This window comes from Chenopodium album, chromosome 1 (genome assembly GCF_948465745.1).
Source record: "Chenopodium album chromosome 1, dcCheAlbu1.1, whole genome shotgun sequence".
Classification (NCBI taxonomy): Eukaryota; Viridiplantae; Streptophyta; class Magnoliopsida; order Caryophyllales; family Amaranthaceae; genus Chenopodium; species Chenopodium album.
Window position 1 is genome coordinate 2,823,972 of NC_137834.1, and position 70,991 is coordinate 2,894,962.

At 34.7% G+C, this 70,991-nt stretch overlaps 7 protein-coding genes and 1 long non-coding RNA gene across 17 annotated transcripts in view; 3 read left to right on the forward strand and 5 right to left on the reverse strand.

Annotated features, from left to right (window-relative positions):
* Positions 1-5,060: 5,060 nt before the first annotated feature.
* On the forward strand, positions 5,061-14,645 carry LOC145640002 (uncharacterized). 7 transcript variants are annotated; one of them, XR_014114943.1, is made up of 11 exons: positions 5,061-5,293; positions 5,926-5,994; positions 6,094-6,167; positions 6,700-7,527; positions 7,715-7,808; positions 7,896-8,006; positions 8,111-8,824; positions 8,928-11,171; positions 11,253-11,319; positions 11,943-12,049; positions 12,933-13,061. XR_014114943.1 is itself a non-coding variant. In XM_081691312.1 (11 exons), the coding sequence occupies exons 1-11, from the start codon at positions 5,239-5,241 to the stop codon at positions 14,341-14,343; spliced, it is 4,719 nt and encodes a 1,572-aa protein (XP_081547438.1). In that variant the 5' UTR covers positions 5,061-5,238; the 3' UTR covers positions 14,344-14,645. The 7 variants fall into 7 exon arrangements, 6 of the variants coding, with proteins under 6 accessions (XP_081547438.1, XP_081547458.1, XP_081547447.1 ...); XM_081691312.1 differs by lacking the exon at positions 11,943-12,049 and adding an exon at positions 14,030-14,645 and having other exon boundaries at positions 12,933-13,081; XM_081691332.1 differs by lacking the exon at positions 11,943-12,049 and adding an exon at positions 14,030-14,645 and having other exon boundaries at positions 12,954-13,081.
* Positions 14,646-16,727: 2,082 nt separating this feature from the next.
* On the reverse strand, positions 16,728-18,559 carry LOC145630350 (uncharacterized). Its single transcript, XM_081682645.1, has one exon. The coding sequence runs from the start codon at positions 18,484-18,486 to the stop codon at positions 17,059-17,061; it is 1,428 nt and encodes a 475-aa protein (XP_081538771.1). The 5' UTR covers positions 18,487-18,559; the 3' UTR covers positions 16,728-17,058.
* Positions 18,560-19,069: 510 nt separating this feature from the next.
* On the reverse strand, positions 19,070-22,411 carry LOC145640028 (uncharacterized). The gene is made up of 10 exons (XM_081691341.1): positions 22,147-22,411; positions 21,932-22,003; positions 21,413-21,492; positions 21,011-21,110; positions 20,860-20,913; positions 20,626-20,703; positions 20,351-20,448; positions 20,208-20,265; positions 19,577-19,698; positions 19,070-19,485 (listed from the first exon to the last, which is right to left on the reverse strand). Exons 1-10 carry the CDS (start codon positions 22,336-22,338, stop codon positions 19,329-19,331), a joined length of 1,011 nt encoding a protein of 336 aa, XP_081547467.1. The 5' UTR covers positions 22,339-22,411; the 3' UTR covers positions 19,070-19,328.
* Positions 22,412-23,102: 691 nt separating this feature from the next.
* Positions 23,103-32,035, forward strand: LOC145640033 (photosynthetic NDH subunit of lumenal location 5, chloroplastic-like). Its single transcript, XM_081691347.1, has 7 exons — positions 23,103-23,303; positions 23,388-23,579; positions 24,053-24,203; positions 24,305-24,393; positions 28,049-28,103; positions 28,268-28,353; positions 31,561-32,035. Exons 1-7 carry the CDS (start codon positions 23,280-23,282, stop codon positions 31,711-31,713), a joined length of 750 nt encoding a protein of 249 aa, XP_081547473.1. The 5' UTR covers positions 23,103-23,279; the 3' UTR covers positions 31,714-32,035.
* A 7,317-nt stretch (positions 32,036-39,352) lies between these two features.
* LOC145630443 (uncharacterized) lies at positions 39,353-43,101 on the forward strand. 4 transcript variants are annotated; one of them, XR_014112063.1, is made up of 8 exons: positions 39,353-39,561; positions 39,887-39,994; positions 40,146-40,226; positions 40,592-40,626; positions 40,724-40,811; positions 40,892-40,962; positions 41,189-41,292; positions 42,838-43,101. It is a non-coding gene; the product is annotated as an uncharacterized LOC145630443 (long non-coding RNA). The 4 variants fall into 4 exon arrangements; XR_014112082.1 differs by having other exon boundaries at positions 39,354-39,561; positions 41,189-41,286; XR_014112058.1 differs by lacking the exon at positions 42,838-43,101 and having other exon boundaries at positions 39,870-39,994; positions 41,189-42,818.
* A 5,919-nt stretch (positions 43,102-49,020) lies between these two features.
* Positions 49,021-54,317, reverse strand: LOC145640041 (ACT domain-containing protein ACR4-like). Its single transcript, XM_081691355.1, has 7 exons — positions 53,975-54,317; positions 53,598-53,643; positions 53,387-53,501; positions 53,204-53,271; positions 50,012-50,614; positions 49,807-49,911; positions 49,021-49,698 (listed from the first exon to the last, which is right to left on the reverse strand). The coding sequence occupies exons 1-7, from the start codon at positions 54,046-54,048 to the stop codon at positions 49,354-49,356; spliced, it is 1,356 nt and encodes a 451-aa protein (XP_081547481.1). The 5' UTR covers positions 54,049-54,317; the 3' UTR covers positions 49,021-49,353.
* An 8,584-nt stretch (positions 54,318-62,901) lies between these two features.
* On the reverse strand, positions 62,902-64,343 carry LOC145630596 (transcription factor TCP20-like). Its single transcript, XM_081682849.1, has one exon. The coding sequence runs from the start codon at positions 64,067-64,069 to the stop codon at positions 63,206-63,208; it is 864 nt and encodes a 287-aa protein (XP_081538975.1). The 5' UTR covers positions 64,070-64,343; the 3' UTR covers positions 62,902-63,205.
* Positions 64,344-67,227: 2,884 nt separating this feature from the next.
* LOC145640050 (glucose-6-phosphate 1-dehydrogenase, chloroplastic-like) overlaps positions 67,228-70,991 on the reverse strand; it is a 4,666-nt gene continuing 902 nt past the window's right edge. The window contains exons 2-10 of the mRNA XM_081691364.1: positions 70,928-70,991; positions 70,722-70,816; positions 70,494-70,608; positions 69,547-69,752; positions 69,311-69,460; positions 69,101-69,221; positions 68,782-69,011; positions 68,440-68,640; positions 67,228-67,803 (exon numbers count right to left, since the gene is read on the reverse strand). The exon at positions 70,928-70,991 is cut by the window's right edge and continues 172 nt beyond it. Of these exons, the coding sequence (XP_081547490.1) occupies positions 67,554-67,803; positions 68,440-68,640; positions 68,782-69,011; positions 69,101-69,221; positions 69,311-69,460; positions 69,547-69,752; positions 70,494-70,608; positions 70,722-70,816; positions 70,928-70,991 (1,432 nt within the window). The 3' untranslated portion in view covers positions 67,228-67,553. The remainder of the gene's footprint in view (positions 67,804-68,439; positions 68,641-68,781; positions 69,012-69,100; positions 69,222-69,310; positions 69,461-69,546; positions 69,753-70,493; positions 70,609-70,721; positions 70,817-70,927) is intronic.

Below are 70,991 nucleotides of genomic sequence, written 5' to 3' on the forward strand. Positions count from 1 at the left end.
TGTCTCGGCCATGTGGTTGTTGTTAGGAATCGCTTCATTAACCAAAGAAGCAAATCCATCAACACATCTGTGCGGCAAATTATACTCACACTTTAGGCTAGTGATTCTAGAAGTCATCTCTAACACAGACAATGAACTCCCTTCGTATAACGGTTGTTTAGAAGCCCTTAACAAATCAAAAAATGGCTTGGCTTGTGCATTAGGCTCCTCCTCTAATGAAACAGGTGGCTCTTTGGAATGGCCTTGATCTTGAGACTGACCAAAGGCATCCAAAACCATTTCACGATATTCATTTGACTGCCTTCTACGAGTTCCTGGAAACCCTTCCCCATGACACATCCACTCATAGTAATTAGGTAAAAAACCGCTGCGATACAAATGAAGTTTGACCGTATCTGGATCCCAAAGACGTTTGTTTTTGCATTTAAAACATGGACACCTAACTTCATTCGGGTTGTTACTCTCGGGATGATCTTCCACATATTTAAGGAATTCATCTACCCTCTTCAAGAACTCAGGATTAATAGAATTCCCAACCTTCCTTTCGTACATCCAGCTACGTTCTTTTCGTTTCATGATTACAAGTTCTACACAACTAACACATATGCCATTAATCACATTAGTCATAAAGCACAATATATATTCATTATAAATCAAACTGTTATGGAAATGCAAATGAGAAGAGAAATGATTTCCAAGGGTCCTTATCACTCCAACCTAACCCATCCTTGTACGTTCAATCTCACTAGTGAATGTATGCCAGAATTTCAATTCTATGGAAAATCCGGCAGCATCTCCCTACAGTTCCCCAAGTACACAATATAGGCGATTAGAAACACCTATATATGTACCTAGAGAACATTGTAGAGAAATGACAAGCAAGGATCTTCCTTAGAATTAAAACAAAGGAATACATTCACCACCTAAGTGAGAATAAACGTACAAGGACAGTCCCAACCGGGGACTATTCAAGACATACTCCTAATGTGTATGCCTTGAACGGGTAACTAGGCATATGATTATGCAAATGATTTTTTTAAAAATATATATACTTAACTAACATACATAATATTAAACAAATATATCAAGATTAAACTAAACAAGAGAAACAAATCAAACCAAACCAAAGTAAACTAATATATCATATTAAACTAAACCAAACCAAACTACCGTTTTATATATTAAATTAAACTAACATATTTCTAAAAAAACTAAACTAAATTAAGATACTTTATATTAAAATAAATTAAACTAAAACACATTATATTAACATAAAATTAACTAAACTACATTATGTTAAACTAAACAAAACCAAACTAACATTGTTTTTTTTAAAGATCAAGGGAGCAATTAATTAATTATAAGATTTATTTAAAAATATATATACTTAACTAACATACATAATATTAAACAAATATATCAAGATTAAACTAAACAAGAGAAACATATCATAACACCATACTATCAATATAAACCAAATCAAACCAAACCAAAGTAAACTAATATATCATATTAAACTAAACCAAACCAAACTACCGTTTTATATATTAAATTAAACTAACATATTTCTAAAAAAACTAAACTACAATAAGATACTTTATATTAAAATAAATTAAACTAAAACACATTATATTAACATAAACTTAACTAAACTACATTATGTTAAACTAAACTAAACCAAACTAACATTATATTGTTTTTTTAAAGAGAAGGGAGCAATTAATTACTTATAAGAGATGACCAATGTCACTAAATTAACCAAACTAAAAGTTATTGAATACATTCTAATTATAATCCAACACACTATCTAACAACCAAAGTAAGATACACACATACATTATATTAGGGTTTGTAATGTAACTAACCTTTAGATCTGCATTTCTTTTTAACAATTAAACCAACAAAATTGTACAAATCCTACAACAAACTTAAAAAAAATAATAATAATTAAGGGTTTATAAGTAAACAAAATTAAATTGAAAAAAAAAGAGGGGGAAAGCAAAGGCAACTTACTGTCAGGGGACGGAGGTGTGGCGTCGCCGGAAACAACCACGGCTAGGGGACGGAGGTGCGGCGCATAGGCTGCGTTGTGGTGGTTATATGTTAGCCGTTGGTGGTTTTTTTGCAAAATTAAAAAAAAAAAAAAAAATTGACCAATTGCACACACTTACCTAGACGCGGCGGCGTCGCCGGAAACCACCAGGGCGGTTGTTTCTGCCTCAACAGCTCTCCCTTCCTCCTTATCTTTCTCTTTCTCGTTCTCTTTCTCCTCTCTCTTTCTTTCACCCTTCTTTCTCTCTTTCGTTCTCGGCGGCTGGTGTGCGTCGACTGCAGGTGTCGCCGGCGTAACGGTTAAGCGCCGCCGCGACTTTCTTCTCTCTCCTTCTCTCTCTCTCTCTCCTCCCGCTGCTTCTCTTTCTCTCTCTGCGTTTCTTTCCCCCTTTTTTTAGGTCAAGGATAGAATTTTAATTTTCAAAAATGACAGTGAATTTTACGACGGAAATAAATTCCGTTGTAATTATAACTTCCGACGGAATATTCCGTCGCATTCCGTCGCAAATCAGTTTACGACGGAATATTCCGTCGGAAGTTTATAATTACGACGGAATTTATTTCCGTCGTAAAATTTACGAGGGAAAATGCCTCGTAATTGAAATTTTCCGTCGCTAAATTGCGACGAAATGTTTTCCGTCGAAAATATCCACCTTAACGACGGAAAAACATGTCCGTCGTAAGTATTCCGTCGCAATTTAGCCTATTTCTAGTAGTGTAACTAGAATGCACTCGTACCAGATGCATGGACGTATTAATTTGCAAAAGGGAACAATATTTTAATTTCTTTATTATTTTAATTGAAATCTTTTACATATATCTTGTTGCTTAATTGGTGTAATAAAAGATAAAATTCTTCTTTTTCATGCTTGATTGTTATGTATGTTATCAAATGTGTAAATATAATTTTGCATTCTAAATAATTATATAGATTTATTGCAGTAAATCTATGTCATAATTGTCATTAGTATGCTCATCAAAAACTTTCCGTGATGATGCTAAGGCTAGTCACACCGGCCGTAGTTTTCCGTATGCTCACAAACTCTAGTGATGTTGCTTAGACCAATCATACACTCAATGAGGAAGAAGAGGAGAAATAATGGATGACGATGAACGAAAGAAATACAACACTTAAATTAATTTTTGGAGCTGAGAATGCACATCTTAAAACAAATTAAAGATTTTCTATTTATAGAGTGTCCTATTTAAATGGCAACAAGAATTTGACAGAGAAGAAAAGCATAAACTAATGTATTTAAGAAATTTTGTAAATAATTTAACTTGTGCGGAAATTAGTGCTAGTAAAATTTGTATTCATTGCCAAGTTCAAACTATTACATATTTACATACACATCATCGATTAAACTACCACTAGCAAAGTGCTAAGTGCCTTGAAAAAAACTACTACTAGCAAAGTAGCTTAGGGCCTGTTGTGTTCAACTTAATTTAATTTCAATTCAATTCAGTTCAGTTCGGTTCAGTTCAGCTCCAATCGGTTCAGTTCGGTTATTTTGCTAATTTATTTATTTTATATGACTTAGCTAATGATATTGTTAATGACAATTTAGTTTAGGCATGTCTTTGGGCCGATCTTTTTAAGTTCATCTTTATGTCTAATGATAATTAAAGCCAAATTCTGTTTAACGACAACGACGACGACGACGACGACGACAACAACAACAATAATAATAATATTCATTGTTCAAAGGGTTATAATTTCACAAGCATTAATTAATATGATAATAAAAAGTTTAAACCAAAAAAAAAAGAATTACTAGTGGATTCATTTTATTTTTCATAAGTATTAGTGGATTAATATCATTAATAATCCATAGTTAAAAATCATTAATCCAAAGTCAAAAATTTCAGTTCAATTCTGTTCAATTGAGCTCCAATCAGTTCAGTTTAGTTCAATCCCAATTAATTCAACTCAATTCCAATCAATTCAATTCAGTTCAGTTTAGTTGTTTTCAGTAAATCGGAACAGACCCCCTAGTCATTGTACACAGTGGCATATTTAGGGTCGATTATGCTATGTGCACAATTCTTATGTCTGGCTTGAATGGGAAAAAAAAAGCCTAAAACATTACTCCTTACAGTCTTTAAACATTGTGAATATTTGTGATTATGTTACATAGGGCCTATTCTGATTGACTGAACTAAACTGAACTTATTGGAGCTGAACTGAACTGAATATTTTATGAGCGAAGGAAATTAAGAACTGAACTGAACTAAAACTGAACTTATTAGAGCTGAATTGAACAGAAAATAATTTATGTGTAGAATGTTATTACTTCGTCACGCAATCACAATCCTAGTCTATCTCCTTTTAGAAATTTTATCATGCACGGATAGTCGGATACTCCCTTCGTTTCGTAATAATTGCAAAACTTTGACTTTTGCATGTTTACTTTGATTATATTTTTATCAATTTATAAAAAAACATGTATATTACCATGTAATATATTTTTGGATTAGTCTTTATGTACATTTTCATTAGAACTAATTATTGTAGCCGAAGTTGCGCATCCGCCATATGTGTCGGTAAAAGTGTTGCGATTATTATGAAATAAAAAGAGTACTATACTTAGTCACTTATACTTTTAAAAAAGTATAATCGGGAAACATAATACGCATCATTATCTGATTTCAAAAAAAAGAGAAAAATTATCTAACAACACTTTCCACGCTTAGAAGGTAGAGATGAATAGATGATGTTGGGCTTTAGTGACTTAGCAACGATGATAGATAGAGATAATCGGGCTAGCTAAATTTATGCGGTGGATTGGTCCAAAATTCTATGACTAATAGACTACAAACAACAATAACAATGATATCATGAAAATCTTATAAAAAAAAAAAACCTCCAACAAAATCAAAATTATCGATTAGTAGCAAAGCAAGTAATTTTCGATTTTTGATTTGGCCGTTCTGACCACCCATACCCCTCTCTCGTCTCCTCACCCATTTCTCGTCCTCTCTCTCTCTCCTCTCTTCCTTTGCGCTCTTCGTTCTTTCTCTCTCCTCTGCAAACAAACGCTCTCAACACTCTTCGAAACCCTAATTTCTCTCTTTCTTCCCTTTCTTCTCTCAAATCTTCTTCGCATATTTCTCTCCTTGAATCTCTCTGGTATTACCTCGAATTTATCGAATCTCAGCTTTCGATTTCGATCCCAATCCCTAACTATGGCCGACCGTAAGATTGATCTGCCTGACGATCTCCTTTTACCGACTCCCAAAGGTAAACCCTAACATTCCCCTCTTTTCGTCGTCAATTTTGATTTTCGATGATTTCCAGATTTGATTTCTGTTTTCGTTTCGAGTTTGTATTATATAATGTTTAATTAGGGCTTATCGATCTGAACAATAATGAAATTTTCCCTTTTTTCTTTGATTTTTGTTTCATTGCTATAGTTTTGGATCAGATTTTTCTTTTATTATCGCGCTAATGTTGCATAAATATACTAGTATGTTAATCCTTTTTTTTTGTAATCTATCTGATTCGATGCTTTTTATTTTTTGTTTTATTATTGCTTTGCCAAAAGGTGCTTGTTTAGCTGAATGCTGTTGCTTGTGTAAGCGTGTGTATTCCGTGGATTTCTATTAGTAGCTTTGAAATTTCTGGATTTGTTTCACTTAACAGTGTTTCGTATTCGATTTGTTTCCAAAACTTGTATATATGTAACTCAATTTACTTTATTGTAGAATGCAGTATGAAGTTGGCTAATATTGTAATGATTGCTTATATGTTTGTTGTGTGAAGTTAATGATTTATATTTGATACACCAAGCAAATTTGCCAGCTGGGTTTTCGGGTGATTGTATGATTTTATGAGTTTTAACGTGTCTAATATGCTTACCATGTGTCTTGAAGCCTCTCTAGAATATGATGATGAAAAGGTCTCTATGGGATTCCTTGATGAGGTTAAAGGTATAGTTCATGGTAGTGATGGGTTTGGATTTAATTTACTCGCGATTAAGCTTATTTTTCTTTTTTTTTTCAGTACCTTGTGTTTTAAGTAGTGTTTTTGAAATCATGCAGATCAAGCAGCATCCGATAACAGCATTCCTTTGTCCCCACAATGGCTTTATTCTAAACCCAACGATGCCAAGCCGGTATGGTTTTTGTTTATCATAAAGATCCAAGTTTTCCTCATTTCTTGTTTGAAAAGGGCATTGTGGGCCTTTGTGGCATCTCTATGTTTTGTCATAGAGGCATTTTGTTTCATTGCAGGATTAAGTGATTTATGCAAAATTGCAAATCATGGATTCGTTTCTGTCCTATGGCTCAAATTATTCTCAATTTAATTGAATCCATTTTTTTGAAAGTTGACTTGTATTGTTGTTTTGTTGGTGTAATGTTTTTTTCTTGTCTTTGATTGGGTGCTTAAGTTTATTTTACTTATCTGAGAACAAGATACACCTTTGTCATGTAGGGTTACGAAGTTTGCCTTATCAATGAGCTTATCTTACAACCTTTCGTGGCTTGGCATTGCCTAGTCCTAGTTATTGGGTATTCTTACTGGTTTAGGATCAAAAAGTTGCTAGGCTGTTGGTTGTTGGTGTAGTACTTTGCTATGGGAAAGACTAGTTTTGGTCAATTTTGATTGGGTTAACAGGAATATGTTGTTTCATCTACTTTTAACAGGATATCCGCGGCCCAAACACTCTTTCTCTTGGAAACTCCATGGATCCATCTCAGAAGGATAGTGACAAGAAGGACTGGAGGAAACTTGCTGCTGAGAATGAAAGCACTAGGCGTTGGCGTGAGGAAGAAAGGGAAACTGGGTTACTCGGTAGAAGGGATCGCAGGAAAACTGATCGCCGCGTTGAAAATGTCTCCGTGAGGGAAAATTCAGAGGCAAGAAACTCACCCTCTTCTGAGCGTTGGCATGATGCGGCCGGTCGCAATTCTGCCCATGAAACAAGGCGTGATAGCAAATGGTCTTCTAGGTGGGGCCCTGATGACAAGGAAAAGGATTCACGACCAGAGAGGAAAACAGATATTGAAAAGGAAGACACTCATAATGATGGTCAATCCACTGGGAGTGGCAATCGGGATGCTGAATCGCGTGATAAGTGGAGGCCTCGCCATAGAATGGAGCCTTCTTCTAATGCACCTACTCCATTCCGTGCTGCTCCTGGATTTGGCCCTGATAAAGGAAAGGTGGATGGTGCTAACATGGGATTTACTGTTGGAAGAGGGAGGTCAAATGGTGTACCTATGGTGAAGCCTGCACTGGGAAGTACAAGTGGCACCGTCAAAGTTGATAAGAATGAGCACATTCTTGGGAAACCAAATCTTGTGCCAGAGCAGTTTCATTACCCCAGGGCTAAACTTCTTGACATTTACCGGTCACAAAAGCTCAGTGGAACTTCGTTTTCCAAGCCTGATTCCATGGAAGAAGTGCCCTCCTTAGCTCAGGAGGAGGCTGTTGAGCCATTGGCTTTTGTTGCACCAGATGCTGAGGAAGAGGTGAGAACTATAATTTATTTCTTTTAAATCGTTTAATGAATTATGGCATTTAATCCGTTTATGGGTTATTATTCTATGCTGTTTATTATAACAGTCCCTTCTCATGAGAATTGTATGCATAGATTTTTTAGGAGTCTTGAATACATACTGCTGGATGCTATTATTGATATTATTTGCTTAAACACAGGCACTACTTAAAGATATATGGAAGGGAAAAGTTACTGGCAGTGGGGCTTCATACAATCCATACAGACAGGGCAAATTTTCTGAGGTTGCAACAGGTAATTTATTCACAATGACTTTTATTGTTATGAAAAAGAAACTGCATGAACTATCTTTTCCTGATGGTAGTAATATGTTTTTCCCAGGTATTGGCAACGTGGATCCTCTTGATGAAGACCAGGATGCCCCTCCTCCAATTGCTGGGGAGGCTATCAGTTTCCACGATTCAGCAAGTGGTAAACCTCGACAGGCTGATGGTGAGGATCCTCACTTTCATCTTCGTGTTTATTACTTTATGTATCTTTTCAAAAGAATATTGTTTGAATGTCAATTCTAAGTTAAATATTGCTACATGTTTCAGGGAAAAATGCTCAATATGCTGTAGAATTCAAAGGCTGGAGCATGGAATCTGAGGGACCAATTTCAACAGTCTCAAAATTTGCTGATGCTGCACAGACTGATGATGAAAATTACCAAATCACTCCCCTCAAAGTTGCTGAGATTGACCGTGCTACTTTTGATATTAGTTCTAACCTCCCCGATGATTCCAACTCATTGTTTTTGTCAGAATCTCTTGAAGATAGCCGGGGTAACAGTTTGCTGTATGCCCAGATTGAGAGAAATGGTAATCGTGTCAGTGATGGTGTACCACCTGAGGAGTTAAGTTTATATTACCGTGATCCTCAGGGAGAGATACAGGGTCCATTTCTTGGTGTTGACATCATCTCATGGTTTGAACAAGGATTTTTCGGCCTTGACTTACCAGTTCGCTTGGCAGATGCTTCAGAACATGCCCCCTTTCATGAGTTGGGTGATGTAATGCCACATTTGAATGCTCAGGAAGGGCCTGGTATCAATTCAGATTTAAGTTCCAAGATTGATAACCCTGGAGGGTCCACATCCACCTCAGAGATGAATGATGTGTCCGCTTTAAATAACCAAACTTGGCGGTTGTCAGAGTTGGACAATCATTCAAATCAACCAGCTCATACTCGAATGTTTGAGCATGATGTTTTAGCACAACATGCTTTTTCTGAAGGGAAAGGTTTCCATGATTCTTCTGCTCTAGATGAAGGTATTGTTTTAAGAATCGCCTTTCTGTGTTTAGTTGTTTATCACGTGTTTGTTGGTGAATGTGACTTTATAATGTTAACACCATCTCTTTGCTTGTGCTGCAGAGATTGTATTTCCTGGAAGACCTGGGACGGCTGGGAGTGGCGGTAACCCTGTTGGGAGACGTTTGAGAAGTGCCGATGGGCCTGTGACAAATAATATTGGTTATCATACACATCCAAATGAAGCAAAAGAAACTGGCATGCCAATTCAGAAAGATGATAAGCTGCACCCTTTTGGATTGTTGTGGTCTGAACTTGAAAGTAATTCAAACAGGCAAGCCCAACCTTCAAGTATGCCCTCTACCATGGGTATGCCTGGTCATCTTATGGGTCATTCTCCTGGGAGGAATGCTTCTTTTGGTGGCCTTTCTGATCAAAATATTGAGGAATCGTGGCCTAATTTCTATGATAAAGGTCCTATTTCTAATTCAAACATGTTTGGGGACGCATTGGAGACCCAACATTTTTCTCACCTTGATCAAGAATCCAATCACCGTGAATTAGCTGAGCAGTTAATGTCGAGACAGCTTCAGCAGCAGCATATCCAACAGAGAAATATCTTGTCTCAACGGAATCACTTAAATGAGTCACCTCTAGAACAAGTCCATGGCCGAGGATCACTTCATCACCAGTTGTCAAATCAATCTTTGTCTGAGGTTGAGCACATCTTGGCTCTCCAGCAACAGCGGCAGCTGGAGCTCCAACAACGGCAGTTGGAGATTCAACAACATCAAAGTCATCAATTGCAGCCACAGCAGCAGCAACAACAACAGCTTCAGCAAATTCTTTTGCAGGAGCAGCAGTCCCAGGCTAGGCAACTAATCCTTGAGCAGTTTATTCATGGTCGTGAGCCTGGCTTTGCTCAATCTCATATGGATCCTAGTTCAGGCTTGGATCAGATGTTGCTGAAGCAGCATCTTCTACGTGATTCCCAAACCCATTTGCATCAGCCTTCAAGGCACAATGATCCTTACTTGGAACAACTAATACAGGCGAAGTTAGGCCAAGTAACACATCATGATCGCCAGGCTGATCTCTTAGAACTGATGCAGCACACACGGCATGAACAATTTCGGTCTCAACAATTGCTGCAGCAGGAGCAATTACAGGCTCGGCAGATGTCAATGGGCCTCAGGCAGCAACTGGAACTGGGGGAGGGAAGATCAATTGGCTCAGTTTGGCCAGTGGAAGAAGCAGAGCAATTTCTTCGCAACCCTGTGGCCTCTCAACGAGCTCATTCTGCTGCTTTCAGCCCACCTCCGTTTAGCCCTCTAGACATGCTGCAGCAGCAGCAGCAGCAGCAGCGAAGGGCACAGCAGGAGGAGCTGCAGCTAAGAGAAATGGAACGGAACATTCAAATGCAGGAGCGATTGAAAAGAGGGTTATATGATCCTGGGACATTACAATACGAACGTGCAATGTCTTTGCAAGGTGGAGGTCCTGGTGTTAACATGGAAATGGCCAATGCTATGGCTCGACTGCAGGGTTTGGATATTCAAGATCCTAACAATCATGTACGCTCTGCAGGTCAACTGGGCTCATTAGGTTCTGGCACCCATTCTCATCATCCTCATCACTCTTTTGTTCCTAATGAATTTAATGCTTCTCATTTTGATGGCGAGGGCCGCTGGCCTGACAGTGATAACCGTGTGTCAAATGATTGGATGGAATCCCATATCCAACAGCTGCATCTTAATGCTGAACAACAGAAGAGGGAGCAACAACTTGATGAAGATAACTCAAAGAGATTGCTCATGGAACTGCTGCATCAGAAATCTAACAATCAACCAACACAACCCCTAAGTTTGAATGAAGGTCCACCATTGGAGAGAAGAACTCCTGCATTTTTTTCTGGGCCTAGCTCTAATGATCACTTGTTTAACCTTGCCCATGAGCGTGATGTTGGTTTAGCCAATCCTGCTGCTGTCCCATCCTTTGTCAATATGGCAGCTGAACAATCTCAGCTCCGACTAGCTGATGAGCAGGCTGGTGGTTTTGACAATAGTGGGAGATTGACTGGTCGATCTAACTCTGGAATAGTTATGGATGGAGATGCTATATACACTGGAATCAGTAGAAGTTCTTCGCTGATGTACCCTAATTCTGATATGGGTGGCAACACTTATATTGATCGTGAATTCTCTGAGGTGGAGGGAAAGAAGTGGGCTCCCAAAATTGAAGATATGGTGAAGGGTTCAATGATGGAGAATCCTGAGAATATTTCAAAGCAGCATGGAGTTACAGCATTGGATGGGAGGGAGATACCATCCAGTTCCATCAACAGGCAGAACTCAATTGGGGTTGCTGGTAAATTTTCTGAGATTTACTTCTACTAATGGTTCCAAAATTTTCGGAGTTGGAAATAATTGTGGTTTCTGTTGCTTGCAGCTGGACAAGGAGGATTTTACAATGATAAAATTGGGCGATCTAATTCCTTTACTGAGGAGGTTGATAGGTAATGAATCTGAATGGTTATTGTTACTGTTAGATGCTGGTGGAATTGTAATCACTGGATTTTTATGTATATATTGTTTTTGACGAAGATGGGAAGTAGATTACCAGGATCGCTATCATGTTGCACTATGTGCCAGTCTTGGGTCTGTGTTTTGGTTGGATTGCCATCCATGTTGTGAATGTGGTCACTTTGATGAATATTATGTTGTTATCTTCAGAATTCTGCTTGGCCTGAACTCAGATGTTTAGGTGACACATTGGTAGTGATTGCTTAAAGAGGAGGGATACAATCTTGGATAATTTGTAGGGAAAACAATCTTTTTTTAAGTCAGTTTGCTTCATTAACATTACCACTACCATTTGACTGTTTTAGAGACCTAGAACATGAGGTAAAATCTGGAATTTCAGCCCGATTAGTGTGGGATGGAAAGGGAAGGAAGTGTGTCTTTGGGGCTATTAATGGTGCCTGGGGAAATCATTAAATTGTAATATTTGTAAATAATTTTGTTGAAAAGATGGTTGTTAAAGAAATACTTAATATGTGGTTGTTTGTAGAAAGTGAGATGTGAATGGTAGTTACCCACAATTTTTCCTAAATTAAATAATCAAAGTTTGTTGCCATAGGAGAAGGTATGCAGAGCAAGGTCTTGCTCTGAAGTACAATTTGCTGCTTTAACTGTATATGACGAGGCAAGAGCTAAGAGGACACCAGAAGAGCTGATAATATTCAGGTGCTTTGGTAGATAAATATACAAATCAAATTGCTGATTAGGTTACCATGTGGTTTAGTTGGCAGTTGACCACAATGGAATCTATTGCATTAGTTTGTATCTTACAGTGAAGGACATGTTAAACATACTGAAACTGTGTACATTTTAATGAGATTAGAGATAAGAAATTGAAATTAAACTTTCATCTTCTATTCTTTTGTCGTAAGAGATTTCAACTGAATTTGCCTTTTCCTCTTGATTCTCTTAGTGTGCTTGATTCCTTTTATCTACTATCGCCATCTATAAGTTGCCTTTTCTATCTCTTTGTAACCTTAGTTCTAGCCCACATTTTGTTGTTTGGTTTTAGCAACCCTTGGATATCATTTGATGTTTAGCTGACAAAAAGTCATGGTGGCAAGTTGATTTCCATGATGCCTTACCCCCCTATAGATGTTCACATAAGATTATCTAACATTGAAGGGAAAAACTGTTTGTGGTCATGGTGGTGAGTTGAGCACAAAAATCTCTAATTCTCTAGGGTATGTGCAGCAATTATTTTATGGTTGTGGGACCATACAACCTCTGTGTTGGATCAGTAAAGTTCAGAGTTGTATTGCACAAGCTCCCCTTAACATTCCCAGACTGATTTTTCTTCCGAAAATGCTTTTTTTCCCCCGAGACACACATCCATTAATATGTGTTTCTGTGTGCAATCTTTGGGACCAGAAAAATGCTGTTTATGGGTTTTGTATAATATTGATGTCTTTTTATGGTGTTATAGAAAAGAGGACTTGATTAATTGCTCTGCTTTTTAGTCAATCTGATTGTTTCTTTGTTCTATTTAACTCCTTTTAGCACTTAATGTTGAAGGTTTTTCCCCCTTAAATATGTATTTGTGATGCAGGATACCTACTGTTCTTTCCAGAGGTTCAGAAAATGTCTTGTTTAAACGTCCACCTGTATCTCGTCCTTTGTCATCTCAGGAGGGGATCTCTGATCTAACAATTGATGCTCCCAGTAAAGGAATGAGCTCATCTATTGGAAATCCTGATGGTATGTATACTGTTGCACTTAATTAAGTTAATGAATTGTAATCTTTGAGATCTGTTTGAGTGGCTATGGTTTCCATGTTTGCTAATATTCTCTTTTGGCCTAAAACATAGTATAAGCTTTTTATTAATCTTTCCTGGAATTTGGTTGGATGTTTAGGAGTTGTGCATGGGTAGAACAAGCAATTACAAGTGTTGTTCTTTTGGGTTGGTGAGAATACTTTGGCAACTGTGTTCCTGGGTGCCCTTTAATACTAAATTGTTTTTTTTTTTTTTTTTAACACGAATTGACTTTTATGCCTCTCAAAGCACAACTTTTGACCATCAATATCATAAATTACATATAAGTATCACTAAAATTTAAATATAGTTGACATTTTGAAACTATGCATTGAGACCAATTGAACAAAAGCTCACATGACTCCGATTGTCCTTGCTTGTAAACCACAAAAGAAAATAAAAGGAGAGTGTGTGAATAGTGTAAAATTATGTAAAATTACAAGGTGTGTAAACTAATAAAATGGATAATTATTTTAATGAAATGTGTGGGTGTCAACTAGATTAATTGGTAAAAAGCTTTGGGGGATGGTACTCATATCTTTGATTGATTATGATACACCAAAATCAAACTTTTAAAAGGAATGTTAGTGGGTACGTTAGTAATTATATGCTGTATCCATTCACATCATTCTTTGTAGGACATAGCAGATATGTTCGAATAAATATCAGAGTACTTGTCTGTTTTCTTCCTCTCTAGTGAAGAACTGAAGACAGTTAATTACTCTAGCTACAAACCAGAGCTTGATCAATACCCTGCTGATCATTTTATAATCCTGAGGATACATGTTCAGGTTATAGATGTTTATATTGAAGACACTGCATGGAGGATCTCTGTGATTTTCTTTTTCTTAGTGTTAGTTTATACTGGGATGCTGATACATAGATATTTTAGGTGGAAGACGGGAAAACGCAGCTGCACAAGCTCCTGATACCTCTATCAAGAAGGATATGCGTTTCAGACGAACTAATTCTTGTAGCGACTCTGATGTTTCAGAGACATCATTCATAGACATGTTAAAGAGTAATGCTAAGAAGCCGCCTCAGCCTGATTCTCATGTGACAGGTGCCTCAGAATTGGCTGATGCGCAGGGTAAGAGTGGGAAGAAGAAAGGGAAAAAAGGAAGGCAGATTGATCCAGCACTTCTAGGCTTCAAGGTTACTAGCAACCGTATTATGATGGGCGAGATTCAAAGGATAGATGATTAGCCATTTTTTTTTATGTATTCATTGCTGTACCTATTTTTTGTTTTTCTTTAGGTCTTCTAAGAGGTGTACAGTTTTTTTTTGTAAAGCCCTTTTCCCTCTTATTGGGAATTCATTGATTTTCAGGCCAATTACCCTGTTTTAGCTGTTCATGGAAGGGTTGATAGAAGAGCTGATATAATGTTTAGGCAAGCTTATGTATCCCGTGTAGTGTTCTTGTACATACTGAGCTGAGCTTTTTAAATGAATAGCAGTTGCAGAAAGAAAGTTTATCAATTAGAAATCTTGGTTTTGGGATTCATGCATCCTCATCTGTCATCTCTCATCGTCTAAGGGTGTTCAAAACTACCTGTCCCTTTTGATCTGGCCTGCTGACCCGATTCAATTAGTCGGGTACTTGAGCAAGTTCTGAAAAATACTTATCATGTCAATTGGTATGTCACTACTAGAAATTTGTTGATATCGGGTCATGGGCTGGCACTCGGGTACCTGAATCCTTGTGATAATTTTTTTTTTTTTTTCCTGTTTCAATTGCGTGCGATTCTTTAAGTAGGAATTGCATTTATACACATACTTCTAATGTTCATCAGCCGAATAATTAAAAAGTGTTTAATAATGATATCAATGGAAATTTCCTATTGATTTTTTTTTTTTTTTTTTGACGGGACCTATTGATTATTATAAATATCGTTCACATTAACACGTGTGCCGATCAAACCGAGTTACATAAATAAAAACTAACTCAACTCAATTCAACTAATCCTTGTATAGGATGACTTCAACATATATAGACTAGATTGCACAATTGCACCATTATGAAAGAACAAAATTAAAATCTGGCATCAACAAAATAAAATTGAGGCCCTTTATATTTTACCTTTACGAGCTTTGCAGTAAAATAAACTAAGGTACTAATACCATATATTATACTCATGAAATGTGTCAAATTACATCAATGTAACGCACCTAAAATCATTAGAAGATAAGCCCTAAACAACACTTATTCATTTTTGTCATAACAAACTAACAAAATGTCACTCTAAAACAATAAAAAGATTTAAACTTAGTTCTAATACTCTACCTCAAATTTTTGTAGATGAGTGTGAAAATAAGAGCTAAAGCTAAAGAAACGAAGGAAGCAAGGAAGAAGATTTAAAATCCTTGTCAACCCCAACTTCCGACTCGACGATGATCGTAAAGATGATTTTGTCAATCGTTAGGAAGACGTAGAGCCACCAAAATCTCCAGAACTCCATGATCGAGAATGAGAGTAATAGCAGTGATTAGAGTGTTGGAGAGAAAGAGATGAGAGCAAAAATGAAAGGGAATGGAGTTGTATTTCACTCAATGAATAATAACATCATTACAATGTTAGGCTAAATAAATAGCTCTGGTAATTACAACTCAGCAAATTAGTTACTCCGTACGAAATTATTCCCTCATACATTCCCTTTGTCTACTGCCCTAAATAACCAACTAAAGACGTCAACAAAAGAAATACAGTACAGTAGTCCATAAAATAAAATAATAAAAAAAAATTAAGGGTACTTTCTTTCATAAAAATGTTAAACTTGACCGGCGTATAATTTTGGATAACTTAATTAATTTACATCTTTATTGTATAAGTGAAGGGAGAAGAAAGACTAAATATTGGTGTCCAATTTAAAGAACCCAAATTACCCTTTTATGGAGTACTTTATGTTATTATTAATTTTTTGAAATAGGGATATTATTGATACTTCCTCCGTTATTTTCACTCAATCTGTTTTTTTTTATCATCCGTAAAAAAAAAATTTATGGAGTATATGAAGAAATAAAATGCATGAATTTCCAAATGCACATCTTTATATATGCTCAAATTCAAGCATCAAACTAACAAATGGAGACTTTTTTTTTTTAGCCTTTTGGACCCAAAAATCCCTTCCAAATAGCTTCTAAGTTTACAAAAGGATCAAACTCCTTTTGCTCCAAAAAGCTCCTAATTAAACACCCCTATAGCTTTTTAGTTGTTTATATTCTATCCATTTTTTAATAATTGCAATACTTTGACTAACACACATGCAAATACTCATATTTGACCAAAATATTTATAATTATGTGTAATTAAAAAGTATATAAGGTTAATATAATGAAACATATGTAAAAACTAATCTAAAAATATTTTACAAGACTTTTATTTTATTTTATTTTATAATATTGGTAAAATGTATAGTCAAAATAAGCATATGAATAGTGTAAAATCAAACTGTTGTAATTATGATGAAACGGAGGAAGTACTTCAAAAACAACTAATGACTATTTACCTAATACTTTTACATGAATAGTTAATTACGATTAGCTAGTTAAACTTAAAACAACCAATGTAGCTAAATGCCAAATATGACCTTTAGCTTTTTGGTTATTTTATACACTAAAAGAACTTTAACAAGTAACTACTAAACACTTTTACACAAACATTTAATTACAATCAGCTAAACACTAAAAGAGCTTTATGGTTATTTACTAAACACATTTACACAAACATTTTATTACAATCAGCTTGTCAAAATAGTCGATGCAAACAACTAACTTGCCACAACAAATAGGACTTAAGGTATTGCTTTGGAAAAATGAGAATTACTGGGGTGTTACACAAGTACCAAACAAGGCCAATGGCCAATGAATCGACATTGTTTCTTTGTATCCTCAACTAGAAGGCTAGCACACAAAAACTCAAGCTTACTTATAATTTTCTTGTATCTTTTTTATCAAGTACTCCTCCAAAGCAGCTCCCGCCTCAATTATCTTTGTATGAGGTTTTATATCAACCTTAATCACCTCATCCAACAATCCATCCAATCCTTCCATCTCCTCTGCCTGAGCAATTCGCGGTATGACTTCTTGCCAAGTACCACTATATGGTGCTTCACCATGTTTAAGAAGCTCTCCAAGCACCTCAAAAGCTTCTTCCATCCTACCCACATTACACAAACCTTTAATCAAAGAATGTGTGATTGAAAAATGTGGAGAACAACCTTTCGAGATCATTTCCTCCAAGTACTTCTTAGCTTCATCATACATCCCTTGATCAACCAAACCACCTACCAATGTTCGATAGGACACCAAATTTGGTAAACATCCATTCGAGTACATATCATCCAAAATCTTGATGGCCTCCTGTGCACGCCCCTCTCTACACAAACCCAACATAACCGTGTTATAATGTGTTATATTTGGATTACACCCTTTAACTTTCATCCTACATAACAACTTATAAGCCTCCTTAAGCTTCTTCTTCCTACACAAACTATTCAACAAACTAGTATAGCTCAAAGTATCAGGCACGAAACCCTTGTTGAGCATATCATCCAACAAATCCATAGCTTTAGTCACTTGACTCTTCCTACACAATGCCTGCATCAAAATCCTGTAAGATTCAACATCAGGCAAAACTTCTCTCTTAAGCATTTCATTGAACAGCTTATAGGCAACACTTAATTCATCATTACCACAAAATGCCCTCATCAAAATGTTGTAAGATTTCACATTTGGGGTCACTTCATACTTACTTGCAATCCTAAAAAGATCAAAAGCAGGCCTAAGAAAATTCCTTTGTGATACAAGAATAGCAAGAACATGATTCAGGTGTTTCGAGGTCGGCTTACAATCATACTCTACGATGGTATAGAACATCTTAAGGGCCTTTTCAGGCATCTGGGCATCGCCATAAATGCAAATTAAGCTCGAAAATAAACCTGGGGTAGTGGGATAACGAAGGCGTTTGAGCTCAAGAAGAAGCTTTTCCATGAGAGAGAATTGGCGGGCATTTCCTAATTTGAGAATTAGAGTGTGATAAGTGGAGTAAGAATGACGAAAATTGGGTTGACGAGAAGCTAAATCGAAGATTTCTTTGGCTAAAAGAGGGTCTGATTGAGAGGAAATTAGCTTTTGCACTCGATTTGGGGAAGCAATTAGGGTTCTTGAAAATAATTGTATGGCATTTTGGGTTTCTGGGTTGTTTCTTATTTGTTTCTGTTGTTGTGATGATTGTGGTTTTTGAGGATTGATTGAAGAAGAAGAGTAGAAGAAGAGATTATTGAGAAGAGAGAGATTAGCAGTGTTGCGTAAAACAGAGTTGCATGATGATTGCAGAGTAGAACGATGCATTTTTTTGGGGAGCTTAATTTTAGTTTCTGTTGCTGGGCGATCTACTAGTCATTCATAAATCATAATCCTATATTGTGTTTGTTTTCGGGACAATTACGGGTGGTTTGAGGGACCGTTACGGGTGGTTTATTTGATGCATAGACGCATACTATATGTAGATTAGGATATTGGATTGTCCGGATTAAATTAGGATATTGGTACTTCTTTGTAGCCCTTTTCGGTGAGAAAATTAAAATAAGTTCATTTTAAGTATAATCTAATAACAAGTTTCAATAAAGTCCAAGACATTCAAAGATAATGAAAAGATAAATGAAATGATTCAAACGCAATATTATCTTCAATAGTTTGAGGATCAAACGAGCAAAACACTTTTTTTTAATGCGTTAATTTGACATTAAACAAGCAAAACACAAAATAAAATAAATTTGGCAATTAACTCTTTTTTACAATTTTGCTCGATTTAACTCATTTTGTGAATTTGGATCGTTGGAATTCAATAAAAATAGTTCGACTATTAAACAGGCGGAACTCGAAATCAATTGAATTTATCTCAAAAAAAATCCATTGAATATGACTCATGATATTCAAAGTACTCCCATCATAATTAATTTTTTACACGGCTCATATTCAATCCTTTAGAGTCTAAACATTTCGCATAATTTCAAGAATAGATAAGCTAATAATAGCAAATCCTAACAGTGCTAATTGAAAACACTACTAAAGAGCAGAGTAAAAGCAACAATAATATCAAGCTGAGCTTTATCTTGAACTTCAAACCTAGCATTCAGGGATTTTAAGCCCTCTATAGCTCCAAGAAAACATATAGACACCTTGATTAAGCTTTAGGAAGAAATCCAATGGCCTGGGAATAGCTTCATGATTGTTCCACCCATTATCCAATTTAACTCCGAAGCTGTCATGTTTGCTTGCTTAGCAATTAGAGTCACGGCTTCTCTTGCTTCTTTGTAACCACATTCGGAAACCACAAATGGAAAATCACTGCAATAGATAAATTGTTACTGAAACTTAGACTGCTTTGCTAGTTTCTAACCACATCCATTTATCTAGCATGATCAGAAACAGATTATACCTGCCCCACATAATTCTATTAGCACCAAAGCTCGAGATGATTTGAGAGAATGGAGAAGACAAGTCCTGGTATGGAAATGCCTCTCTCGAAATTCTGAACAAGGCACTGAATTTTACATGAACCTGAGAATTTGACAAATTTCAGACTGAATAGTCAAACAAATGATTATGAACAATGAAAATATGACATGTTTATCACTCCATACATTACAAGAAATCACTAGAATGTCAGCAGAGAAAATCAGAAAAAGAGCAATTTCTGTAGTGGTCAACTAGCAGAATAGCAGATGATGGTTGAGTTTGTATCATTGTATGCTTCTTGGTCTAGAATGAAATGCAAGTGTTGTGGTAACAGTTAAACTAGGTTAACCTCGTAAGCTTTTGTCCAAGTGTCAGACTTGGTATTATATAAATAATTCAATATTCTTGGTCTAGAATAAAGAGCAAGTTTCCATATGATGAGCAAGATTGCATATACAATATCTAAATTTAATTATTAGGGTATGATGGGTACTTGAGGTGAAATGAAGAGTTCAAGTAACATAGCAATAGACCTATGCTAAATGAATTGCTTAAGAAGATATATAACTGATATGAGACCAAATTTTCATATACAACTACCCCAGTTTCACCTGTGGAAATTGAGATAACTTCAACAGATTAGAGAAGGCCAAACTTTCATCGTCATTACTGCAATACAAACACAAGAAGTCCAGGTTTTAGCAAGCCAAAAAAAGTGGAAGCTACTTGTGAAGAAATTTACCGACAACATTACGTTGGTGGCTTGCAGAAACCCATATGATCGATTAGCACAGTAGTTGTGGGGTATTCTGTACACAATTCCTCAATCTCAGAAAAATGCAGATTTAGACCCTGATAGTTCAACATTGAGTAAATATATGTCACAAATTTTAAATAAGTTCATTTCTTGCTGTTCCAAATAAAGACAACTATGTCCACAAATATGTGAAGTAGCATGAGGATGATGACTAAGGGAGAAAAAGGGGGAAAGGGCATCAAAAGTCGAGCATTGTCTCTAAGTTGTAAGACCTTCATACACATGAAGCCTACTGGTACACCAAGCTCTCCAGCCTTTGAAAACAGAGCCTTTCCTATCTTGTTTGTCATCTGCAGAAGTCAGCAATTAAAACATCTCATATCATGATTCATATAACATAGACATTACTAAGTACTACATAGTAGTAAAGGAGTTAAACTGTTAAGGACTTCAGTACATGAAAAAACATCAGAGATAATGATATGATAAGCTGAGAAGATGGGTACCTTCTCACCAGATGGCCATAGATATGGATTGAAACGAACTGCACAATAACCATCCTGACAAGGAAACAGCATTTCGTAAACAGGGGTAACCGGACAACTAAAAGTTTAAACCACGGTACATCACTATCAGATCATCAGATAGATCAGTCACCTTGGAAACAAGATCCTCAAGTTGTCTAATCCCACTTCCATCATCTGCAGGATTTGCAAGGCAACATCCAGCAAATTTGGTGGGGTATTTCTTCAATATACTGAACAGAAGTAAGTAAAACACTAGTCAATGTGAAGAAAATGAAAATAAAGTAATAACATAAATTAGTAAGACAAGTTTGGTACTTTGGTTGAAGTAACAAGATTAAGCTGCATATACAAAAGTTTTCTAATCCTCAGTATTTTCATAATTTCACTCATTTTAGGACTTTGTTATGCCAACTTACTAATTAGTAATTACTATGCAGCATCAATGAATGCCCGAATTTGCAATTCTAGGCTTCGACTTTTAATCCGATCAACCTAAGCATGATGTTGAATATCTAAATAGTTTTACACAGACCTTGTAACATAGGAATGGTCAAATTTGTGGTTAATTGGCTGCACAATTAAAGCACCATCTACAACTGCTTCATCCATACACTGTCAAAACCAAAGTATAAAATCAGTCACCATTTCATCTAAACAAACAACTAAAAAAAGAAAAAGGGATATGCAACAACTCATGCTTAACAATTTAAAGAAGCTAAATTTTAGCGAAGGCATGAAATTGAATAGACTAGGTCTAATTTATGTAACACAATTTACTGATAAGTGGGGTGACATTTCCTATATGAGACAGTCTCATACAAGAATTTGCTTCCCACAATTTTACCAAAATCTCAAAACTTTCATAATCTACATTCTTTGCAAATATAATACCCACTCAAAGGATAAGCTATGATCAAAATATACGTGGATGTCAACTAGCTGAGTTGGTTATAATATTCGGGGTGGTACCAAAACCCGAAATTGAATTGATCCAAACAACAAAACATCTCAAATTATGTATGCAGTGAACTAGATAACCTGGGAATCGTACCTCAAGCAAGAATTGAGCATGTCCAAGTAAGGTGGGTTCTTGGCCTGGGAAATAAGGGTATTTCTCTGCAGCCTTTTTCAGTAAAGAAATTATATACAATTAATATATATAAAAATAAAAAAAAAATAAAAAAAAACATTAATTAAAATTAAACCCTTGAAAATTATCTGAAAAATAATGAAGAAAATTCAGGACAATTAAAAAAAGAGATTGACCTCTTGGGGAGAAGCCCAAACATGGAGGTGGGAATCAATGATTTTAGGAACATGAGCAACAGAGGACATTTTGGCTGCAAATACTTGAAAATGAGAAGAATTGGGAAGTGAGTGAGGTTTTAGTTTTGAGGTGAGGCCAATTGAGCTTGTTGCTGAGTTGATTAAAATACAAGGTTGAAGTCTCAATGCCATTGTTAAGTGTTGGGAGTAATTGATATTGCTGGTCGTCGTTAAAATTGATGCTAGTGTCGTTGATAAGGCCCACAAGGGCATGTAAAGTGACCAACAAGCCCCAAATTTTATACTCCGTACTTGTACTCACTCCGTGTTTTAATATTTACAGTTTGACTTTTTTACCATGCACATAATGATTTTGACTTGGTGAATTAATCGTGTCTTAACATGCGTATATAGTCAAGCTGTAACACTTATTAAAACACGAAGGGAGTACTATTCGTTTTGTGTTAAATTTCAATAATTAACACAGGGCGTTCAAAATGTTTAGAATAACATATTGTAATCCTGCTCTACTTACTATTTTACTAATGCATAGGAATTCTATTAGGAGTGACTCTCGAAAATTATAGTGATTATTTTCTCTCCTCTTCTCTGGTGTAGGTTAACAGGCCATAGAAGATCACATCTTAGCTTGTCTTAGGAACCATTTCATTTTTAGAGAGGCAAGATGTGAGTTAAAGGCTTAAAGCCTCACAAACTGTAACATTTTAGTACGCCCCTTTTGGTTTCCACCAGGCCTATTTTTTGTACTCATTTTCCATCATTTTATCGATACAAATTCGCTTATGTAAGTAAATTCATATCAATAAAATCAAATCTTTTTTAGTTAAAAAAAATAAATAAAAACAAGTGAATTGAACAAGGCAACAGACATTAGCTAAAACTTAATTATCGGAAATTCGGAATATTCTTATTAAATCACCCTCTCATTCCAAGGATATTTTTCAGAAGGAACAAACTATTTTAGTCCTCAACATTCAACATTGTCATTAACTCATTACCATAAGTCCATAAATCCATAGTACCATTACACCCGTACCAAATCTCTCTCTTCTTCGTCACTGTTTACTCGCACTGTCTAAAACCCATTTTCATACCTCGAGCTTCATCCATCAATGGCGGCTTCTTTCGCAATCCAAGTACAAACCCTAGAAATTTCTTGATCTTCTTTCCGATGATTGATTTAAATTTCTTGATTCTTGAATTTTTTTTTTTTTTTCCAGGCAAATTTTACTTCAATCTCCGGCAAAAGAGACCTAGCTCCGATTAATTCCGTCGTTCGGAGTTCTCTCAAACTCCCAAGAATTTCTCTGTTGTCTTCTAATTCCATCGGTCACGTGTCCCTCACATGTTCTTCTCCTCCTTCTCTTCGCCGGAAACCTGCTTCTCTTACCACTGTTCGAGCTTCTGCTGAGGTGAGCTACTTCTTTTTAATTCTTTTGTCGTAATATCTTCTTCAATTGATGAATTTCTTAAGAGTTGGTTGAATATATTTAGGTTAAATTATGATTGTTTTAGTGTTTTATATCGTCAAGAATTAATAGTCACATATACTATTTCGAGATGTTTGTAACATCAATTGTTGCGTCGTGTTCTTGATAATCAATACATTCATCGGTTTCAAAATGTGAGTGGTACTTCTAAACATTTTTTTTAATAATGTAATTTTAATTGAAATGAATTTTTACTATTTGCAGTGGAAGAGGTAATGATTTATGATTGATTTTCCAAAAATTTCCCTACATTGATTTGAGAATGGCGAAACTCCGAAAGTATAATCTATGACAGTGTCTTACAATAAAATCATGATATGAGGCTTTGGAAAATGCGGCAAATAGGAGAATTTAGTTGTTTATGAGATGATGTTATATGATACTCTAATTTGCAGGAGCCTCCATTGCAATCAAATGTGACAAATAAAGTGTATTTCGATATCAGCATTGGGAATCCGGTAGGGAAGTTGGTTGGTAGGATTGTGATTGGTCTCTTTGGTGAAGATGTGCCTCAAACTACTGAGAATTTCAGAGCTCTTTGCACAGGTGCATCTTTTGAAGCAGATCCTTGAATTACATTTGGTTGGTTGAGATTAAGTAATTAAAACTTTGATAAAACTTAGTAATTGTGTTTCTTTGTCTTTCAGGTGAGAAGGGCTTTGGTTACAAGGGTTCCTCGTTTCACCGTGTTATCAAGGATTTCATGATTCAGGGAGGAGATTTTGATAAAGGAAATGTATGTAAAGTTGTAAACTTAATCTCAGCTTCCACGATTTTATAATCTTCCATGGCATTTCTTCGCATGCTCTGCACATAACAGAAATCTATTTTTAGAATAAGGATGTATTTGGTGTTATTGTGATATGGTTATCTCTGCTAATGGGGGGATTATGGAGTCGACGGTTGTTCTATATAATATGTATATCTATGGTGATCTGCAATATTACTGAAGTATGAAATTTATTTACTGGAGGAAGAAAAAAAAATCTAAATTAGTAATTGAACCTTCCATTATAGCCTCTTAGCTGCATATTCAGAATTTTAGAAAATTATTGCCCACTTCTTCATAGCACTCATAGCAAGTAGCACCTTGAGATGTGAGCTAATTTTGATGGAATAAAAAAGAGTAATAAACAGGTTTTGTTGATTGACATCATAAAGCTTTAAGGTTTATAGGTTTTGGTATAATTTTAGACATTACTGTGAACTTTTTTAAGGGAAGCAGTGTACTTGTGGTCTTCAAGAATTTGAAGATCAAGACAGTTTCTACTTTCTAGAGCTCTAATATAGGGACTTTTAAAATCTGTAAATTTGGCATAATTCTCTGGAACTATAATAATATGTCCTTCCTCTTTACAAGTATAACCACAATCACTTGCTTGCTCTCTCCATTGATGATATTTGTCATGCAACACAAAGGAAGCCCTTCTTGAGAGGGATGCTGCCACTGGTCCAATGCTATGGCATTTGCTGTTTTTATTTGTGGCAATGAATAAACTAGTTGCTGCCTTGCTGGAAGGTTCATGATTGAAGTAGTATGGTGTTCTGGTACAAAGACCCAAATAATTGCAGTTCATAAAAAACCTGTAGTTACTCTTTAAGGGGCTCTTTAAGGGGCCCTTAATATTGTTGTCAAGATTTGTTACAATGGTTGTGGACTTTGTAGCCATTGGGCCATAGCTTCCAAAACAGAAGAGGATTTACATATTTCTCTGAGTCTAGTTTATAGTCAGGTAGGCTCTGTTTTCTGGTAATTAGTTTTGCCAAGAATTTCATGGGCATGGTTTCAAGGCGTAGACACTGCATAGCTAATAATCTTTATTGGTTGTGCATAGCTAATAATCTTTTCTTCTCAAAGTGCCTTAAATTTATGTGCTCATGTGTTCTTATCAATAGTTTGTTAGAGAATGGCTTCTACAGCTCTGCAATAATCTGATTGTTCTAAGGGATAATATATGTAAAAAGGACTTCTAATTGTTCTAAACCTAATACTAGCTCATTCCTTTTATGTCATGAAGCAATATATGTACAAAATCTTTTCTCACTTGTATCTTTTTTTAGTGTAATAACTAATACGAAATAAATGTTAGTTGATCACATGTGCTGTTGGACAAACAAAAAAAATATGAAACCACCAATGTTTTATAGGGTATAACTTCCCTTCATCAATGTTTCAATTCCTTATTTAGGCCTTTGTATAGCTAAAGGCCTAACGTTTAGTACATCTTCCGGTGTTATCTATGGTCTTGTGTATTGCTGGATGAACAAGAATAAAAGAAATCTCCAAGTGTCTTTAAGGCATAGCTTCCCCTCATCAATGTTTCAATTCCTTATTAGACCTTTGTATGGCTGAAGTTTTGTACTTCTTTCGTCCCAATTTATTTGTCCCATCTCCTTATTAGTTAATTTTTCTCTACTTTTTCTCGAGTTGGATCCCACACTCATCTGCTCATTATTATCCTCTTTACCTTTTTACTCGCCTAAAATCCTGTATTCTTATGTAAAATTTAATGGCATATGTATAAAGGGAAAGAGTGAAGTCTAGGTTTAGAACGATACATGATGCTTCTTATTTTTGTGCATATATTGCTTCATGATAGCTTGAAGGCACCCATTATTTCTCCCTATCCCTTCTTTACTTTTGGGTGACACCCCTTTGTGTCATTTTAATAAAATAAAATACTAGTAAAATAAAATAAAATAAAAGAGAGAACATTATGGAGTATTATGGACTTCAAGCAACCAAAGTGGTCATGGTGATTAAGATTTCTTGTCCAATTATATTTTCCTAAAATTAATCTGCTTAAAATGTGGTGTGTAACTTAAGAAATGGATCTTTTGGAAGCTTGAAGCCTGTTCAAGTCATTGTGTAACTTATAGCCCAGGACTCCCGAAATCCGCAGAGTACTTCGGCTGTTGTAGAAGTCCTCATGAACTTGGTTTACGGAGTATTATTGTGACAATGTTTTTCTTAAAGGCTTAAAGAGTTAAAGTCTTGTATGGGCTCACAGTTGCAGGCAACTTCTAGGATGCATTGTATCACTAGAAACTTTTTGTCAGATATCTATCTTGACATTTGCGGAGATCTAACTGACATTTATGAGAATGATCAATAGGTTCTTAAGAGAATGCTTGGGATACTTCAGCTTATGTTGAGACAAATATAAAGTATCTACCACTTGTCACCCAAGCGGAGGGAATCTGACAAGTTGGGGGATCAAGATTCTAAGCTCCCTTCATCCCTTTTAGTTAGCTATATTTAACTATCACTTTGCTATTGATGGGTTATGTATATAGTCTATTGATACGGGTAGACTGACCAGATATTAGTTGGATTTAAACCATGTTCAATTAGTGGCCAATCCCTTATGTAGAGTTGATTGTTGAGAAGAAGCAATCATGTGGGCATATAGCTCTGCCAATCAACCTATTTAATCATATTTCTGCGTACCTTCGCACATGCTGGTGCACTACAACTGCGGTATAGTTAAATTTTTCTGTAGATTAGCTGCTAGTTTTCACCTGAAACCTGAAGGCCCTTGCCTTACTACGTTGTTAAGATTTCAGGATAATCGGTAGGTGTGTAAAGATATATAAGAGTATTGGCAGGATTGTGAATTGACTCCTCACTGGAAATTATGTGGAGGAATGAATTGAAACCTTATTTTTGGGAGACAAGAACTTGAAATTCACCTCTTGAACTGCTAGACCTTTTCATATTTACCACTGGACCTACCCATCTAATGATCTTGACTGTAGGTGGCCAATAATCCCCCCCCCCCCCCCCCCGGTTAACCAATAATCCTTTGGGTGCCTTGCTTGGTATATTGAGTGAAACTGGTAATGTTGAGCGTTTTTGTCATTGAATGCATTTTAAGAAGATGTAGACCTTGTCATACAATATGGAAGAATAGCCTTCCCCCCTTGGACTCATGAGCACAAAGTAATAATATTGACATTACTTAATTTTACTTTGTAATGTTGCTTTAACAACCAATATTTTTGTAGAGGTGGATGATGCAATGGCCGAGGGACATCTCGTTCATATTTTACTTCACCTTATACTTTCTTAGTAACTTTAAGTTGGCAGTCACCTATCATAAAGTAATGATGTTTTCTATCATGAGGACTAAATTACAGCTTTATAAGTCAGCGTATCTTAGTTCATGATGACCCACTTTATGGCTGAATGCTTACTAGAAGAGATCTTTGTTCAATTGTTCTCTTTATTATTTGCATGGCACTATGGCAGTATATAGCCTATATTTCCTCTGTATGGAGCCTACTTAGAGAATAGTTTGTGGTTTTATTAGCAGTCATTCGTTTTTCTGCAAGAACTCTGAATGTGGATCTATTTATTTATATATTTTTATATATTAATTTTATTGCAGGGAACTGGAGGTAAAAGCATCTATGGCCGTACATTTAAGGATGAGAACTTCAAGCGTAAGTTGACAGTGGTTCAGGACTATAATTTTGAAGTATTTCTTGATTTATTAAGCTGTAGTGCTGTACGGGAAATTATCGACTTTACGAGTTATGGTTTTGAAGTTCTTGCTGTGCTATGTCATATCTCATGAATATGTGATTTGTTTTTGGAATTTCTGCAGTGTCTCATACTGGTCCCGGAATTGTTAGCATGGCCAATGCAGGCCCCAATACTAATGGCAGCCAATTTTTTATATGCACTGCTAAGGTACTATATACCTTTGACATTTACATTTTAAAAATTTTTATCCAGCAATCTCTTTTGGCTATTAACAAAATATAATTTCAATCACCTCATTTGAATCATTTGAATCCATGAATATCTATTGATGTGCTTCCCCAAGTGTCTCAATTGTCAGTTTGTATCCTGCCAACCCCTGGGTCGGGAAAAGTCAAAGTTGGAACCATTTACTCCAAATGGCATTATCCAACTGTGGGTTGCTGACAATGATTTCAGATTTTCAGATGTGACAATTTGTATCTAAGGTTAAATCTGTAATTAAGGTTTGATTGGTCTTTGAAAATAGTTTTTTTGTTTAGGGGAGTAAGGGGCACCTTCTCCATGGCTTAATACTGTGTAGCTTTGAATATTCAGTTCTGCCTTATTATACAAACACATAGGTCAGATGGAAATGCATACCTCATAAGTCATAACGGCTAAGTAATTCCAACTGAAATATGGACCTACATCAATACAAACTATTTTTTGTAGATGAAATACATGTTATGTATTGAAGTAATTGATCTATAATTAAAATTTTCTTTTATAAATGTACTTTTTCCGTGGTTGCATCACTTTCCTAAAAAAGTCGTTTTAAATTAGTTGCATTTCTTTCCTTTTTAACTAATTAATTCTCTCTCTCTCTCTTTCCCACCACATGGGCCCCATTTATTTTTTCTCTCTACTCTAAAAATTGTCTAGGAGTCCGTAAAATCTAAAGTGATGCAACAGAAAAAAATGAAATATATATTTTTAAAATTGAAAAATGATTGAAATTTGAAAAGTTTGAATGAGAAAATTAGTGTGTGCATCATTTACTTGGGGAGAGAAAGGCGGAGTGGCCCGAAAAAGGGTTTGTGGAAAGATGAACTATTGAAGGTATGAAGCCATAAAGGGGAACATGATTATGGTTGTAACCTTTGTATTTTAATAATAATAATTAAGGGGAAAAAATAGGGAGGTGACACATAAAGGGGACCACATGGCATCGTAGCATGTTCACTTCCAAATTATTAAATATAGGCAAATATAATATCGATGGGTGTTTTGTATTTCGTTGATTCTTGCGCATGGTAGAACTATTGTAGTCCGATTAAGGATTGCTATGATCGTAACTACGGTGAAGCATGGGTATCGAGTATCAACGCTTGATCCACCCAACCAGATCCATGGAGTGTATCTATATGAGACTGCAGATGAACCCCTAGTGAGCTAATAGACAACAATGAGACTGGCTAAAACTAACGTAGGTTATATGGGAAGGCTTTTAGGGTCACCAACTCACCATGACCCAATCAACCATGCTGGAAGAACTAAAGGCGTCTTTGGGAGTGTTGTATAGACCTTTTGGGGCCATGCTGAAACTTAATCAGGGTTATGGGAGGAGGCTCCCTATGGTTTCATGGGACTTGGTTATCATACATAACACTAATGCACGAACAATATGGTATTGAAAAGACTTAGAGGCAGTGTCTTGAGGCGAAGTGTAAATTTTATAATAATTTGCTAGACTTAAAGCCATTTTCGGCAAGCTCTGATCCTAAAGGATGTAGGGTCCAGACTTTCTCCTTGCAAGCCTTGTTTGAAGGAAATAATTCATGCCTCAAAAACTTTTGGGGTCACCACTACCACTGAAATCACCCCGAGAGAACTCAAGGCATCATTGGGAGGTGTAGGCAATATTAATGATAAGACTCAATATTATGGTACTACAACCCAACCATTAAGGACTTTGGGTTCAGAAAAGCCCCTAGGGACCCTATCAAGTTAAATTTGCAGGAGTAATAATTCACACCCCATTAGACGGTTACAGATCTAGTGCTTAAACTTAATGGTGCTATAGGGAAAGCTCTTTGGGTCATACTACACGATAAGAATGGTGTAGAAATGATACACCACATTGAGGCATACTGGAATTCTGGAAGCCAGCAGGAATTGTTCATTAGACATGGTAAGGGTCCTGTAACCCATGGCATACTGGAATTCTGGAAGCCAGCAGGAATTGTTCATTAGACATGGTGAGGGTCCTGTAACCCAAGGCATACTGGAATTCTGGAAACCATATTGAGGCATACTGGAATTCTGAAAACACCATAGTGAGGCATACTAGTTCCTGATATACAATGGAAGCTTCCTGTGATCACTAGAGGCTCTGTGCCATCATGTATCATAGTATGTTCTCTAGTTATTGACAAGCCTTAGAGTTAAGTGTTCCCAGCATTGATTCCCGATAAATAAAAAATAAAAAAATAAAAAAGGTGTTCCCAGCATATCAAAGCCTCAAGAAGTTGCCTACGTACTAATGTACTATGGTGCATTGACATTGTAGTCGGCAAGTCGCACCTCAAACAATCTCAGTCCAATGCCTTTTGATATTACCTAACCTTACCCCATCTATGGCTAAAGAGTCCTTTCTTGCTACTAATGTTTAGCGCCAGCGGATTATTTATCATGGCTTTCCTTTCATATAACAGCGGGAGCACTAGGAAACCATTAGTTTTGCTTCACTTGTGTATGACTATGCATATGTAGGCTAAATGTCTTGTAAAATCCTCTGTTTTATAGCACAGCTAAGGTTTTAATTTATAGACCCTGGAGTCTACAGGTGCATGCTTCCATGTTTGTAATGTTGAACTCTTTTTTTTTCATAATTGCAAAATTTTTGGGACGCATGGGTGGATTTTGGTGTGTTTTCGGAAGATGAGGGGCCTTTTGCAGAGTTGGTGAAAAATATTCATAAAATAGCCTTTGTGAACCACACATTTCTCCTATATCTGCAATTTCTGGTAATCTTGCTGCTGAAAAGTACTAGTTATCAATTATCACCTGGGGACATATTAAATTTAGCTTCGTTCATTTTGTAATGTTATGTTAGCCTCAGTGTCTCAATATCTAGAGGAATCTTTCCTATAGTATTTCATGCTTCTGATAATCTTACAGTTGCAGCAAGTTTAGCATCTTTGCACCAGCCCCCAAGGGGTTAGGTGCATTATGTAGCAGATGGAGCAAGTCCTTTGATTAAAGATACTTATGTGGAGTTGGAGAGTAGTGTTTACCTTATCTACTTTATTTTAACTGTCATACCCCTGTAATTGTAGATTTGTAGCTGACAAACACTGCTCTTCCTGTGCTTTCCAAGCTTTGAGATCAGAGATGTGTTACTTTTTGTACTAATTTTGATTTATCTACTGGCAGACTCCATGGCTGAATCAGAGGCATGTAGTCTTTGGACAGGTTCTGGAAGGCATGGACGTAGTTAGGCTCATTGAATCACAGGAGACAGACAGAGGTGACCGTCCAAGGAAGAGGGTTGTCATCAGTGATTGTGGAGAGCTTCCAGCAGTATGATGCATAAATTTGTGGTGTCTGAATGATATACCTCATGCTGCAGGCTTCAGTTTTGCCATTTCTTTTACATTAGAAGGCTTTATTCTTTACATGATTAGCCTATTAGTGCACGTCTCTCTATTCCCTAGTTTTTGCCGGTATAGAGAATTCAGTAAATTTAGACATCTTGGTTGATGTATCAGACACTAGAGAGCGTACACTACATTTTAGCCATCTCATAGAGATCTTTTTGGTGGATTAGTATTGTGTACTGATGTCCATATTGCTGTTGTAAAATGTTTACTTGGTGATCTATGAATGATGCAGATTGCACTTTTAGAAATTTCCTGTTCTATTTTTTTCCACAGACAGTAACAGGCGCTTCCAGACGTCAATTGATGAATGCATAACTAGATAATTTCGTGATTATATCTATCTAGGCTGCTGGTTGAGGAGTTTATCTTTGGGATTTTTCCCCCCACTTTTTTTAGGGTAATACCAAACAGGTACTGTATGTTCCGCATATGCTATGGAATTAAAATATAGCACCTATTTATAGTAAAACCTTAGATTGGACCTCTATCTGGTCAGGTCAATGTCCTACTAATTCATCTTTTCATCAAAGTTCATTTTTTATTTTTTATTTTCTATAATCATTTTTGGAAAGAGAAAGTAGTGGCAATATGAATAATGATAATGTACGAAGTATAATAAAACATGGTTTTATAAGTTAATTCAAGTGTGATTGACAAAAGCACATAACTATCTCCTTAAAAATAATTATTTCTCTCTTTCAAATGCTACTCCATCGGTCCATTGTAGCTTGTAAGATAATAAGATATGTAACATATTGGCCCTGTTTGGTAGTAAGCTTATTGGGGTATATTAGCTTATTTGACTAACTTTAGCTGATTGACTAGTCAAACAAGCTAATACAAGTGTTTGGTAGTAAGCTTATTGAAAGAGCTTATTCCACTAAATTAGCTTATTCATTAATTATTGTGAAATGACACTTATAACCTCATTTAATTTAAAATCCTATCTAAACTACCTACCCCACAATTAGCTTATTGGTCATTTCACCTACTCAATCACCTTTAAGCTATCAGCTATTTACCAAACACTTTCATATAATCAGTTAATACAATAAGTTAGTCAAATCAGTTAATAAAATCAGCTAGTCAAAATCAGCTAGCTCAATCATCAGCTTTCTCCCAAACAGGGCCATTATCTGCCAAAAAAGTAACAGTTTAACCCCCTTTTTTTTTTTGAAAAGCAAGTAACAGTTTAACTTATTCATTACTCCCTTGTTTACGGCCCCATGTAATCAAATATTACTCTGTACTATAGAAAATTAGAAAGTGATCAAATAATACAATAAAATGAGGGAATTTTTTGCTTTTCCTAATAAATTGCCATTTTGTATTTTATTTACTACTTTAGATATCACACACACACAAAATAACTGTATTATTGATTGAAAAGGATTCTTATCACAAGAAGTATATTGCATCTGTTTTACAATTGAAGCAATATTTAGGGCCTTTTCAGATTTACTTAATTTCAGTTCAGTTCAGTTTAGTTTAGTTCAGCTCCAATCAGTTCAGTTCAGTAAATGTGAACAGGCTCTTAGACTGCTTTGTCAAGCTACAACTTTAACCATTAATTTTTGTAAATATTTATTTAGTAAAATATAATTAGAAAAATTATATATTGAAAATATATGTTGAAAGCAATTTTATTATTACATATTACTCGTAGTACTATAATAAGAAAAAAAGTGTACATAAATAGCGTAAAAAAGTCAAACAATAGATGTATCGGAGATAATATGATTTGGATTCCAAAAAAGGACAAACCAATATGAAATTTAGAATTCACGAATCTTCCCTCCCATTGTCCTGGTGTTGATTGTGGAGATGTCAGATCCTCCAACAATTGGGAGTCGTCTTCTAACATAACTACACCTTTTAAGTACCCTCCCTTCATTCATTCATTCAAGTTGGTGAATGTAGGCCATCTTTTGAGCTGTCTATCCTTATAATAAAACTAGTAAATACTAAGCTAAAGCCCACTATAAGAATGTAGGCCCACCCATTTGATCTGATTCAGGATTCTTGAAAGTGGCTTTTTCTTTTGTTTTTGCACATTTTAGTGTTATTAATTAATTTATTATGGTAGAGATCTATCACTAGTTAACAAAAGAAATCTAAAATTTTAGGCACGTGATCCAAAGAGAGGGAGTATGTCATGCCAATTATATTAGTATTCTATTTTAATAAACAATTAACAGTGAGTGATAAATACGTTGGTATAAAAAAAGTAGCGGCAAATTCAAATATGAGATGGCTTTAAATTAAAATCGATATTACTTATTGTATCTCATAATTTCATTTTCATATAGTGAATTTTTACTTCTTAGTACGTTATGAGATTATTACATTATCTAAAATTTTGTTCTTAAAAAGATGATAGGTACATTTATCAAAAACATTAAGATATGTATTAATTTTCTTCTTCAAACGTCATTGCTTTATTATATCTACTCCCTTAACATTATAGACACTTGCCAATAGAACAAATCTATATGAAATATGAAACAACCAACTTGATTAAAAAAAAAAATATATTACTGAAGACTTAATTTATTTTTTAAACTCTATTTTGATAACAATCCACTCACATAAATAAATTGTAATTTTTGAGTTGTGATTCTCGTATACTGAGATAAAAATAAATGACAACTAATCAAGTTAGTTAAAATGTTAAGGTCGTATTCAAACCTTAATAAATTTAATCATCATTATTATTCATATCGATATGTATTTTTAGAATAACTAATTTTGCTAATCTTTAGTGGAAAAAAATTAACAAAATAGTAAGAGTCTGTTCTGATACGATTATTTTCATTTCAGTTCAGTTCAGCTCCAATAAGTTAAGTTCGGTTCAGGTGAGTTCAGCTCTTAATTTCCTTCTCTTATAAAATATTCAATTCAGTTTAATTCTAATAAGTTCAATTCAACTCAACTCTAATAAGTACAATTCAATTCAGCTCAATTCAATCAATCAGAACAGACCCTAAGTCTTATATTAACATTAATAAGCGTAAAATGTCGATTAAAAAAATTACAAAACGAGTATGTTACATTTAAGTACTCTAGTGTAGAGGAAAAGAAGTCCACAATTACACATGATTGAAACTAATGCTATGAGTCGCTAGTACATTTATAGCATGGTGATCTAGCACTTAATGAAAGAATCAAGGAAGAGCTAACCAACCAGTATATAATTCTATAATTATTGCAAAGACAAAAGTCAGAACACGTGCTTCGAAGAAGATTGAAAGGATTTTTTGGCGGGCCCATGATTCCAAACAGCTTGTATTAATTACGGAGTAATTTAAAGAAGAACAATTAAAGAAATAATAAACACTGTAATATGGGTAGTCCAAATTGACAATTAAAGCCCGCCCATTATTTCAGAAACCCGGATTGTCGGGCATATCGAGAGTGATGCAGAAACTGACACGCGTACTGAGATGTTTGCTGGTATCATCTTCTGACATTTTTTTTTTTTTTTGAGAAAGGATCATCTTCAGACTTCAGACTGTGTGATTGTGTGAATCAGCTTTTCCACCTAACAGTCTGCCCACTAGACAAAGATTCTTGTCGGTAGACTTTTTATTACTCTTGTTTTTTTGAGTTCTTGTGGTATGCTGTGATCTGTTCTACTTTGTCAAAATTTATTCTGCTCTGCTAAGTAATATTCCGTAATAATTTATTGGAAAATTTGTTAATCACTACCTCAAAAAAGGGGTCTATATGAATTACTACCCCTAAAAAAAAATGTTGTTAATTACTACCTTAAAACTGATGAATTCTATAGATTGCTACCTTTTTCCCTAATCAGCCCCTAATTAGGTGATTTAATCTACTAATGATATCATTATCCGACTAATTTGTAATTAGTTACTTTTAAGGCATGATTAATTAAATAAACCCTAACACCACCTCTAAACCACCATTGCACCGCCTCCGGCAGCCCCCTTACTCTATCCCCACCATCTCTGGCAGCCTACCCCCGCCCCGCCCACCTCTAAACCACCCATTGCACCACCTCTAAACCCCCCAACAATCCCTCCTCCCCACCCACCGGCGACCCTAGCCCCCTCCCCCTTGCCAGAGAACCCTATTAGGCCCTCCCTAAGCCTCCTCCATCCCCTTCCCCCCTTTAATCACCACCCTAATGTTCCAAAATTAAAACCCTAAAGCCCTAAAATTGAAACCCTAGGGTGGGTGATTAGGGGGGAAGGGAATAAAGGAAGATTAGGGATGGTTGTGCAAGGTTTTCCGGCGAGGGGTAGGGGGTCAAGGCCGCCGCGGTAGGGGATGGGGGTATCGTAAATGGAAGGTGGTTTTAGGGTGGGCAGATGGTGGTTTTAGGGTGGGGAGTTGGAGGAGGTAGGTTCGGTAGTGGGTGGTGGGTGGCCGAAGGTGGTGCAATGGTGGTATGAAGGTGGTTCTAAGGTTTAATTAATTATTTAAGGTTTAAAAACAACTAATTAAAAATTAGCCGGATAATGATATCATTAATAGATTAATCATCTAATTAGGGGCTGATTAGGGAAAAGGGTAGCAATCTATAGAATTCATCAGTTTTAGAGTAGTAATTAACAACTTTATTTTTTTAGGGTAATAATTCACAAATACCCCTTTTTTAAGGTAGTAATTAACAAATTTTCCTAATTTATTTGGCTGATATCTATTTTACTCTACTAACAACTGATTTGTTATGTTAAAATCTGCTCTGCTTTACTCAAAAGCTTTAGAAAACGGAACCTATTTTTACTCCGTCTGTATATTTAGTAAGGACATCCTAAATACTCTCCCTGACCTATACTATAGTGTCTATCTATTACGACTTGTATGGTATTTAGACTTTTATGCAATTTCGTTTATAAACAGTATATTGGAATACACCTTAATGTCTAACCTTGCCAAATTTGAAAATGTTATCATCACGATGCTAAACTCAAAGGCTATTCATGCTTTTGCATCAATTTTAAGAATGTTTTTTCTAAAATGAAGTGAATGGATTATGGGGAGTCCCTAAAGTTATAGAAGTTGGTTTGAAATCATAACATCAGGTCTTGCTGGTCTTCTAAAACCCCCAGAATGAATTTTGGTGCAAATATATGGCTATTTCGATAACCCACGACGTTTGTAGTCAAGATTTGCTAGAGTTACAATCACAAAAGGGGATCTAGGGGTTCTGACAATAAAGAACAAACGCATTGCAAGCATGTAGCTTAGATATACTCCGTAACATTCTTATAACTAAAACTTAGTTATTGTTGGAAAAATGATTACCGGGTCACAAAAATCGCAACGAATTTGAACAAATTTCACTTCGAGGCCTGAACAAAATCAGTTTCCCAAAGTAATATTTTGACCCTGATTAAACACACCGGGTATCACGAAATTACCAGGAGATACAACGAAGACAACCACAATAGTGTATAGTATATTTGTGGTCAAATGTAAAACAAAATTTGGTAAAATATGATAATGAATAATTTAATCTTGCAATTGTATTTCAAGAAAGAAAATAGGAGACAAGCTTTTTCCTTTCTCAAAAAAGTACCTGACACATATGTTCCCAAGAACATATTTATATCCAAAGCAAATGAACTCCAACGGACACTAAGAAACTGCCATTGATATTCAAGGTAACCGTCACAATTCAATTCAAGAATCAACCCAGACACACGCGCCCGATCGGGCTGCTGCCGCCCGATCGGGCAGACCGGAGTGACGAATAAAGGTTGCTCTCGGGCCTGACCGGGCGGTGGTGGCCCGATCGGGCAGAAAAACAGCGAAATTTATTGTCGTTCTCGCGCCCGATAAGGCGGTGGCTGCCCGATCGGGCGGCGGAGATGACTACCAGACCCACCCTCGCGCCCGTTCGGGCGAGTAACACCCAAATCGGGCGGCAGTCTGGGCGGTGGCGAGGTCTGCAATTACAGCTTTTACAAACCGAAAGCTGCTCTTTTCACCATTGTTCTTTTGTTCATTTTGCTTTAATATTCTTACTTAATTAATTTACAACACCATTGCCTAAGTAAATTAATTAATTATCTTGTCATTTTGTCTAAATTCTCAAAATTATTTAACAGTTACTTCCAAAATTCATTAACTAATATGCATGCATGATTAAGAATCTTAACAAAACCTAACAACATTAATTTGATTTTTTTTAAAAACAAAATTACTGTATTATTCATGCATTTTTTTTTTCAGAGGAATTATTCATGCATTACTTCAATTTAAATCAAGTTTCATATTTTTGGTTGACGATTTCAATATTTTAATAAGTGAAGCTAGAAAATTTTCAATATTCAATAATATAATGCGTTGTGACTTGTTTGCCCAATCCTTCCAGAATGATCACCCAGCCGCCCACTTGTAGGCATCGGATAAGCTCGTGATGACATGCACACTTTGCTTAGTATGAGATCATGCAACACTTAATAGAACATATAACAATTGTATTTTAGTAATTTTAAAAAAACCAATTGATTGAATTGAATTTAATTTTAAATCTCGTTTTTAAGATATAGCATAGGTTGTTGTCAATTATTTTAAATTAAATAGCTAGGTATTACGATATATACAATTCTTAGATTTTGTTTGGTTCTGATTTGTGTTAAATTATTTTACTTTATCAATTAACATTTACACTTTTGTATTCTTAAATATATGACTCTAGATAATTATTGATTGACTATGCTATAACCGTTGATATAAAAGAATTCATGAAAAATAAAATGCACTTGTTTCGGGTGTTTTTTGGATTTCCTGGGATACTGGTCACGCTCTTCAGGCAACGAGACGGTCCAACCTGCAAAACAACGAATATTCCGATCAACGGAATATTCGCCTCCGATGATCAAGTCAGTGATCAGAACGGAAAAGGCTAGAGAGAGAAAGTAGAGAGAAGGTGGAGCTATTTAATGCTCTGTTGTTTTTAAAATGTCTTCCCCCCAATCATAAATGATTGGGGTATTTATAGGGGTGGGACTCGTGCCCCTCTCTAGGGTTTATACCCTAGATTTGCGTGACGTGATTGGCTGCGCAATCAGTGAATGCCACGTGCTACTCTGGGGGCGCCGCTTTGCGGCTTTCATTGGTATCTCTCGGGATTTAGGCCCTGACGTTGTTAGGGTTTTCTGGCATGTTGATTATTAAGGGAACAAATGCCCTTATCACATGACATCTTCTCATGACGACACGTGTCACCCTCTGATTGGGCCACGTGTCGCGACGAGACTGGCCTGAGTCTTTAAGGGCTCTGAGTTACGTGGCATCTTCCTGTGGTCACACCACTAGTGGAAAAATTCCTATTTGTAACACCCTATTTGTAACGGGCATAAGTATGCCAGTTACAATAAACCTATCCTTAACGGGCAAAATAATAAGCCGTTACATTAAAACAGCGCGGAGATTTAGAGGATATGTATTCGTAACGGGCAAAAAGGTGTCCGTTACAAATAATATGTTATTCGTAACGGGCAGCGTTTTGCCCGTTACGATAATTATATTATTCGTAACAGGCAAAACTTGCCCGATACAATACAATATGCGAAATTACGGAGTAGATGTTAAAAAACCCTAGCCGTCTAACTTCACTTTTCTTATTTTCCTCTCCTCCTCTCTCTCTCCTCAATTGACTCTTTCTCTTTCTTCTCATACGATTTAGCTTTCTTTCTCTTCTCATTCTTGCAATGGAAAGTTAGAAACTGAGCTGTTTTGGGTCGAAACATGCTATAATGTCGTCTAGGAAGGGAATGTTGCCCCTCAAACTTCCAAGGTATTCTATATTTTTGGTGTTTTGATATTAAGTTTTTTAATTTTTGGTGTTTTTTTCGCTAGATCTGGAGCAAAATATTGTTTTTTTTTTCTTTCTTAATTCCCCCAAATCGATTTCTTAATTAAGGTTCCCTCATTTTTTGTTGAATTGCTTTTTCGTAAGCCCCAATTGGCAGATTTTCATCGGGGGAAAAACCTTAATTTTTTTTATTAGAATTCTTTTTTTTTTTTTTTTTTTATTATTTTGAATTTGATTTTTCCAATTGTTTTTATTTTTTTGATGAATCCTAAACCCTAACTTCAGTATAGTTAAATCGATTTTATAGTTGAATAGAGATGAAGCTATTAAAGAGGATGAAGAGAAAAGTGTAGCCTTCAAAGCAGCAAAGTACGTAGCAGTATTTCTGGAAATACGAAAAGAATTAGTGTTGAGGGTGAGGAAGAAAAAATTACTAGATCTGGATTTTGTTCTATGATGAATTATATTTGTGATTGTTGAATTTTTAAGATCATAGATTATAAAATAATGGTACAATTTGATCTTTATAAGTGTTGGCCTTATTGATTTCAGCTTGTTTGTGACAGGTATTTCTCGTGATTCTTTGTTCAAAATGTGTGCCGCTAGTGCCAAGAACAACTGAAGAAGGTTCGGAGGTAGAAGCATAAGTAAGTTTAATTTATCTACTTTTTCTCGATATTTTTTTTTATCAATTTATATCTCTGGGTCTTATATGAACTTGCAAATATTCAAGTTTCTGGGCTTAATTATATTTTTGTGCTACAATTGAATCTTTTAGATAGTTTGGATTGGTTGATTGAATATGTTATTGTGAGATTTATGTTGATGAAATGAGAATTAAGTAGTATGCTGGATTACTTTGAGTTAGGTAGTAGTTAAAACTTGTTTTTATTGAAATTAAAGCTGATGGGTGAGATATACTGTCATTTTGGGGTATGTATTTGTCGTGCTGAAGCACTTGTATTATTGAAATACAATCAAATCTGACTTTGCGATTTGATGAATTTTGTAGGTGCATGCTGATGGTGGTGTGCTGTTGGGTTGCAGGTTTTTATTGGTTTATTTTATGCTTGGTTTTTGCCTTTTATCTCCAGCATTCTTGTTCTTATTGGATCAATAATTTGACCTCTTCAATGTTGTTCAGGTTATAAGCACATGGGGTGTTCAAAACAAAATTGACTTCCTTTCACTATCATATACTCGTCATGCAGAACATGTTCGCCAAGTATTAGGTGGTGCAATATGGTTATCTTTTGAGTAATCTCCTCCTATGCATTCCTATATTTAATTGTATCTTTTTGTTTTTGTTTAGGCACGTGAGCTGCTGCAAGTTTAGGTGATCTTAATCAGACTCAGATATTTGCAAAGATTGAAAATGTTGAGGTATGAGCCATCACGCTTCATTCCACAATAATGAGCTTCTAAAATCCTCTTTATTCATTCCCCAGCATTATTCATTCCCCAACTATTGATAGGATTTGTTTCGAGGTAAACTGAATATCTGGGGCTTTGTCACCATGCAGAATCCTTTTCAATATTGTCTTCATGCCTATTTATTCCCTTTTTGTTTATTTAATTATTTATTTATGAATCTTACTTTACAATGTAGGCTGAAAAGGTATTCAATCAAGATCAGTACTTCAAGAAAGCTGTCAAGTATGTGGGAGAGCCAATGTATTACGCTTGTAGGTGCATGTTGCCTTGAAGGTAAAGGTATTTGTGATCATCTGTTTCACTTGTATTACGCTTATCATTGCTTCTTTTTTTATCTTTTGTTTTGATTTGATGAATTTGTTCAGTTTGATTTGAAATTGGATCTGGTCTATGATTTCTTTATATATGTTTTTGGATTGATTTCTATTTTGTTCTTCAATTTTTGATGTTTTCGGTTTAGATCGACGCTAGAATCCTGGTTCTGTTGTGTTTAGTTGCAAAATATTTGCTATTTTTTTGTTATTAAATCGTCATAAATGTTAGGTTATTAGATGTTTGTAGTTGTACTTTGTTGTTGTGATTTGCTGCTGTTTTTAATGGAACTTTTTTTATAGTACTGTTTTTTTGCGATTTTTTTAGGCTTATTTTGCCTCAAATTGCTTACATCTATGCATCTGAATATCTACGAATTTTACGTTAGATTTTGGTTGATCTTATGCTTTAGATTCATTTTCAATGATTACAATAAGCCTATTAAATGTTTTTTTAAAATTTTGTATGCGAAGCTTCTTGCAGTTTGTTGATTTTGTTTTGTTTGCATTAGAGAATCGTATTTTAGATGCTAAAAACAGAATTCTGGTGTTGTATTCTGGAATCTTGAATAATGTAAGGTTTGAAGTTGTTCTGTGTTGATTTGGGATGATTTGAGGCCTCATTATTGCCACTTACACACATGTCCAGTGTTATTTGAATTTTCCTTATTATGCTAGCAGATTAACCACCGAGTCTTTTTAGTAACTCAGTGGCCCTTTCTTTAGGTTTTTGTTTTTGTGGGAGCAACGGGTGCCTATTCGTTATTCATGTTATTAGTAACTCAGTGTATCCCATTATGTATGGTTGTGAATATATGAATGAGTGTGGAAGGAAAAAGAAGCATTTTGCTATTTTTTGGCTTTTTGGATTTTGAAATTGATAAGTACAGGCTTAATCTTGTGCCATCTTATAAAAATAGATGGGCCATGACGCTGAGACGGGGAGGTGGGGATTAGTAGCTAGGTGATCCAAGGGTATTTTTTTTCTCATTATAGTGATTAGTGCTCATTTAATCATCAAATTAGTAAACCGGGTGTATATATATATAAGAGTTTAAAGGGACTGATTATTGATAATGCGGCTTGAATCACTGTCTGATTCTCATCCATGTCATGAAGTCTACATGCATGCTTTATATGGTCATTTCAAGCAATTTTAATTGATAGAATGATCTTTCCCATCACATTGTTTGGATTAGTTGGATATTGATCCTATTTAGAAGAAGGTTGTTGTTTTTTATTTTTCACTGTTTTTTATTTTTCACTATTATCTTATTTTGGGATAAATGATGTTAAACTTGTGAGGGACATTAGGGTTGAATCTCAACAACCACTAGGTGAAAAAAGGCATTTGGCAGCGGTTCAAACCCGGTCTAAGGCACCGGTTTGAACCACTGCCTATGTGAGGGGTGCCAAAAACCAAGTTTTTGGCACCGGTTCAAAACCGGTGCCATAGGGTATGCTATATATATGTTGCTTATCAGAATTAATTGAGTATGCTTCTATCCAACAGCATATGTGCATGATCTCTGAGGAATGGCAACTCCATGATGGACCTTTCAAATTCACCTCTACGGCTCTACATGTTTACCTATTGAACATGAGATGGATGCTTTACTTTTGGGCATTGAGAATCTACTAGATGTTCAGAGTATTATTCATATAGTAGCTTTTGACTCATGTTAGGGAGTTGTTGTAAATTCAATTTGGACATTTGTTAAAGTTTGTATCTTTGATTTTATAATTAATTAAATTTTACATTTATTATTATTGAATATTGATAATAGTAATTAAAATTTGGCATCATAGAAGATTATCAATTAGTAGTGTAGCAGGTATCACCTGTTGCATTTTTTTTTTTTAATTTGGGTTCAATAGTATTTGTAACGGACAGTTTGACTGCCCGTTACAAATAACCCCGTTATTCGTAACGGGCAGTCAAACTGTCCGTTACAAATAACGGGTTATTCGTAACGGGCAATTTGACTGCCCGTTACGAATAAGATAGCCTATCCGTAACGGCAGCATACGTAACGCCCGCTGCCCGTTACGGATAGGCTATTTTTGCCCGTTACGGATAGCTATTATTCCACTAGTGCACGTGTCACCCTATAATTGGGTCACGTGTCACTATGGGATTTGTCCACGTGTACAGGGTATTTTTACCCACAACAGCACTCACCGTGAAAGACCTTTAACATTATAATTAAAATTAATGGTATATTTTACTCATACTTTTACCTTAGTGAAACCACCAACATTGTTTCGAGCACGTAAAGAATATGTAGTTAGATACTTAGATTCATTAATTCCAATATCTAGTTTTAGAACATTAGTTTTTTTTATATTTAATTTTTATATAACAAGCTAAATATTTTTATATTTTATGACGTGTTTTAAACGCTGTAAAAAGTCATAGAAGACAAATAAATAAAAAAACGGATTATCTTATTTTGTTACACTATTTAAAATAAAAAATAAAGGGTTGTTCTACCTTATTTTTTTAAAAAAATAAAAATTAATTGTGGTGGGTACATAATTGCATCAATCTGAAAAAGCAATGATGTACCAAATAAAAAAGTCTTCCAAATGTGGAGGACATCTTTAATTTTGGTCAAGTTCTGGAATCCAAATTGGCCACTTTCGGTTATTTGGATGGGACTCCATTTAACCTCAGACTGAAAACTTGAAATATAAATAACAGTTTTAATTTTTATTTTTTGTAAGGAAACAAATGGAAGTAATTAACAAGCTCAGTGATTTATTTTTATTTTTTTTTTCCTTTTGGAATCTTTATCAGTATTCAGTATTAGCACAGTTTGCTGCACTATTTGGATTGCTGACTCGTTGCTTTGCTCATCATCACATCCATGATTCTTGTCATCATTGCTTTTAAATTTCCAGTCAAAGTGTATATACGACTAGAGAAACATGGTATACCATACTTTGCTAATGCACATTTTAGGTTTTCAACCATAAGTTGAAGGTTTAATGATTTAATCTCTATTAATAACAATTTAAAAATGAGATTCTCTTACCTTTTTCCAGGCCACTCTCCCAAATTATCTAGCCCATTTACTCAGGCCGGGTTCATTAAACCATGAAGTTTTCTAGTATGGAAGAGCCCTTCATTATCTTACCTAAAATAATAATAATAATAATAATAATAATAATAATAATAAAAAATTTACGAGGGAATATACGAAGTATTTTTATTTTTTAAAACAAATATATGAAGTATTTAAGAGTAGATTTTAATTTACCTTCAAAGGAATTTAATATTTTTGGCAAATTTGTACACTCCCTCCGTTTTTTTTTTTTTTAAATTATTTGCATCAATTGGGAATGCACGAAGTTTCAGGAGACTTATATAATAATGTGAGTGAGGAAATAAATTATTATACTAAAAGTAAGACGTGGATCATGAAAGAGAAAGTATGTGAGAGATGATAGATATTTTTATATTTATTTAAGTGGTGACCATAAAAGAGAGAGAAATAGTAAAATAATTTGAGTAGGGTTTAAAGTAAGAGAGAGAATATAGTATAAAGTTACCAAATATAGAAGTGATGTATTTAAAAAAACAACCATAAAAGGAAAGTGATGCAAAAAAAAAAAAAAAAAAAAAAAAAACACGGAGGGAGTATTTATATGGCTGGGTCAACATTCCCGGCCTTGAAGCTATGATACTGTCATAATTTTCGCCTCGCCCCCGGTGAGATTTCTGTGTGCATATAGCGTATGGCAATGCACACAATCTACCTCAGGTCCGGAGAAGGCCCCAAGCTTGAATAACTAAATTTTAGATATTCAAGCTTGAGTTGTCCACCTTCCCCTAAAGAGCTTTATATTGAACCCCTTGTAAAATTATAGTGAACACTCGACTGACAGTAACACAATAATGGATCAAAACTTCAAAAAAATGTGATAATAACACCCATTTTTTTTTTAATGGAATCCAAAAAATGGGAATTAATCTTCATTTTGACAGTTTTTTTTTTCCAAAAAATATTTTTTGTGGACCCCAAAAATGGAAAATACGAGAAAAAAAGCGGTAATTGGAAAAACCGGAAAAGTTGTTGAAACAACCCCAGAACATGGGGAAAAGGTTTGGAATGGTAGGGGGATGTAATTTTGAAACTTTGGTACATCCCATACTACCCTTTCTGCTCATTTTTCGAGGTTATTTTATACCAAGAATGTGCTAATTGACCCCATGAAATGGTGATTGAGGGACAGTTTGTGTGTAAATTGATGATGGAATATGAGATGAGATGTGATACTTAGATTACAAACACGAATAGTACTAGTATGATGATTCCATAAAAGTATTATAACTATCCATAGTCTATCAATCGAAATCAACACATATGTGAATAGTAGTATGACTATCCATAGTTACATCTATATAACACGTGTTCTTTTCCAATTCCAAACCATAGTGTGAAGTCACATCGCATCACTATTGTCAAGTCCCATCATACTATGACATCACATCATTGTAAATATAATTACATATATGACATCATTATACTTACATGACATCATTATTGTCAAGTAATATCACTTCCATCATTATTACTTCCCCCGTTTTTTATTTATTGCACCACTTACCTTTTAAGGAAGTTTCACAAATATTGCACCATTTCTATTTTGGGAAACAAAATATCTATGTTCACACTATAAATACCCAATATACCCTTACTTTTGCCACTTGATTCTTTAGTTTATGCTTACATTACATGGATAACTTTGTAATTCTACCTCTCTCTCTCTTCCATTTTCCCACTACCAAAAAAAAGTGTGACAACCTCTATGGTGCAATAATAAAAGAACGGAGGAAGTATATGAAATCATTATTGTCAAGCCATATCACTTCAATATACTTTTATGACATCATAATATACTTTTATGACATCATTATTGTCAATTAATATCACTTTAATATACTTTTGTGACATCATTATATTCCAATAAAACTTCAAAATAAAAACAGAACTCATTCTTGGTACTTCATAGATATCTTTATAGGTGTGTTATGGTTTCAAACCACCTTAGTTGACCCCGAGAGTCACCCCAAGTATTAAATTCATTTTTTGAAAAATGTCAAAAAATGACCCGAAATCGTGTATTAGCCTTCAATTTTGGACAAATTTTCACTTTTTTAGACTTGAAAATAAAAATTGCCGAGATGCTTTCCATGGACCCTAATACACCCCGGGAGTCCATTTGGGTGGGTAAAACCATCCAATATACCTTCAAACTGTCAATTTACCCGTTTACAACTTGCACCGATTTCATAAACTCGAGGCTACCACGGACATTTATGGCTACATATAATGATCATCTATGGTTCCAAACGACATTATATGATCCATGGATGTAACCCCTGGTATCTTGAGACTTTTCGACACCGGGTCCCGAAACTTCTGAAATCGGCCAAAAAACGTGTATTATAGCCTTCAATTTTGCCAATTTTTTACTTTTTTTTTTACCCGAGAACAAAAATTGTCGAGAAGCTACCTATAGACCCTAATACCCTTGGTGAGTCCAATTGGGTGGGTGAAACCATCCAATTTGTCTTTAAACATCGAATTTACAGATTTCCGTACACGGCACTTGTATTTGCTATAAGCTTCCACGAGGCCTTTATGTAGCCGAATTATGGTTGTATATGAGTCCAAACAACATCATATGACCTCGGAATGCATCCCGTAAAATTCCGTGAATTTCTAACATCGGGTCCGAACACATACTAAATTGCTCCAATTTCGTGTATTATAGTCTTCAAATTTGGCTTCCGTACATCATTTTTTCACCCGTCAACATTATGCATCCAAGTACTTACATGGGTTCTCAAAGGGCCTTGAGAGTCATGGATGATGCCCAGAACCATCTCATCCATCCTTAAACACCATGTCTTAAGCCAACGATGGCATACCCTTAAACGAAAAAATAGTTGTTTGTATGCCTTGTCCTTGGGTGCACATATCTTATGCACATGCCACACGCCCCCTTGCACCATCTCACACCCCAACACTTTGGCTTTGTCACTTGTCTCAATCCACTACTTAGCATTTTTTAGTATATAAGAAGCAACGCTAACCTCGTTTCCCAAAATATAGGTGTTTTTAGGGAATAGGATGGGGGGAGGGACAAATTAAATCGAAGCGACATAGGGCTAAATCTCAGCGGATCGTGACAGCAAGGCCACTCTGCCACTTACAATACTCTGCCACTTATAGAAAGCGTAATAGAGCAATAGACTATGTTGATTCTCTGGACCATTTTATACAAACGTATTCGGATATCGATCCATTTATAGATAGTAAACTTTTTTTTTTTTTTTTTTTAAGTTATGGTATAATAATTTTGAGAGAAAACCATTCTAACTTCTTATTTACCTTTTCTGTAAAGAAAAATGTCTTGTTATTTTAAGTATGATATGGACGAAAATGCTTTAAATTGAAAGATTATAGTGCATGATTTCAAAATGTTTCTGTAAAATTGATCAAAACTCTTGCGGAGTTGGGGTTTGCCATGTGTCTAGGTGTCTTGGGGTAATAAGTAGTTGTCTGACTTGTCTTGTAAAATATTTTTTAATTGAATTACTATTACAAAATTTTATTTTATTTGGATCTATATTAGTGTACATTTTCAAAATATCAACCTTTAAAACATTTGCTTTTAAATAATTAGATACTTGTACTTTGTATACTTAGTTTTAGTTGTGTACTAAATTAAGGGCCTGTTCTCCTACGTTGAAATTCAGTTCAGTTCAGTATAGTTCAGCTCAGTTCAGTTCAGTTCAGTTCAGCTCAGCTCCTAATTTCCTTCTCTTATAAAATATTCATTTCAGTTGAGTTCAGTTCAGTTCAGTTCAGTTCAGCTCAGTTCAGTTCAGTTCAGTTCAGTTCACTTCACTTCAACTCAGCTCCTAATTTCCTTCTCTTATAAAATATTCATTTCAGTTCAGTTCAGCTTGTCAGTTCAGTTCAGTTCAGCTGAGTTCAGTCAATGAGAACAGGCCCTAAGTCCCACGCCATGCACGTTTTTACAAAATTTTATAACTAATTATAATGTTAATTTAAAATCTATCAAAAAAATATAACTCATATTTTTAAATGAAATTAAAAAGTTTGATTCGTTTTGATGAGTACATTATTAATATCTAATTTTTATAATTTTTGCTAGTGTGAGAATAAAGATATTTACGGTCAAAGATCGGTGAAATTTGACGTCAATTTATGTAAACAAGAACATGAACGGAGGGAGTATTATGTTATTGATTACTGCATCAAACATAAAAGTTAACAGAGTACGGAGTACAATGGTAGTATTGAGCAAGTGTAAAGGTCATTAAAGCCATTTTGGTATAAATTAATTATCTTGAACATGCCTTGTGAATCATTCTGATACTGTGGCAAACAAGTCCTGTGGTCACTATGGTTGGTTTGTGATGAAACTAGAAAGTACTGGCACTGCTATTAATCAAATACTGTACTGTATTTAATATGTTTTCAAAACAAAAGGTCAACTTTTCAAATTTGTTGGGGTTGGAGTAGATTCGTGATTCAATATTCAGATTCCCATGACAAAAAAACAATCCAAGGAACAGCATCTCCAACAGTCAATAATTCCCTCCCAAAAAAAAAAAAAAAAAAAAAATGCAAATAAAAAAAATCAAATCCAAAACTTTAGACACAGATATGAGGTTGACATAAAATAATTTGTATTTACAGTTTTCCTTCCTATTTAAAGGAAGTGAAGATGACAGAATTTACAATATAGTACTATTCTGCAAGAAGCCTTTACAGGATAAATATGTGGACTGCAATTTAAAAAAAAAAAAAAAGCTTTTGTGGCTGAACCAAAGATTTAACAGAAGATCAGTTTAAAAAGCTTTTTCTACTGAATTGTTTACCTTTTTTGGTCAAACCTAATTGAATTTTGTGCCCAAATTACCTAAAAAAGAGACATATACAGTGGGCTAATCACTAATTTGCTTACTACTTCACCAACAAACTGCTTAAGAGTATGACTTTATGAGCCCTAAGTTGTATAGGAATTTTTCTGATCTTGATTTGAACAGATTTCCTAGAGAAAATCTTCCTGTTTCTTGAGGAGGCGATTTTGAGTACTCGTCTTCTTTTACTTGGAGAATTGTCAGCCCAATCTCTTTACGAACTGCTTCAATTGTTTCAGGTTTCACCGGATTTCCTGAGGAATCCATCACGTAGAATACGTTCACAGCTTGAGACCCTCGAGTAGTTACCTCAGCTCGAGTGACTGACAGGCCATTCTCTCTGAATATTCGCGTTACATCAGTGAGCAGCCCAACTCTATCATCACTACATAGTTCCAATCTGATACCCTGCACAAGAAGGTATTCAACATATCCTTAGCACAAGGCAGGGAAAAAAAAAAAAAAAAAAAAAAAAAAGCGAGGGTAAGGGAGATAGGATGCTGTATAAACTCTTACCTCAGAAGTTCGTCTACTTATGGCAGCCTCTAGGCAATTTATTAGCCGTTGCCTCTCTGCTTCTGAGCTAATAGGACATCCATCAGTGTGCCTAATGTAATATTCCTGTTGAATGAAAGGAATTTGATAAAATACCCAATCAATTAAGCAAAAATCATAAGCAAAACAATGAACTTCGTAACAAAGAATATGTCACACAAATTACCTGAGTGGCTTCTGGGGTTTCGGCTATGAGAGTGGCATGGTAAACCACATACTGCATATCTGTCAAAGTGCAAACTGTATCGAAAAGCAGTTTGGGTCTATCAGGACAGCGCAAGTTTACAACGGTGTACCCCCTCTCCAAGCAATTATCCACAGTTACAAGTGGTTTTATAGAGTGACCAGACCCAGGATTTACACCATTCAAGTTCATCATATCGTAATCACGGTCTGCATACATCATCTGATGTAACCTCCTCTCAGTATGAGTGCCTCCAACTGAGACTAAAGTATTAGTAGTCCTTTTGTTACGATCCTCCATAAGCACTGCCAGCAATAGGTTTTCAATCTTGGTAAGATGATCAGGATCATAGATAGCCGACCCTGTTGCTTCATCAGTGATATACACAACTGATGCCATTCTCGAACTGTGAGTCCAGACTTCGGCTGCCACCACGTTGCATTTATGGTCTGTAAGGACCGCAAAGATCTCTGATAGCAAGCCTGGTCTATCCCTTCCTGTCAGCTCTATGGTTGTGTGCTCCACAGCAGCTTGCACGCCCACAGATCTCCTTGATCGAAAGCTACGTGCTCTTGGCCCTAGTGACTGTCATGTTACAATCAGTTAGCTACTTGAGTATGAGGACTAGAATTCAACAAGGGGACCAGCAAAATACTTAGAAATTTTTTGGTGCATATACTCCGTACAACTTGTGCTATAATGATATATATCGACTCTTCAACTTTGATTAGAACTTAAAAAAAAAAAAAAAAAAACCCATTTCGAATACTTGACACTCCGACATGCTCACGGGCACCATACACTTAAACTAGGTCATATAACACAAAAATTCCAGAAATCCTCATTAAATTGACAATGACAGAACAACATGTTACTTGTACAAATTTTGCAAGAATAAATTGGCGTATTTTTCTTGAATCTTTGAATATATGGTTTTCCCCACAAAAGATTGGAAACATACTAGTACATGGTCCAAATTGTAGGACACAATCATGTGGAAAATTGGCTAATTTAGCCAAGAATGTGGGAACACCACACACTTTGTCCACTGCATTCAAGTGATTCAACTATCCTCCTTCAACCCACAACACCCCCACCCCCTCAAAAAAAAAAAAAAAAAAAAAAAAAAAAAAAAAAAAAAAACTGTACTATTCTTTCACAAAGCAGTCTACTCAGTGCTGAACCCTACACAAATCACATCAAACCAAAAAAAAAACACAGGAGCTCACATGCAACCCACTGAAGATAAAAATTTACTAGCTGGAATTCAGACTTGTAAAACCTTTTAACCACTTAGTTAGGAGAACCAGGGCTCCACCATTATTCCAATTATTGAACACAAACTTTGCATCATGTGAAACTTAACCCAAAACCTCCATTTGGGACCATAATCCATAAACCCAACCTTCATTTATACACGTACTATACGAGGTAAATAGTTGTCACATTCAATTAGGGCTGGCAAAAACTGACCCGACCCGAAAACCCGACCCGAACCCGACCCGAAAAAAATGGGTTAGGGTTGATTTTTTCGACCCGAAAACTTAAATGGGTCGACACGAACCCGAACCCGAAATTAAATGGGTTAGGTTAAGGTTGAAAATCTCAACTCGAAAACGACCCACTCAACCCGAAATAAATTTCAGGTTAAAATCAGGTCGGGCCAACCCGAACTCGACCTGATAAACCCGAACATATACGGTATTAAAAAAAATAAAATTAAAAAAAAAAAAAAAAACTGAACAAACCTGATTAATATTCAGCCCAAGCCCAAATATGTAACTAGTATCTAAAACCCTAAAATCCTAAATGCCTCCTCCTCACACAATCAGCCGTTTAGGCTCTGTCCTCTCTCTTCTCTCCTCTCTCCTCTATCCTCCTCTCTCCAACTCTAAACTCTTCAAACCTACGATCCAAATCAATTATTCTCGGTTTTTCCCATCCTTAGATCTTCCTCTCCTTCATAATTTAAGTGTTTAAAGATTCACCACATCAACCTTCAAGGTAATTGCTATTTTGAATTTTGCTTTTATATGATTTTTTTTTTGTTGTTGTTGTTTAAATACGAATCTTGCATGTCTATTGTTGTTGTTTTTCTTTGCTATTTAAAGCCTAATTTTGATGTTGTTTGCTGTTTAGTTGTTATTATAACCATTATTTAATTATATGGTATTGTATTTTTTGTTTTAATTAATGTTTGTGTTTGTTATATAATTATATTATTGTATTGTTGGGATTGAGTCCTTTATTATTGATATTTGCTTAAATTGTTTTTATCAGGTTTGGATCCTCACACGCCACAAACATAGCCTCTGCTTCAACTTGCTTCAAGTCTCTGTTTCAACTTGCTTCAGATTGCTTCAACGTTGTACATTATTTTAGAACTATGTTGTATTAAGTTTGTAAAAAAAATTAAAAACATTAGTTGCTTTTGAATTCTGATTTGTTACTTATTTAGTTTACTATATTTTTGTTTCTAATTGATTAGACTTGCTAAATAACTTAATTTAGAAAACAGGTTACATTCGGGTTGACCCGAACCCGACTACTATCAGGTCATTTTCAAGTCAAAATGACCTGATTTAAACCCAGATAAAAAAAATCAGGTTAATTCAGGTTACTTTCGGGTTGACCCGAACCCGAAAATATCAGGTTCAGGTTGGGGTTTTCAACCCGAAAACTTAAATGGATCAGGTTCGGGTTGAGGGGTAGCTGACCCGAAATCAGCCGACCCGAACACGAACCCGACCCGACCTGATCCATTTGCCAGCCCTACATTCAATACTGTAAGTGCGCGAATTATTTTTGGCACTCCCACTGTGAGAGCACAATTTATTATGCTACTTTCACAAAGAGGATTACCCAAGTCAGTTTCCACATGTTACACTAGTAATGTGACAATTAAATCGAGTCTGCATTTATAAACCATGCACTCCTATAGTACACCGTATAAGCTATTAATAGCAAATAAAAATGTTACACTAATCTACTATGGACTGACCTAGTTATAGTTTTACTTTTACACAGTACATGTTTCTGATTATTTGGATATCTAGGCAATTCAATGTCTACTACAGTACTCTTCATGTTCAATTTTCAATAGGTAAGTGTTGCTTAATTAAATCCAATCAAAATGACTCTTTAAAAGTGGCTCAATTTCCAAGATAATTTTACCTGTTGAATTTTTTCTGCTACATCATCTTGATATAGCTTATTCCCATGTTGATCCGTGACATGAAACACTATAAAACAAATAAATATACTTATAATCAGAAAGAGAAAAAAATAAAAAGATTAGCATCATAATTAATCAATTTAGATATAAGTATAAGATTAGCATCATAATTAATCACTAACCATCCATAAACCACTCTCCATCTGAAGAAATATAAGCCCTTCTGATGATTAGGTTCATGTCATTTAGAACTTGAACTACCTCCAACAAACTACCCCTCTTATTAGCACTATCTACCTACAAAATCCCAACAACACCACCAAAAAAATTAATGAGAAAATTGATAAATTTTAAGAAAATCCAATTGAATTTCAATAAAAAGTGAGGAATTACCTTAATCAAAGTGGCATTTCTACTTGATGAATTATCCACCGTAACCCTGAAATCAGCAAACAAGAATATTTAAAACCCAAATTCATCAATTCGGCCATTTCTTGAGAAAACAAATTCAACCCATTTCAATTAAAAACCCAAAAATCAATCAAAATTGATCATTTCTTAAATAAAATGAATCAAATCCATTTCAATTTTAAACCCCAAAATCAATCAAATTTGATCAATTCTTGAGAAATTCAATAAAACCCATTTCAATTCAGCATCCAAAAAAACCCAAAAATCAATCAAATTCACTCATTTCTCGAGAAATTGAATCAAACCCATTTCAATCAAAGCACAAAAAACTCATAAAATCAAAAGGAAAAAGATAAAACCTTGGTGGGTTCATACGCAAGACCAACTTTTGAAATTCCTCGTCCACCTTAAGAGAAGACGTCCAAAATTCCATTTATAAAATCAACTCAGAAATTAAAAAAAAAAAAAAAAAAAAAACCACCTAACAATTTTGAGTTGCTCTGTTTTAGGTACTCTGTTTTATCTCCTCTGTTTTTTTTCTACCCAAAGTTTTAATCTTTTACTGAGAGAGCGTGTATAAGTGAGTATAATTTTCCTTTATTTTTTAATTTTTCTAAGGTGGGTGAAGAGTAGAGTTTGTGTGAGAGAGAGGAGGGAGGAGAGAGAAAGAAGGGGTGTTTGGCTTTTGAGTTTGGCGAAGAGTTTTGGGGAAAAAAATTGTAATTTAAACAAAGAAAATAGGAGGAGAGAGAAAATGAGAGCCAAAGAGAGGGAGACGCATCCAAGCTTGTTGATGGTTAAAAAAGAGGGACCCACAATCTTACAATCTTTGACACTCATATAATAACACTTGGTCTTTGTTTCTTTGATTTATGTGAAAATTACATGCTCCTCATGCCTCCTATCAAGGCGGCTTCTCTCATCATTAGTCAATTCTTCCACTCTTTTCTCCCTATTCACATTCTTTTAATACCCCCCAATTTAATAGATTAGTGGTTATCTAGTCAATGCTAAGATCACACACACACAAAATAAATTAATTAATTAATTAATACATAAATTTATGTAGGTTATTAAAAATAAAATAAAAGAACACATCACAATGACATCGTAAATAATAAAAAAAAATTATGTTTCATTTAAATAAATAGTTATTATTAAAAACAACTCATTTGAATGTAAACAAATGAGTTGTTTTACATGTAATTGAACTTGTTTAGGCCTTTTAGGGTAAGGCTCGATCCAATAAAGAGTGCAAGAAGTCCGTAACGAAACCATAACGGTTTAGTAGGGTAAGGCTTATTCCAATAAATAGTGCAAGAAGCCTGTAACGAAACCATAACGGTTCAGTAGTCATTATATAAAACGTGAAAAGTAGGGTGTTGATCCAAACATTACTTCCTCATTACCATAGGTTCATTAGTGTTGGGATTTGGGAAGTAATTATTCTCGTATTTCGTGTCATTCACTTATAGGTATGTATAACTATTGATAATTTTCAGCTTTTCACATGTTAATTTGATTCATATTTTGATATATTGTGATTTCTTACCATATTATACGATCGAATTAAATTTTTCATATGTCATGCATACGTGTATTGATTTATGTAATTTCAACATCTGTTCATTGAGATTGTTATTATACATAATTATTTCAATATGATATTGTTATCTATATTATCTATATATAATTATATTAGTATATGTGGAATATCCAACTGTGACAGCGTAATGTGAACAATATCAATCAATTTGTTAATGTGAGACCTGACATTTCTGATATGGACTTGATTATCTGACCCAAATTGGCTAAAAAATAATGACCTAAATTGACCTTAAACCCGAAATTTATAAGGCTATACCCGACCCAACCTGATCATCTATTAATATGGACATGGCTTGAAATGTGGACATCGAAATTGAGCCAAACCCGACCCGACCCGATTATCTATTAATACGAACTCAACCCGAAACCAAAAAGGACTCGCCCGAACGACCGGAGTTGTCTTGTCTAATGTGAGTACATCTATATGAAAAAGATTTATTGCAAAGTTATTCATCATTAACTCATATATACAACAAATGAAATGAATAAAAAAAATCATATCTTGATTTTTATTTATCATAATTTTGAAGAAAAAAAAGGTAACATTGTTACAAGATCACAAAAGATTATTTGATATTATCACATTTTTCACATATATGATATGCACAATGACGACATTACTCTATTCATGTTAATTTCAAATTAAATGATGACAAAGTGAAATAAACAAACTATTATTAATAGACAATACAAATATACCATTTTTTTTTCAAATCCCAACAATCCATTTGGACGGACTTGTACGTTAAATTAGTCGATTTAATTAGGATCATATGACAGAAAAACTTGTGTGGACCGGTTCATAATCGCGCTTATGACATTATATTGATAATTGATCATGGTACTATTAAGTGATGAGCAATCCATTAAGCAATTACAATTGTAAAGATAAAATATAAATATCTTAGACCTTATTAATCTAACATCGTATTCAACTATTTTACAAAAAAAAAAAAAAAAAAAAAGTACAAATAAAGTTAATTTACAAAAAATAAGCTCAACAAATTTTAATTAAGGTATATTATAATGAATAATGAATATATAAGTTCATCAAAAAATAAAATAAATGCAAATATATCATTTTGATTAAATTTAAATAAGTAAAAATCAATTAAATCAAACGTTCCTTGAACCTTAATAAATTGTACATACAAGTGTAGTCAAAATTCTACAAATGTATAGTATATTCATATGAAATCTAGTACTAGCTTTGAAATAATACACCCTCTATCCAATAATTTCTCCTCAAAATAATTAGAAGCAGTAACATCTATCTTTGTCCAACTTTATCCAATCCAACTTTCTTCCATTCATATAATCACATCACGTTTAATTCGCCCATTTTGCGTCTTCACTTTTGCTCGTACATGGCGTACATGCATGTAATATTAGAATTCTTTTTGTAAAAATGCCAACAAATTATCAAAGTTCCAAGAAACGAAACATTATTTTGCTTATATAAAAAAAGTATTTGTCGACTTTTGTTTGTTGTATTCTCACCCATAATTTATATCGAAGAAAATCTAAGTGAATCTTCTAGCTTTACCATTGGTATCAAGGGTAGAGTGGGCACCTCTTGTCTTTACTTATTCTCTTTCCAAATCGAGCAGGATTCTGCCCTTGCTAAAAGCCTGATTCTTTTTACTATATGCCTTCACTCTGATCTCGATTCAGCATAAATAAGAGCTGTTACCAATCTTGGCTTTTTAAATTTTTAACCAATGAGGGCTTGGTGTAGTTGCCAATCAAAATCCAGGGTTATATTCGGTTTTAAAGTGTTACACTTTGGCCGATACATAATTTTAGATGATTTAATTGATTTAAATAAATAAGATGAATTCCATAAATGAGGTAGTTGGGGTATTAAAAAGTTGTATAAAAAAAAATAGTAGGGTTGATAGTTTATTACTCCGTAAAATGTAATGAATGTATGAGAGGAAAGAAAATCGTTGTGGGTGTGAGTGGAGAGCATGAGAGGAGAAAGGTTAATATTAAAATGTAGATTTTTGCCAAAAAAAGAAAAAAAGTGTAACACTTAGGGTGCATTATATTCACCTGATTTTTACTTATCTCAACTTAGCCCTTATTACTTTATTAGCACTTATTTTAGTTATAAATTGAACTTAGGTAGCTCTGAACCTCTGATTAACCCTTATCAATACTTATTTGAACTTATTTTTCCTGAATTTATCTTATTCATGAACTTATTAATTAACTTTCTATGAACTTATTTTTCTTGAAATAAGTGAAAATAAGGTGAACTGAATAGGGCATAATGTGTTTTCTATTCACCTGATTTTCACTTAACTTAACATTTTTAAACTTATTTGAACTTAATTTAACTTAATTATTTGAACTTAATAAGACTTATTATTTTACTAGTTGTAATTTGAACTTGGTCAACACTTATCAGAACTTATTTTTACCCTTAAAATAACAGCTGTACTTGGTATGTAAGTGTAACATACACTTAAAAAAACCGAAGGGAGTACTATAATTTGGCACAGGTTTAAATGTCTCTTTCTCCATTAGTCTCTAATTAAGAGTCTAATCTTTTCAACTTAATTTCAGTTTAGGTCTTAATTTCCTTCTCTCATAAACAATTCATTTTAGTTCAGCTCATTTCAGTAAATCAGAACAGGCCGCCTTAAGTAATGTCTTAGCTTCCAGCTCGTTTAGGAATAATAAAAAGAAAAAAAAAAGTTTTCCTTTTGTATTATTACTCGGTATTACTTAATTCAGTAGGGATACGCCATATGTTTCACACTCTTTCCTTTGTATTCAATTAAGGAGTATAAAATTGTTTCAACTTTGCAAAGCAATAATTATGATTAAGTATGTATGCCCCATTGCTCATGATCTAATGATGAAAGTTGTACAAGTACATAATTTAGGAACTATATATATTATATAGCAATTAGCATTACTTTGGGGGAAATAGATTTACAATTGTTTCATTTTATTAATCTTGCAAGATCTCGATCGACCAGTATCTTTTCTGATGAATATCATTCACAGTTTCACACAGTGGTCACGTCTAATTGTGTGCACCACAAAGTACTAGATGAAACCAGTTATCACACACCGATCGTCCTGCTACAGTGCTATCTAGTACTGTAACAATTTCTACACCAACAGACTAACAGTGCAGCAGTGCTGCCGCTTTATTGCTAGATTATAAAGAGTCGCGATATTATTATATACATCTGGGTGTACCGTACACCCATGGGTATTTAATACTCATTTTGATGATTATTTTTTCATTTAATCATCAAATAAAGAGCAAAAACTAATCTTAGCTTGGATTAATTACGTGTACGGTACACCCGAATGTATATAGCAAATTCTATAAAAAAGTGGGATAGATGATGTGTTATTTGGAGCTAGGTATTCATGTCTGACACAAGTCCATGTCTAAATGACTTCAATTGTTAGTTTTTGTTAAATTTTCCAAAATAAAAAAATGAAAGAGACCGAATTTCCATACTTATGTGGGAGAAGAATCCGACATGTATTATCGACAATTTCATGAAGAGTATGAGTAATATTGAAAATAGGATTATATTCATTATATTGTGGTTGTTGTGAGGAGTTAAACGTTGAGTCGTATGAAAAAGTGTTGCAAAGTAACAGAGACTAGCTTAGAAACGTAAGGCTATATAAAATCGCATTGTATAGATCAATACATACTTCCAAATCTATACTACACATTAAAAGACGTTCATAAACAAGCCTACATGTCATGTGGCAGTGTGGCACCCTTTTCAAGTGATCGAGTTTTTCATTTCACGTGCTTAAAAATATAGATTATACAAGATTTGAACCTACAATCTTAAATTTAAAAACGAAAGGTATTATATTAGTCAATAAGTTATCACCATATTATATGTCATGCTGCCAAAATTAGATATATAAAAGGATTTCAATCATGGAATCAATGCAGTAACTCAGAGCATTGTTCGAACCTATGCTAAAAACTAGTTCCATTTGATATCAATGAGAGATCGGTCTTCTTATTATAGTACTCCGTACTTCTTCAAACTTGAATGAATGTGAGGATAGCTAGAAAAGGGAAAGACAAGCTGAATTTTTATGTGATAGTAGAAATTAAAAGATAACAAAGAAATTCCAAAAGAAAAATTACTTTTCATGGCAACATTAAAATGTACTCCGTAGCTTTAAATGACATTGTAACTAGCTAGTTCAACCACAACGTGCAAGTAGGGTGTACAACACAGTACAATGTACAATAATGTACTTACATTCTCAACTTCGTCATGGTGAATTGAGTATCTGTATCATTCCCGATTCGATCTGTTCATATTATTTAGGAATTCAATCCTAATTTCATGTCAAAGTATTTATTGATGATCTAATTAATTACTTCTTGCAATGGGTTAGTAGGTATTTTAATTACACTCTTTACTTAATCGCGGTGCATGAATTATGTCTATGATTATGTAATACGTACATACTCGATTTGTCTCGATCAATTATTAGCACGAACCCTGGCCTCATCTATTCTTCTCCTAACAAAAATTGATGGAGCCTACTACATTGATGTGTACATAACGCTACCAGCAACAATATGTCAATATATGCATCGTAAGTTCGTAACATACCTATAATGTCTTGGTCGTGCAATTAGTACAGTACGCTTTTTGCTTATTAGTGTTGATTGTAAGATACAGCAACTATTTTCCATGTGAATCATATGTAGATCGAGTACGCGTACTTGGTTGTTAATTCTTGCATTGTAATCTAACCGTCCTAGTTAGGAATGAAATGTGATTTACGTAGTAGTTAGCAGTTGATGATGACCTCTCTTTGCACTAATTGTACCAGCTTTTACACGGCTGTGTTAGACTATAGGCAGAGGCAGTATTATACGAGTATACGTAAAATCGCTTTAAAATTGTCCTAAAATAACATAAATAAGTTTGTACGGAATACTACGTATGATTTTTTATTTTCTATTTAAATTTTAACGTTTGATGATTAATGATACTTCTAATATCAATCTTAAAGATTAAATTTAATCAAATAGGTATAAGTCGTCATTTTGGTAGCTTGCTTGTGTATTGTGATAAGTGTTCATAGTATTGTGTTGTTGATGCTCTTGAATTCTTGATTAAGCTTTCCAAGGTCATTCTCATCCCGGATTAATATTAGTCATCTAAAAGGTCAAAGCGATTTAGTCCATCCTAAAACCCATACATCATGCCTAGGACCTATAAGAACGTACTTTCGAGGTTGTCACGTAGCCTTCTAGGATGAATACAGGTTCATGTGTATTTTCCAAACCAATTAACAACCAACATTATATTCTATCAACTTGGCGTAGCTATTCAGACCATAAATAAATGATACTTGATCATCCAAAATAATCTTGAGAAAACGTGTTTGGAGACATAATCCACTTTAGTTTGGACTGGGGTCTATCTTCCTTTGGGCTTATGGGCCAAAAACTATTGCAATCTTTCTCAGATTGTGGGCCTACAACTAAACGTCCGATGGTTGGATCAGATTACTTCATTGGGTTCGTGCTACTTTACCATTTGCTGCAAGCCCATGACATAATTGGGTGTCCAAATTTGTAGAATTGGCCCAATCAGAAACACTCGGGTGTACAAATTCTTATATGGACTCTATTCCATCTAACATAGCTAGACCCCTATTAAAAACACAACCTTATATAAATGAAACACAACTTCATTCTCTTCTTCTTTTTCCCACCATCTTTACAAAATTTTGTTTCTTTTTTTTTTACAGAAACTTTCTCTCTTTCTCTCTCTCTTCTTCTTCTTCTTCTTCTACTTTTTTTTTTTTTAATCTAATCACTTTTTATTTTTCTATTGAATTTACTTCATTCTTTTTTTTTTTTTTTTTTCAAATTCTTATTTTCTCTCTCCTCTGTTCTTTGATTTTTCTCCATTAAATATCTGCATTTAACGTGATGGAACAATTTTAAATTCCCAAAGATATCAATCCAGGTTTGTTATTATGAACTCATTGTGATCAATATTAATTTATTTTTTGATTTTGAGATGAATTTGTGGATGAATTAATTGTTTTAATATTAATTGAATTTGTGAAAGCTAATTTGATTGATTTCAATTCGTAATCGATTACCTGATTGTTTTTACAGTTCTCGTTAATTTGTATGTATTTTTTTTTATTTTAAGATGAATTTGTAGATGAAATCATTGTTCTAAAATAAATTAAATTTGTTGAAGTTAATCGATCAATCAATTCGTATCTATTATGATCGATTACCTAATACTTTTGAACATTTAGTAAACAAAACTGAACATTTGCAAATTTTGAACATTAAAAAAAAAATCTGAACATAAATTTTTTTGAACATTTAGTGAAAATATCTGAACAATCGCAATGTACCACGCCTATACTTTTGAACATTCGGTAAAAAAATCTGAACAATTGCAAATTTTGAACATTTAGTAAAAAAAATCCGAACATCGCAAATTTTGAACATTTAGTAAAAATATCTGAACAATCGCAATGACCACGCCTATACTTTTGAACATTTAGTAAAAAAATCTGGGCGATTGCAAAATTTGAACATTAAGTAAAAAAATCTGAACCTTGCAAAATTTGAACATTTAGTAAAAATATCTGAACAATCTCAATGCCTATACTATTAAACATTTTGTAAAAAAATCTGAACAATTGCAAATTTTGAAAATTTTGTACAAAAATCCGAACACTGCACCACGTCCATACTTTTGAACATTTGGTAATAAAATCTTTTTGAACATTTGGTAATAAAATCTGAACAATCGCTTGTGGTCCAGCTTTCCTAGATGAACCAAGGTGCATATTAGACTTATTGCACTCAGGTGGTCTGGTTTAGATGGCCCAACGATTTCCTATATAAATGTAGCTAATACCATTTATAATTCCGTTTTTCCTGATCGCCATGCCACCTGGCACCTAATTTGAAATTCTTGGCAACATTTGGCACGAGGACTCCGTTGGCCATGCCGTATAAGTGTATAACACCATGACCCAAGCACATTATTCTTACTTTGTTATGTAGAAGTTTGTGCTAATGTTTGTCCGCCTGTAAAATCAAAGGCACAATGTATGATCCAATATACACAATATTGTGTCGTATGGACGTATGGTATGTGGTTTGTTATCGTGTGACTCGTGTCCTCACTAAATCACTCGTTCACAACTGTTACTCATCGTCAACTCTAGGTGTGACTGTGTGAGAGCTCTAACAATGGTTTCATGCTATTAATTAACACAATCAATATAATTAATGACTTCCTTTTAACTTAAGGAAAATTAAATGCACACTTAATTCTTAAGGGTAAAGTAAAAATGGTGTAACAGATTCTCTCACTCTCTCTTTTTTTTTTTTTTTTTTTTTTTTTTTTTTTTTAAGACGAGATATCTCTTTCTTTCGGTGCCAATACTACTTGCTAAACAATGAGAATTTGATAATTTCAAAAAAGAACCAATTAGAATTTAAGAGTGAGCAACTCATATGGTCAGCGTAACTTTACCAACATTAACAAGGTATCACTGAATTTCATGAACCCCAAATCAAGCATTTCCTCCAAAGTTCAAAACTTCAAACCACTACAATTTCCATTTTTGTTCAACATTTCAAATTCATCACATACAAGTACTTGCACCTCACTATATTACACACATCTTACTTTAATTCTTACCATATTAGTACAGTACATCAAACTGAACCTAATTCAAAAATTGAAGGAAAAAAAAAAAAATCAAATCTGTAAAGTTCAAACTTCTACCTCATTTTCCTCTCCCACTTACAAAATTAAGAACCTTTAACCCAAAAAAGGGAGAAAAAGAGTTTTCCAGAATAGAAAAATAAAAAAATTCTTACATTGATGACACAAGATTAACTTCTTGTTTTCACACTAACCTGGATCAATAAAACTCACCAATTAAAAAAAAAAAGAAGTTATGATGTTTGCAAGGATTTATCTTGAACATTGAGAACCACCATCATCAAGAAATTTCTCCTGTTGATCACAGCTAAAACCAGCTTCTTCTCTGCTCTGCCTAAATTGTTGATACATTTGATTAAATGCACCATAATTCAGTACACCAAAATTAACATTATCTTGTGATAAACCAAGCTCCAAACTATCCCTCCCTTGTTGTTGTTGTTGACCAAAATTCATAAACCCCATATTCAAATTTGACATTCCCATTGTTTGATGAACTCCCATTTTAGGCCTACACTCCAAATTCTCCCTCATCAAACTCGAGCTCGAACTCGAAAAACCCGGGTCCGGTTCATGAACCGTACCAGACCCATATCCCCATGATCCAGTTTGAAAATGGGTTCGTCCCAAATTTTCATTAATCAAACTTAAACCCCCAGAAAATCCAGAAACAATGCCAGAAGAAACAGAGGTCCTCTGTTCTGAAACAGAGGACCCTGATGTTGATGTGAAAGATGCTGGTATTGTTCCAGTTCCAGTTGCTGCAATAATCGCTTGCTCTGAATGCTGTAATAGCCATTGAACCGTTTCGCCATCAGATTTATGGCCTAATTCTTTAGTCAATTGGAAGATTCTAGCAGCACAAAGAGCAGGCATCCTAATTCTTCTTCCTCTGCCATCAACCTTCTTATGTCTGTCTTTGTTTGATTTTCTTTTTGGTGGGTTTTGTTTTTTGATGATTGAATTGTTGTTATCTTCATGATTAGTACTAATAATTTGGTTTTGGTTGGAATTTGGGATTATTATTTGAGATTCTTTCATCTCTAAATAAGGATTTGTTGATTGTTGTTGATGATTTAGGAAAGTGGGCATGTTTTCTTGGGGATATGGCTGCATAGAAAGAGGGTTTTTGATGGGTTTTTAAGCCTTATTTTCTTAAGTTGAGGAGAGAGAAAATAACGAAATTGCTGTTGTTTTTTGAGAAGATTGATTGAAGAAAGAAGGAAAAGAGGTGGGTATTTGTCAAGGAAGGCAGTTTCTTCAAAATTTTCTACTGTGTTTTGTGTGTTTTGTGTGTATGTGTGTTCAAACCAATCAGTATTTGCTTTGTGTCTTGTTTTGAAATTTGAAGTGACTTTCCTTGTGAAGTTGCAATTTTAACCCCCTCATGAAATGGAGGGAGGGAGAAGTATCTTTTTTCTCAATCACTCATGTAACAAACTTATAATGGTTTTAATTACATAGGACAGATTTGTGTAACAATAAGTTGACATCAGTTTTGGATTTTAGGGCAGGAATGGGGAAAGATGCGACATCGTCGATGAAAAGTTTGAAATTTGCACTTTCGAAGTGACTACTAGATTGTAATCTTTAATTAATACGAATTTTTTTTCGCTTCAAGTGATAAAAGTGATGAGTTGACACGTAGGTAAATTACAAAGTTAAGTTGTTTAATGTTGAATAATCGTTCTCTTCTTTCATATATCTGAGAAAATATTAAATATTTATTTTACTCGTAATATTTCAGCCTGATCATTCAAATTTAATCATACGATCGATTTGATTAAGCTTTAATCAAATAAAGTAGATGAACAATAAAAATTGATCTTTTGGGAAACTAATAAGTATAATATAGAGTATATATTTTAGTTTGGCTACAAGATTAAAATTGAAATACAAATAAATAAATAATTAAGATTACTCTTTAACTTTATTCAAATGTTAGATAATTATGTCCACTCCCACATGTTAATTAGCAGTGTCTAAAAGTAAATTGCCACACAAGACAACAAATTAGTGACAAATTAAAAAAAATCTACAAAGTGCCAATTTTTTATTTTAATTTTTTTAAAGCCTTTTCTTTTAATAGATTGGTGGGAATGAATGACAATCAAGTAGAGCTCCATGCCTCCATGCAGTTCATGAGTCTTAATTCTAGTATCTGTCAATCATAATTGACAAAATGTGTACTGACCTTTCAAAGATAAGCAGGGTTTATCTAGATTTGGCCTGAAATTTCTGCTCAATTAATAATTATTGAAAAATTAGAATGAAACTTGTAAGATTATTTTTTTAAAGAATACACAGTAGATCATAAGTAAAAATTTGAATATATCTAAATATGAGTGTATGTATATTCATATTTACCTGAGTGTACATAAAAAACTGATAATTGTTTACACATAAACCTTTAACAAGTGTATGTTGAATGCTAGGTTGATTTCCTATGTTTTCATGCAATAAAATTGTGTCAGATCTGAAGTTGATTTCTGAAAGCAGCAAAATTAACTTATTTGTATTGAGTGGGTAGAGGGTAGGCTCTTTAATTTGGATTTGCTTTGGCAAGATTGTTCCCTTCAGTTGAGACAAATAGAGGACCTACAGAAAGCTTACAGATGACATATCAAACTATCAAATGTTAAGGTTTTATTTTCACTTCTTTCCTAAGCTTCCATTATCACTCTTTTTCTTGTTATCATCACACAACCAAACATTCCCTCTCTTTTATTTTCCTCTTTAATTCTTTTTCCCTTTTTTATCTTTAAAAAAAATGCAAAGTAAAAATAAATATCATGATTCGATTAACACATGTTCTATGAAGCAAATTTAGCAATAAATATGTAGAAAATACGAGAATAAATTTACCTATTTTTTAATCGACTTTTTTTTTTTTTACATATAAATCTTGCCAACAGATTAATGATGCTAGCATTACTTGAACTTAAGATTACTTATTTATTCAATACCATACACGATGAACATAACTTTATGCGTGAAGCATGTACTTATTTCATGGTTTACACTTGATTTGTCGTTTCAGGAAACGGTGAAGAATTACTCTCAACATTATAGGTGAAACGAGTGGAAGACTGGTAGCGGAGGTGATCGCTCACGATTGCCATCGGCAATGTAGTGAGAGCCATAGAAAAAAAATATGAACATAGAGGTTTGTGGGTGTGGCAAGTAGGAGTTTGTAAAGGTGATGTGAAGGTTGGTGAAGGAATGAAAAGTGAGGGAAAAAAAATTACAAAATTACAAATATGGTGGGTGTTGTAAACAATCTAGGCATCCTACAATTCTTTTTAGCCTATGTTTAATTTGTTATGAAAGTCAACAACTCAATCTTTGGATTGATTGCTTGATCATTAAACTGCATGTGAATGAGATCTCATGGTCGAAACTCGATAATGCCACTTTACGCCCTTCATCATTGCGAATAATGTGGCGTTATCACACTATGGCACTGCTAAATAAAGATCACACCTTAACTTCTCATGCTTTCAAAGGAACTAACTCTGAAAAAGTAGATTAAAATATATGGGAAAATCTTAATGAGACCGAGAACGTATAACTCAGATTGTATCACACTTTCTGCATTAATGGAGAATACATATATAGAGTATTATCAAGGAATCAAGGGAAACCGAGGAGCACTAATACGTAAAATCATACAGTACTTCCATTATTAGTTATAACCTCGTACCAAATGCGTCCATAAGGACCATAACGATATGCAGTAGAGTTATCCCTCAAAAAGTTGGTAGAAGTATTTACATTCCAAGAAAGAATCAAAGAAACAACTGGCCATGCATCTCTCAACAGCCTATGCTATCTAAGCAAGCTGTTTGCCTGGTCTTTTTTAGCTCAGGCAATCCATGCTCTTAGATATCTTGATTCACTTACCAGTAATAACAAGTATACCTCTTAAATCTACCAAATGATTGATAGTTTTGCTCCAGCCCAGAAAAATGACAGACAAGTTACATATAAGTAAGAATGTAAGATGTAGCAAGAAAATAAGAGCAGGGATTTTCTGTGCTGAGAAATGATAAATCCATCTCAAAGAAGGGCTTAAAAAAGTAATCTCAAAGGCAAATTTGACATTCTTGACAACATAAAAGGTTTGTTTTGAAGTTTTCTTGACTAAACAAGGTTGCATACATAGAAGAAAAACCCCAAGATTGATTATTTTGCTTAGCCTTAAGATAGGTTTATCATGATTTGTTCTCTGTTAGGGCCAAGGATATAGGGGCCAGACATATTCATTCACTGGATACTTGCAACATCTTCTTCATAAATCTAATTATTCTGCAACATACTAAAACGACAGTACAATATGCCAAGTTTCCAAAGGCTTTTGTACAACAAAGAATTGACCCAATTCCTAGTCTACCATTTATTTCACAATAAAATCGTCCAACATGGACCAGAGAAAAGATAGACCAAAGGCTGATCGGAAGCTCCTTCTCATAGAAGTGTCCATTCTTCTGTTTTACTATCCTATTTTGTCACGCAAATGGTTCCCTCAAGCATTAGTGGGTAAATAGTGATGTATTCTCAGCCAATCACCATTATAGCAATATAAAAAAGAATTGAAAACTCACTGCTCTAATCCAAGATCGCCCCATCGAACATTATATCTGGCAGCAAGATAGTGTGCCCCAACAGGACCCCTACTTCCATAGGGATAATATTCAGGATTAACTTTCTTCTGCTCTAGCTCTTTCAGAAGCGGTGTGAAGAGCGCCCAAGCAGCATCAAGTTCATCACTGCGGATAAACAGCCTCCTTTCTCCTTCTACTGCATCAAGTAGAAGCCTCTCGTAGGCATCGGGAATCTCTTTTGCATACCTGCATCACAAAGGTCAAAGATAGGGCGTAAGTACTAGCTATTTTACAACATCATTATCAGTGGTAAGCAAAGGTCAAATATTGACCTTAAAGTATTAGCTATTTCACAACATCAGTATCAGCAGTAAGCGATCAGTTCCCAACTTTGGACTCTTAATTTACCGATGACCATATCAGAAATTAAGCAATAGCACATGATTTTAATGCAGCTAGTGAGTTTGTGTTCCAAGAATTAAAAGTATTGTAATAAATATTACCCCTTTTGTCCCTTTTTGATAGTCCCTTATGGCCAATTTTTAGTCCCAAAGTGATAGTCCCATTTGCTTTTTTCAAGTACCATTAATATCAAATTTTCACCAAAATTCTCTCCAATTTGCAACAATATTTGTGCAAATTTAACTTTCCCACGTAAATTTTGTTTTTCCATGTACTTTTATTACTCTCTCTCTACTTTTTTGCATACCCAATGTAAAATTACCTTTTCAATGTACTTTTACTACTTGTATATATGTTTATTGATTCCCGTGAAAATTGCCCATAAGGAACTATCAATAAGGGACGGAGGGAGTACAATGTTTTCAAGATGCAAACAATTGTATCTCCAATGAATGTACTGAATGCAAGTGATTAATATACCTTGCAGCATAATGAAGATTGAGAGTGCTGCGGTCTAATCTCATTCCCAAACCAGGAACCTTGTTATTGATCTTCAAATAAATAGCTTCGTCAGGTTGTACTCGGATAACAAGTTCATTTGTCGATTGATCAAGATTTGACCCAAAATTTTTGGCATACAAATTTCCAGGTACATGCCTGAATTGAACTCTGATCTCAGCGCTGAAAGAAGAAAACAATGAGTTTCCATAAGTATTCAAAAAAAGAAGAAAAAAAAAAAAATATATATATATATATATATATTTTGTTCACTGCACATATCAGACTGGGAACCAAGCTACGTATTAATTTCTGAACTAATACCTCCTGTTATGAAGCGCTTTTCCAGCCTTCATAAGGAAAGGCACCCCATCCCATCTTGCATTATCGATAAACAAGGCAGCTGCAGCAAATGTTGGGGTTAAGCTGTCTTTAGGTACAGTCTTGTCTTCTGTGTATCCTGGGTAAGTGACTCCTCCTCTAGTGTGACTTTTGTATTGTCCTATTACCACATCATCAAGTTGCAATGGCCTCATTGACCGAAGAACTTTTACCTATAAGAGACCGAGAATTTAAACACAGTCAGACATGAGTCACATGACCCAAAATAACAAGGTACCAAATAACAAGTTTGACAGCAAACCTTTTCATTTCTGATATCTTCTGCATCTAAGCTTACTGGAGTTTCCATGGCAAATAGAGCCAAGATTTGTAGCAAATGGTTTTGCATTATGTCTCTAATTATACCATAATGATCAAAATACCTGAATTGCCGCCAAAAAGAAGAAAATTGAGCACATGATAGCAAATGCAAAATGTACGGAGTATAATAAAAAGGTCACTGAATAAATACCCTCCACGCCCTTCAGTGCCGAAATCCTCAGAGAATATTAACTGAACATTTCTTATATACTGCCTTGACCATAAGGGTTCAAAGATAAGGTTGGAGAAGCGCAGAACGGATAAGTTTTCGACAAGTTCCTTCCCAAGATAATGATCTATCCTGTATGCAGAAAAAACAATAGGTCAGTCATTGATCATATGTGTTTTCCTGTAAGAGCAGCACTAAAATCCAGTCAAAACAATCACCTGAAAATCTGATCTTCATTCAAGTACTGCTTAAGTCCACTAGTCAAAGCGGCAGAGGACTCTGAGTCCCGACCAAAAGGTTTCTCTACAATGACCCGAGTCCACCCATTTGCAGAGGATGCTGATAAACTTGCACATCTCACAGCATCTATGAAGATGTTTGGTGGAATTGACAAATAGAAGAGTCGATTAGCGATCCTCCCAGCCTACATTATTGAAGGTATTGTGGTCAAAATAAAGGCTAAACATGCAATCTGCATGACAATAGTGTAGACATTCTTGACAAGGTTCTTGCAGGCTGCTATTTAAAAACAATAAAGAAAAAATCTACACTATTGTAAGTGTCAGTATCAGCACATCAATCCTTTTCATGTTTGGACACTACATTAACAATAAAGTAGGTTCTATAAGTCATAAGATAAGATTAGTATCATAGCATGAGATAAAAACGAATCAACCACAATGTTTAAAATCTTAAGATGTTCCAACAAGTGCTTGGTTTTTCTTTGCACCTCTGCCTAAGACATTCACAAAGCCGAAGTACAAGAATCTAACCAGCATTGCTTACATGACTGAATATAGAATCCATGTAATTATCAGTAGATCACATCATGCAGTCCCTAATATTTGTCAGTGTACACAATTATGTCCCTAAATGGTCTACAGTATACTACAAGAAAAGGCAAACATCACATATAATCTATGAAATAAATCAATTTGAAATTTGAATCATGCTCATATTTTTTTAGCAAGTTAACTTTGTCAAAAATTAAGATACAATGTACCAGCAAGGGCAGCAATTAAATCATCGACGAGGAGAGAAAACTACTCAGTCTCATCAATCAGCATAACAAAGAACTATTTAAAAGCCATGCTTACATTTGGATACAAAACTCTTTGAAAACTCAGCAATGTAAGGAATCATAGCACAACATAATAAGTGATACCTCATGTTGCCTGAGTTTCTTGTCTAGCTCCACAAAGTTTTCTGTAGAATCATACTGACCAGATTGGTAGAAACATCTCTTCAGAAACTCATCCATCTTTTCACCACAGTTCTCCCTGACAATCGAAATTCAATTTATAACTACTCCGTAAAACTAAAACGAGCAATATGACCCCCTAACACTCATAAGTAGTATAAAACACTAACAAACATGTATAGGATTTGGTACCTCTTGTCAATCCTGCAAGTAAGAGTCTTGCTAACCATAGTCCTAAGTTCATCATCAGTCATCTTACTCCTTGCATAACCAAATATAGTAAAGTGCTGCATAACCAGACATATTACATCACAAATCCTACACAAAAGTTCTTATAACAAACATGATAAGATATGTCTGTATAATATATTGTCCAATAAAAATGATACGATGCAAACCTTGGGCAAACAATCTTCATAATAAAGAGCAAAAAGTGCAGGAAATATCTTCTTCTTGGCTAGG

Bases quoted from the DNA above. Each gene is read 5' to 3' on its own strand.
- LOC145640041 (XM_081691355.1), bottom strand. From the start codon at position 54,048: ATGGAATTTTGGACGTCTTCTCTTAAGGTGGACGAGGAATTTCAAAAG. The intron at 53,272-53,386 runs GTTAGTGATTAA...TTTGTTTTATAG, and splicing joins TGGAGAGTGGTTTATGGATG to TGTTTCATGTCACGGATCAA. The intron at 49,699-49,806 runs GTAAGAGTTTAT...CTTCTTGTGCAG, and splicing joins TAAGTAGACGAACTTCTGAG to GGTATCAGATTGGAACTATG.
- LOC145640002 (XM_081691312.1), top strand. From the start codon at position 5,239: ATGGCCGACCGTAAGATTGATCTGCCTGACGATCTCCTTTTACCGACT. The intron at 8,825-8,927 runs GTATTGTTTTAA...CTTGTGCTGCAG, and splicing joins TTCTTCTGCTCTAGATGAAG to AGATTGTATTTCCTGGAAGA. The intron at 13,082-14,029 runs GTATGTATACTG...TAGATATTTTAG, and splicing joins ATCTATTGGAAATCCTGATG to GTGGAAGACGGGAAAACGCA.
- LOC145630350 (XM_081682645.1), bottom strand. From the start codon at position 18,486: ATGCATCGTTCTACTCTGCAATCATCATGCAACTCTGTTTTACGCAAC.
- LOC145640033 (XM_081691347.1), top strand. From the start codon at position 23,280: ATGGCGGCTTCTTTCGCAATCCAA. The intron at 24,394-28,048 runs GTATGTAAAGTT...ATTTTATTGCAG, and splicing joins GAGATTTTGATAAAGGAAAT to GGAACTGGAGGTAAAAGCAT. The intron at 28,104-28,267 runs GTAAGTTGACAG...GAATTTCTGCAG, and splicing joins TAAGGATGAGAACTTCAAGC to TGTCTCATACTGGTCCCGGA.
- LOC145630596 (XM_081682849.1), bottom strand. From the start codon at position 64,069: ATGCAGCCATATCCCCAAGAAAACATGCCCACTTTCCTAAATCATCAA.
- LOC145640028 (XM_081691341.1), bottom strand. From the start codon at position 22,338: ATGGCATTGAGACTTCAACCTTGTATTTTAATCAACTCAGCAACAAGC. The intron at 20,266-20,350 runs GTAATGTTGTCG...TTTGTATTGCAG, and splicing joins GGTTTCTGCAAGCCACCAAC to TAATGACGATGAAAGTTTGG. The intron at 19,486-19,576 runs GTATAATCTGTT...TATCTATTGCAG, and splicing joins AATAGAATTATGTGGGGCAG to TGATTTTCCATTTGTGGTTT.